General features: G+C 38.8%; 2 protein-coding genes across 2 annotated transcripts; both read right to left on the minus strand.

Moving 5' to 3' along the window:
• Positions 1-15,531: 15,531 nt before the first annotated feature.
• On the minus strand, positions 15,532-25,004 carry LOC143621383 (uncharacterized). Its single transcript, XM_077092821.1, has 14 exons — positions 24,607-25,004; positions 20,358-20,561; positions 20,095-20,276; positions 19,882-20,008; positions 19,587-19,784; positions 19,270-19,356; positions 18,169-19,179; positions 17,976-18,086; positions 17,827-17,900; positions 17,710-17,761; positions 17,547-17,636; positions 17,417-17,463; positions 17,267-17,341; positions 15,532-16,184 (listed from the first exon to the last, which is right to left on the minus strand). Exons 1-14 carry the CDS (start codon positions 24,706-24,708, stop codon positions 15,878-15,880), a joined length of 2,667 nt encoding a protein of 888 aa, XP_076948936.1. The 5' UTR covers positions 24,709-25,004; the 3' UTR covers positions 15,532-15,877.
• A 35,573-nt stretch (positions 25,005-60,577) lies between these two features.
• LOC143621384 (uncharacterized) lies at positions 60,578-62,668 on the minus strand. The gene is made up of 2 exons (XM_077092822.1): positions 61,796-62,668; positions 60,578-61,716 (listed from the first exon to the last, which is right to left on the minus strand). The coding sequence occupies exons 1-2, from the start codon at positions 62,371-62,373 to the stop codon at positions 60,777-60,779; spliced, it is 1,518 nt and encodes a 505-aa protein (XP_076948937.1). The 5' UTR covers positions 62,374-62,668; the 3' UTR covers positions 60,578-60,776.
• Positions 62,669-72,089: the final 9,421 nt, after the last annotated feature.

The following is a 72,089-nucleotide window of genomic DNA, read 5'->3' on the forward strand; positions in this document are numbered from 1 at the left end:
TCTTCATTGTTGGCCAGAAGTATCCAGTTCTAAGTATTCTGGAGAATAATGCTCTTCCACCTGTGTGATTGCCACAATCTCCTTCATGAAAATCCTTGAGTACTTCTTGGATCTCGGGATCCTCAATGCATCTCAAATATGGACCTGCAAGAGATTTTCTATATACCGTATCATTTAACAAAATATATTGGGATACCTTAAGTTTGAAGGACTTGGGATTTTCTGTGGCTGGAATCTCTCCAGTCTGAATATAATTCTTGATAGGATGGATCCATGATCCTTTATTGCATGAGGATAAAGGATCCCAGAGCACGATTTCTTTATCATTCGTTATTTCTCCAACTTCCTGTTCTCCTATTGCTGGCGAGAGAATGTGGATTATTGGGATTTTCAAATCTTCAGAGATGAGGCTAAGTTTGCTAAGGCATCTGCCCCAGCGTTTTCTTCCCTCGGTACCTGTGTAATACTAAATATTTAGAAGGATTTTGACAATTCCTTCACAACGTCTAAATATTTCATTAGTTTCTCACCTTTCACAGCATACGAGCCGTTAAAGTGGTTAGTTATTAACAAAGAATCTACATAAACTTGAAGATACCTGATCCTCATGCTTTTGGCTAATTGCAAACCTGCGATTAAAGCCTCGTACTCTGCTTCATTGTTTGTTGCCTGGAACTCACAACCTATGGACTGGGGTAATATGTCCCCCTGTGGCGATTTCAGTAGGATCCCTAATCCTGTTCCTCTTACGTTGGATGCCCCATCTGTGAAGAGGATCCAAGGATCCTTAGTCTTCTCTAATTGTTGAACCTCCAAGTCAACTTCTTTTTGTAGGTCACTAGTGAAATCAGCCACAAAGTCCGCTAGTGCTTGAGATTTGATTGATGTTCTTGGCTCGTATTGGATATCAAATGCACTTAATTTCACATCCCACTTGGCCATTCTACCTGATAACTCTAGTTTTCTAAGAACATTCTTCACAGGATAATTAGTTCTCAAAATAACAGGTTAAGTTTCAAAATAATGTCTTAACTTAGTAGAAGCCATAATTAGTGCAAGAGTTAATTTTTCTAAATGAGAATACCTGGCTTCCGCATCTAAAAGACTCTTACTTACATAGTATACGGGATGTTGTTCACCTTCATGATCCTTTACCAAGACGGCACTTACTGCATTTCCTGAGACAGCTAAATACAGGTATAAGGATTCTCCATCCACAGGTTTCATCAGGAATGGAGCTGAGGATAAGTAATCCTTCAAGGCTGTAAGCGCGGTCTCATGCTTTTCCGTCCATTCAAACTTCTTATTCTTCCTGAGGATGTCATAGAAGTCCTTACACTTTTCGTAAGACCTTGAGATGAACCTATTGAGAGCAGCTATTCTTCCCGTGAGCCTTTGGACATCTTTTGTGTTTGCAGGAGACTTCAAATTGAGGATGGCTTCAATCTGCTCGGGGCTCGCTTCAATTCCTCCTTTAGTTACCATATATCCCAGAAATTTTCCAGCCTTAACACCAAAGTGGCATTTTAACGGATTCAATTTCATGTTATATTGGTCAAGGATATTGAATGCTTCCTCGAGGTCTCTAAGGTGATCCTCAGCTTTCTTTGACTTCACTACTATATCATCTATGTAGACCTCCATAGTCTTACCCAACTGATCCTTGAACATCATGTTGACTAGTCTTTGGTATGTTGCCCCTGCATTTCTTAGTCCAAACAGCATAGTAGTATAATAGTATATGCCGGTAGGAGTCATGAATGTTGTATCCTCTTGGTCAGATGGTTCCATTTGAATTTGTTGAAATCTAGAGGAAGCATCCATAAAGGTAAGCATTTCATGTCATGTCGTTGCATCCACCATGGAATCTATATGTGGTAATGGGAAAGGATCCTTGGGGCATGCCTTGTTTAAATTGGTAAAATCGACACACACCCTCCACTTTCCATTCTTTTTTGAAACAACGACCACATTAGCTAGCCATCGAGGATATTGAACCTCTCTGATCATACCGGCCTTAAGAAGTTTTTCAACTTCTTCTTGTATGGTCTTGTTCCTCTCAGGAGCGAATTTCCTTCGCTTCTAATGGGCGGGTTTAACAGATAAATCAAGGCCGAGTTTATGAGTGATTACCTCTTTTGAAATACCTGTCATGTCCGAGTGCTTGAAGGAAAAAGTAGATCTTCTTCGCCCTAAGAAGGATACTAAATCCTCCTCAATCTTACTGGGATACTGGATCCTAGGAACACCTCTATTTCTGGATCCTTGGGGTCCAATGATACTTCTTTAAGGTCTTTCTCCCGAGCTTCCAACACGTCCCTAGGATGTTGCTGTAGTTTCTATGCTATAGTTTGCTTGGTTGTTGGCTTCATTGATGAAGAATAGTAGTTTCTGGCCTGCGCTTGATCACCCACTATCTTCACGACTCCCCAAGGAGTAGGTAGCTTGATGCATTGGTGATACGTTGAAGCTACTGCCTTCATTCCATGGAGCCAGGGCCTACCTAAAATAACATTGCAACAGGAAAGGTCATCTATAACACAAAATTTTTTATATGAATTTAACCCTTCGATATAGATTGGTAGGTTGATGTCCCCCAATGTCTTCTTGGTTTTCCACTGAAACCGACTAGCACTGATGTTCTAGGAATGATCTCTGAATCCTAAATGTTCATCTTCTTGAGGATATCATGTTGGATAATGTTGACCGAGCTGCCACCATCCACTAGGATCCTGCGTACATAATGGTTAGAGATAAATAAAGTAATAATCAAACTGTCGTGATGAGGATCCTGAATGTTCATCTTGTCTTCCTCATCGAAGAAGATTCTCTTGTCTGTTGTTAAGGTGGTCGATACTATCGGTTGATCTCCGTTATCCATCTTTATTTCTTTAGCGAGTCTTTTTGCTGCAGAGAAAGAAGTTCCGCATATGTCTGAACCTCCGGAGATGAAATTGACCGTTCGGGCATCCAGCTTATCTTGATGAGGATCCTAGATCCTTGAATTGAAAAAGATTCTCTGATCAGTTACTCAAGTAGTGGGGATGAGCGGTCTTCTTTCATCGTCCAACTCAAACTCCTCTACGGGATTTTCTTCGATGATACAAGAATCTTGAAATAGTTCGTAGTCTCTGGAGACAAAGTTGATCACATGAGCATCTGGCGGTGGTGGTGTTGCTTTCTGTGGAAGGTCTTCAGGATCCTGGATCTTGGATTTTTTCCTTCCCAAGAGTTCTTTAAAGTGACCCTTGCTTAGGAGGTAACCAATTTCTCTCCTTAAGTCGATGCATTCGTCTGTTGCGTGGCCAAAATCTTCGTGGAAGGTGCACCACTTGGACTTGTCCTTGAAGCCAACAACCTTCTCATTTTTTCGGGGCCACCTTTCTTTTTCTCCCAGATCCTTCATGGCACAGATAAATCCATGAGTATCCACAGAGAAACAATAATATGAGATGCAAGGATAGTCTTCATCGTCATCTCCTTCTTCAACTGCCCACACGTTCTGATTATTGAACTTGGCGTACGGCTTTGAATTGTTGTTCCTATTCCAGGATCCTTTATTCTTCTCGGGAGTTTCTTGTTTAGTTTGTCCTCCGAGACAATCCTGAATCTTTTTATCTTCTTCTAAGCGGATGTATCTCAATGCCTTGTTTTTGACTTCATCTAATGTCCTGCACGGAGTCATCACTAAATCATCATAAAAGGGGAGCTCTTTTGAATTCCCATCTTGAATGCTTCAACAGCAGTAGTCATATCAAGGTTTGGGATTTCTAGAGCTTCCTTTCCGAACCTGGTAACGAAATACCTAAGGGATTCATCACTGGGTTGGATAACACGATATAAATCACTGGTTAACCTCTCAAATTTCCGACTATAGGAAAATTGAGTGTTAAACAAATTAACTAAATGAGAGAAAGATGTAACCGAGAAAGGGGGAGACTCAGCAGCCATTTTAGTGTAGCTCCCGTTAGTATGGCTCCAAATCCTTTACAAAGACAAGCCTCTTTGAGTCTTTCAGGAACAGGATTAATTTCCATTCTTTCCCTATATTGGGCAACATGTTCCTCAGGATCGGTGCTCCCATCGTACGTCTTCATGTTGGGAGTTTGGAACCGCTTCGGGATTTCAGCATCACATATGGGCGGAGCGAATCTGGATAATTTGTGACTTCCCTCCGGTATTTCAGGAATTGGACGTATCACTCCCGGGACACTGGATATCATATCCTTTAGCTTCTGTAACTCTCTGGCCATGGCCTGGTTGATACCTGAATCCTGCATGGGAACATGGTTAGTATCTAAAGATATAGGATCGTACCAATTACCTCTCTGTTGGGTTGAGTTTGGTATTCTAGATGAGTATCGGGGATAAGAGGAGTCAGCAATCGGAGTGGGTCCTCCAGAAGCTATGGTCTGCATGGGGATTATATCTCCTTCGTGGACTTCGGAGGATCGTTGCTGTTGGACTCCTGAGGATCTTTGATTCTGAAAGAAGGATCCTTGGCGAGGATACGTCCCAGTAGATCCCGGCGGAAAGAAGGTTGACCCTTGTAGATAATATGAGGATCCTTGACTTTGCTGACCCACGGATCCTTGATGGAAGTTAGATGACATTGGCTGATCTAACGAGAATCCTTGAGCCTGTTGACTCATGGGCCTCTATTGAAGGATAGATGATCCTGGCTGAAATAGCGAGGATCCTTGAGCCTGTTGACCCATGGACCCCTATTGAAGGATGGATGATCCTGGCTGAAATAGCGAGGATCCTTGAGCCTGTTGACCCATGGACCCCTGTTGAAGGATGGATGATCCTGGCTGAAACAATGAGGATCCTTGAGCCTGTTGACCCATGGACCCCTGTTGAAGGATGGATGATCCTTGCGAGAAATGAGCCATGGATTCTGGACTGCTGAAATCCAGCATCCTGGGCATCAAGGGGGTGAGATCCTCTGTTGGCCTCTTGTTCTTACTAAGATCTTCTATCTCACGGAGGATCCTCTGGTTGGTCTTGTTCTGCTGCTCCATGTATGCTTTAACCTGCGAAAACATAGATGAAACATCACTGTTAGTATTAACCACCGGGATAGCAGCAGCAGTTTTTGAGCTCTGGAAGACTGGTAGTTGCTTCTTGCTCCAAGCAGCAGCAGGCCGTTGCGTTCCCGTTATTGGCGGAGGCATCGGTGGCAAAGTCCTTGATAAGAGAGGAACCGTAGCCGACATGGTTGATCAAGCAGAGGTTGATTGAGAGGCCATTGATAGTGATATGGGTATGAAAAAGTTGAGAATGATAAGAATAATATGGATTATAGCACCAATTGCCCCACGGTGGGCGCCAAATTGTTATGGACAAAAATCTGCTAAGGATCAAGTATCCAAATCTGTTAAGTGAGGTAAGGTGCTAACTCGATAATAACAAGTGTATAAGTGCGATATTGGTGAACACAAAGGTTTGATTACGAGGGAAAAAGCCCTTAACCAAGATAGTCTTACTTCGGTCAAAACTTATCAAGGTAATCTTTGAAGAAATGATGTCGGTCAAGGATTAATAAGCTAATCTTTGGTCGAATCACTCCAATCACGGATCAACAAGTTAACCTTTGGTCGATTAGTATATGGTTATCGTGGTCTCCGGCACAAAAAACCCCCGGACGGTGAAAACTATCACCGTCAATTATATTGATAACAAAAGGTGGTTATAAGGATTCTGGAGTTGATGATTAACAAATACTATGTGTGTGAGTACAAGATATCTTAGCAGCTAGAATACGTGTGAATGTCTCTGTTCTAATGTTGATCACAGCCTCTATTTATACAAAAACATAATAACTCCATGGAGTTATGATTAATAAAGACTATTAACTAATAATCCCTAAAAATCCGCCTTATCTTGAATATTATCGTAACTGCCACTTTGACCACGTGCTCCATCACTTAGGCTGCGAAATAGGGGGAAGACCAGGTCTTGGAGCCGTTACACTTGATAATTATCAGCCTTCATATAAGAAATAACTGTTAATAGCACCAGATACCGAGGATCCATGATCCTGACATAGCTCTGGAACTCTTCAGAAGGATAATTGATCCAGACATGTCTTCAAGAATAACATATCCTCAGCACTTAGTTATTTGTGACTCAACAAGAAGTCCTATAAATCCGCCACTTCTCCCACTAAACGTGTTACAGCCATTTGACCACGTGTTTGACAAGTCCTATAGCGAGTTATCCGGTGGAATAAGTCTTGGAGCCGTTATACTTATTAAATAACAACCTATACGCAAGAAACAATTGTTAATAATACCAAGTAATGAGGACCACTAATCCTGACAGGATTTGTCTAAGGATAACTGATCCAAGAACATATGTCAGGATAACGTATCCACAGTGTCAAATTTCTGTGCCCTAACATTATTGTCAATTAAATATTGTCTTTTATACTTCCTAGGTAATTATGATATCAATCAATCACTTAGGTTAATGTGTACATGGCAGGTAATTACGGCGACCTTGCAAACCGAAAATCTAGCCATGATGATCTAGTCCCTATAGCTTCCAATCAGCTTTATAAATAGCTTAATATGCCATTTCTTTCTAAAACCAAATTTAAGCATATTTACATAATAATTAATAATGAGATACAACAAATAATGAGAAAATTTACATAATAATGAGACTCAACAAATAATGAGAAAATATTACATAATAAATTACACTTATATTATACTAGTCTAATATTAAGTCAAGATGCGAGCCAATGGTCGACGTCATCCTGATGATCTATTGATTCTTGAAATGACGTTGTCATGATAATCAAAAAGGGTCCACTTGTGCCTGATACAATCAAATGTAAGTGTTACGTACACTTGTACAAATGTACATGCTGACAACTTAACATTTCAGATTTAACAAATTCATCAGTAGATTATCAAGAAAGAAATGCATACCTTAGTACGTGTTATTAAATCCCGACCTTCTTTGTGGTAATAGTTATCTCGGGATTCCTTCCCCAAATATTTTTTGTCTACAGGGGGCAATACATTTTCATTCTCATAACTAATCACCGTACTAAACTCCTCATCTTTGTACGTATGCATAGAAGTTGTTGGAGGATTCTTGATTACTATTGACATTTTTTTATCGAGTTGGTCTGTCACATAATAAAAAAAATGTCGTGCTTGTGAGCCAAATATGAAAGGATCATTGTTGTGTCCTAATCTACTAAGTTCAACCATTGTGTACCCAAGGTCGTCTTTCTTTACCCCATTTTAATTGTCAACCCAGTCACACTTGAACAGCGGGATTGTTCTAAAATGGTAATCAAGTACCCATATGTCCTGTAAAACCCCATAATAGGTTGTCTCGGTATAGGTTTTAACTTCTCTAGAAATGTGCAAGTCATTTTCTACTACACTAACCCCACAATCTGGTGCACTTTACCTTCTCGAGATTTTGTACGAAATGTAAATCCGTTGATGTCATAGACTTCGTAGCTCAATACGTTTCTATTTGGTCCATCTGAAATACACCTTACAGTCTCTGATGTACTTTCTCGCGATTCCGCTAACTCTCTCTCAACATGATACATATATACTACAAGGGTGAACTTCAATTCCACGCGATCAAATATAATAAATATTTAACTAGTAAGGCCGTTATGAAATATTTAACTATTCCACATGATCAATTCCACGTACCTCATATTGTAACCACATACCACACTTTAAGTTGTGCTCTTTCTCTAGCCATGTTTTTTTCTTGTCAGGATGTTGTTGTTCAAGAAATGCCATGTGCTGACTGTAAATAAATATTGACGAATTTTATACACCGTGTACTAGAAAATAAAATAATATAATCCATGTATAATACTTACTCGATATAAGGAACAAATTCGGATGTATTTTGCAGAACATAGAAATGTGCTTTCACGAACAAAATATGAAGAAATGTCGTCCAATGATTTGCCCATTGATAGTGGGACTCCTTTATTACTTGCTCTATTCTTATTTTCAACCGAGTTCCTCAAACTATTAGGAATTCCAATAGTCTTCAAGTCTTTTTTGAATTTGCTCAAGAACTCAATCGCCTCCTCAATAACTTTCGGTTCAGCAATGCATCATTCTGGTTTATTTCTGTTTCGCATGTGCCCCTTAATAACCTTCATACACCTTTCAAATGGATACATCCACTGAAAGCATACGGCACCACATAACTTAACTTCCCTAGCAATGTGCACGGTTAAATGAACCATAACTTTAAAAAACGATGGATAGAAGTATTTCTCGAGAAGGCACAATGTCACAAACAAATCTGCCACCAATTTGTCAACCTCCTCGACCTCGATCTTCTTGCTACAAATTGATTTGAAAAATAAAACAAAACCTGAAATAAAAAAGTATACGGTCGCGTAACCACATGCTTTATTTCAACTTACCAAAAAGTTAAGAAGTGATATGGTGATATGAATATAATAATTAGAAGAATACTTTATTATAGCATATCTGGTGGGTTCTGGCATAATAGATCGTATTACAATGGGCAAAAACTGTTGCATAAGCATGTGATAGTCGTATGATTTAAGTCCTATTAGCTTCATGTCCTTTAGACTAACCAAACTAGCAAAATTTGAACAATACCCTTGTGGGACCCTTAACTTGTACAACGTATCGCAAAACTTGTATTTTTCCTCTGTTGTTAATTTGTAACTCGCAGGCGGAAGCCTAATGTTTATGTCGTCTCTCTTAAGTGTTAACTATGGCCTTAAGTGCATATCATCCAGATCGAGTCGAGCCTCCAATCCATCTTTCGTCTTTCCCAAATTGTTTAACAGTGTTCCAATCAGACTCTCTGCCACATTCTTTCAATATCCATAAAATCTATACAATGGTTAACAGAATTAAACCGCCAATATCTAAGTTTCCGATGCCAAATATTAAATTTCTTCCAGTAGGGTTTACTGTTGCTGACTTCTTCTGTTGTATCTGATTCTTTTGTTCCCCTTTGTTTTTTTATTTTCCCACCTCTCCCGTTCGAATCTTATTGCATGGCTGATGCATAGTTCTTGTGGCCCTTACCCCAAATGTTTATACAATATTGCATCTTGTTATATATTTCTACCCCGTTCTTAGGTATTGGTTCGCTTCGAAACTCTTGTGTTCCATCTAATCCCTTCTTTTGCTTTCTGAACGAATGGTAAAAAGGTATATACCGTCTGTGGCCACCATAGCTTTGCTTATTTAATATTCTAAGTCTAACACAGTTTGTTTCTTTACCACAAACTACACAACCAAAGAAGCCACCATATGGACAACCACAAAGTGTGCCAAGGGCGGGATAATCGTTTATGGTCCATAAGACAACAGCACGAAGCGTAAACCTTTATCGGGCATATGCAACGTATGTTTCTACCCCCATATAGAATAACTATTGTAGATCTTCCATCAACGGTGCTAAAAATACATCAATATCGTTACCTGGTGTCCCCGATATCAATTACGATAGCATGATGAACTTCCTTTTCATACACAACCATGGTGGAAGGTTGTAAATGACAGCTAAAACTGGCCAGACATTGTGGTATCGATTTCCTCTATTAACATCCACCCCAGCCAATGCCTTTAACGCATCCTTATACGCTGAACAAATTCCGAACTCTTTAGAACAAGCTTTAAAATCCAAGAACTAGAAGGATGATATGGAAACAGAGATGAAAGCATTAATAAAAATATGATACATGGGAAAAATGTATCCGTCCACCAGGGAAGAAAGGATGTCGATGGGTCTTCACGATTAAACACAAACCATACGGTGTCACACCCCAACCTACGGCGAAAATGTCGGAACATGAACTGATTGTCACAGCTCACAAGGTTACTATCATGAAATTATAAAGCGACTATATCTAATTAATTTATTTATTATCAAACAACATTCATATACAACAAAAATAAAGAAAATTACAAATACAAAACCAACTATTCTTGTATATGTTTTATCCTAAAGTCATCTCTATGTGAGCTTGTTCGATAAGCAATCCAAATCTATAACCTACAAATGCGTACAAAATATATGTTTGTCAACAACACATGTTGAGTGAGTAGATCACCAGTTTTGACACAAACAAAAATGGCAATAATATATAATGATATAAGTGAATAAAAATAGGCAAAACTGTTATTTGTGAGTATAACCAATTAAACCATAGCATATACATAAACAATCAACCATAAAGAAAGGGCTAAACCGTTGCCATGCGAATGGGCATTGGTTACCAAAAATGAGGTGTCGGTGAAACCATTGCCAATACGATCGGGCTCCGGCCACTACGACGGTCGTATGATCATACTATAATGAGATTATGTTGGACCTCTCCGAATGCGATTCAAGTAAGCAAGTAAGCAAATAGCAAGCAACAAACAGTCATTCAATTGATACACAACACAAAGATCACAGTTTGCGTTTGAGAAATAATAAAGTAAATAGCTTGATAAATGGTACGCAAGTGTCCCCAAAACATTTGAAAACAAGTAAAATAGGGGAGTGATTACTCACCTAATCGGATGAACAAAATATGATGTGAGAAAGATAAACCCTTCGGGATACACCGTCAAGGATTCTTAGTTAAATAATATTAATATGAATTAATTAATAATGAGTCAACATGTATAATGAATTAAAGTTTCGATATGATTTGAGTTATGGTTGTGATTAAAAAATTATTGATTGAACGATGGATTCTATTGTTATTATTATTGCGAAAACAATATCATTGTTTTATCATTTAGTTATAATAGTCATTACTTTTTAACTTTATAAACCATCTTTATACTAAACGTAACATATAATCGAATTTATAAATAATTAGTTTAAATAAATAAATATGAGTTGAGCTATACTATATTAATAATCGTTTAAATATATAAAAATATATTTTGGAATTTTTATCGAAAATCTAATTATTCAAATATAGCTAATACGTTTAACATGATTATTATATTATATCTTTTGTTTAAAAAGAGTAAGATATAATAATAATAATAATAATAATAATAATATATACATACATACATACATACTATATTATATATATATAGGGGAAGGTTCATATACATTTTAATCATAACATGAGTACGTAGGAAATAATGCTAATTTATTTAAAAATGTGAACGTAAGAAACAATACCAACTACAATACCAATCAACATAAACAATGACTTATAATAATAAAGAAAAGAACCTAAAAACTACAACAAAAGAATCAAAATCAAGAACAAAATAATAACAGTATACACCAGCAAATACTTATAACAGCAAAAGAAAACATCTAATAATAACAACAAAATATAAATAAGCAAATATTTATAACGTCTCATAATCTAAAATTAACAAATACCAACAAAAAATAGCAGCAAACACCTATAAAAATAAACCTAATCATAACAACAAATTGGTTCTCACCGTTTTCATGTTAAGAATAAAATGTATTTGATATTGTTTCTATAATATATATATATATATATATATATATATATATATATATATATATATATATATCTATAACGTAAGACTTTAAGGATTTCGGTTTGATAAAATACTGTTTATTCCATACATCATAATAATTATATAACCTTTAAAAATTTAAAAACAAGAAAAATACCAAAAATAAAATATGCTAGGCCAGCCGGGGCTCAATCTTGCGTCCCTGGCCGGCTCAGCCTTGACCACGGCACCAGACCACCAAGTGAACCAGATTACCAGTTGAGAAGAAGGTGAAAACAACTAATATATACTAAACCGATTTTTTTTACCCAAAATCAATAAACCCTAGAATCCTAAACTGTTTAATTCGTTGATGTAGATCTAATTAAGGTTAGGGCTAATCTAAAACAGGTTAAGACGAACTAGAATTGTACATTGATTACCTTAATCGTTGAACAGAAGGGGGTTAACTGTTTACGGCAGTCAACGGCGGCAGAAACCCAAGAACACGATGTTAAACGCGAAGTTGGTGTAATTAAGGATGGGGTTAAGGTTGGCGCTGGTATAAGGGTCACGTAGCAAGGTTTAATTGATCTCTGAGGTACGACGTAATGTATATTGATAAACAATGGATGTCGGTTCGTAAATAAGTAATTACATATCAAATTTGATATACTTTCCAAGTCAATATAGTCGGTAAGGCCGAGTTAAGCAATATGAATCATATACACGGTCTAATTTCCATGTTCATGACGTAAATTGTGGTCCAAGTTATGTTATTGGGTATCCGGGTTTGCTAATTGGGTACCGGGTTTGGGTTTGATAAAGGGGTAAATGGGTTACTTGATTGTAATATGTAGATATTGCAAATTAGTCCCTAGGTATGAATATGGACACACAAATGAGAAATAGTTTAAGTTTGGGTAATTTTTGTGTACTTTCTAAAGTTTTATTATATAATAAATAATTATGGTACACAATAAATAACAAAATATTTTTATTCGATAAATGCGAAGTTTTGTTGATTAAAATACCCGAAAATGAAAACGGGTCGGGTATTAGATATAAAATATATTAGTTCGGAAACCCGAGTTGTTACATACGGAACCATTGAAAGATACAAAGCACGATTGGTGGCTAAAAGCTATACCCAAATGTATAGGATTGACTATCAAGAAATATTATCTCCAATAGCCAAGATTAACACCATCATGGTACTTTTTTCAATTGCCGCCAAATGAAGGATGGCCTCTTCATCAATTTGATGTTAAGAATGCATTCGTTCATGGGGAATTAAAAGAAGAAGTCTACAAGGATGCTCCACCTAGATCACAAAAAATTTCAAAGCAAAGAAAATATGTCGTTTAAAAAGAACGATTTACGATTTATGGGCTTAAACAACCTCTTAGAGCTTGGTTCGACATATTTACTTTAGCAATAAAGGGATACGGTTTTCGACAAAGAAATTTCAATCATACACTCTTCCTTGAAAAAAAAGGTAAGCTTGTAACTTATTTAATCATTTATGTTGATGGCATGATCATTACAGGAAACGATGAAGAAGAAATGAGAAAGTTGAAGGCAAACTTGTTCACTGAATTTGAAATGAAGGACCTCGGAAGACTTAAGTACTTTCTTGGAATTGAGATACTAATATCTAAACTAGGGATCTTTATATGCCAGATGAAATACATTCTTGACATGCTTGCCCAAACTGGAATGATTGATTGCAATCCAGCCGACACCCCCAATAAGAGTCAACCATAAGCTCCATATGGAAGAGAAAGCAGAACTGACAAACAAAGAAAGATACCAAAGTCTTGTAGGTAAATTAATATACCTCGCACATACTCGTCCAGATATAGCATATGTAGTTGGAGTTGTCAGCAGATTCATGCACAAACCTCAAGTTTCCCACGTGGAGGCAATAATGCGGATTCTCATATATCTCAAAGGCACAGTAGGCCATGGAGTTCTATTTCGACCAAATAAACACCTAAAGGTTCAACTATATACTGATGCAGACTGGTCAGGAGACAAAGACGATGGAAGATCAACAACGGGATGCTTCACATTAATTGGTGGAAATCTAGTTACCTGGAGAAGCAAAAAACATAAAGTAGTAGCACTATCAAGTGCCGAAACAAAATACAGAGGAATTGCACGGGGCGTGGCATAAGTTCTATGGATACGTAAACTTATGATAGAAATTGGGTTTCTCTCAACCGAAGCCAGTAAGGTCTTGTGTGACAACAAAGCCGCAATACAGATTTCAGAAAATCCAGTTCAACAGGATCGTACAAAACATGTGGAGGTTAACAGGCACATCATCAAAGAAAATCTCGAAGCGGGAATTATAGATCTACCATTTGTTCGATCAGAATATTCGGCAATTGTTTTCGCAAGTTAAGTATTGAACATGTGGAGGTTAACAGGCACATCATCAATTAGCAGTATATTAACGAAAGTTGTCAATGGAAGAATATTCGGCAATTGTTTTCGCAAGTTAAGTATTGGAGACCCTACTACTCAACTTGAGGGAGAGTCTTAGAAGAACAAAATAAATAAAAATGGATTAATCAAAGACTCAACATCATTTCCTTAGGAAATTTCAGAAGTCATTGCCACCAAAGAATTATGACCATTGCAGGCATCAATGGGACCAGATCCTTTTTTTTATTTATTTTCATGCATATGGCAGTTATGTTTCTTATTTATTTGTTACTCTTGTATGTACCAATAGACCAACAGATCAATAGAGCCTTTGAGTACCCAATCAAACAATTCTGATTATCATTGTCAATAATAAGTACAAAAAGGGTATCAGAGTGGTGAGCTCATTGCCGATTTAACCGAACGACACAATTAAACGAAGATTTTGTATTCATTTTAGTCTGTGATCCAGTAATAGTTCTTTAAAGAGTTTTGAGTTCAGTACATTAATATCCAAAATACATTTTACATGAGAGGCAGAGCATATTCAAGCGTCAATCCCAATCGACAGATAAATGATAATAACACATTGTTACGTAAGAGTCTCACGTGTGTTACAAATTAAGTGCCACTGATAGTTGTGGATTTGAGTTTTGTTTAAATGTCTGAAAAGTTTAAACTTGGCTCAAAACCAAACAAGACCACTCGTTTACACCTCCGATAACAGTTTAGTTAGTGGTTGAAATAATGAAACCCAAACTTCAAGAGCAAATCTAGTTCACCGTTTTCATTTTGAAACAAAATCTATAAATACTAAGCAGGACTAATATCAGAACCTATAAGCTTCTTATTTACTCACCTCTGGTGTTAGATAACTACACAAATCTAGTGCAGATGGTAAATTTAAAACGTCATCTTCATAAAAGTGTTCAGAAACCTTCTTAAATATTCTCATCTAGCCGCAGCGGGGTGTTGTTGCGAAAAGTAATAGTGCGTGGTTATAGATGTACATAGTAGTATTTGTGCCTTGCATCATGGCATGGGTTTATGTGTGCAAAGACTGTATATAGTCCTGTTTTCTAATATATGACAGGGGTTTGATCCAACCCGTTCAATTAATAACTCTATCCTTCAAAGTCACTGTTAGAATACATTAACGAATTATAACTGTATTCAGTCACAACTCCTGGTTTAAATACTTCTGAATGACATTATAGTGATTACACATTCATACCACATCACATCTTTATTTAGTTAACATAATACTAAAAATAAAAGCATACGTGTTAACCATACAAGACGAGTCGTTTAATTTACATTCTTGACCTGATTAATAATAACAGACTTGATCACCATCAGCATAGCTTCCATGTCCAATTCAGTAGTGAAAACAAGATCAAAAATATCCAGATTCGTTACAAGTTACAACTAATTAGTATTTGTAGCTTCTCAATACACTGTATACAATTTCATCTTGAATCTGCTACACGCAAATAACAACCATATACATGATATAGTGAAACAACAGGATACACGATAGATATAGCGGCGCATGTATCACAAGAAAATATCAAAACTTTTCTCTAATAACAAGTCCATGGTTATAAAATTGTCAGAAAAAAATTCATATTTTTACCTTAAACTGATAACTAAAACTTAAAAAGCTATGATAAGAGTGACTGAAACAAATCTACAATACAAACACATTGAAACAAGGTTCTAAAAAATAAAATGTCACCAAGAAATAATGCCAACATCTACCACATCATCTAACTCTTTATAACAAAACCTAACCTACTAATCATAATCATAATCATAATCATAATCATAACAATAAATCATAATTATAACAATACTTACTACCCCTACCAAAAGCCAATAATAAATACTCCTACCAAGCAATAGCATGAAAATCACTAACTTTTAACCGTAACCACTACTGTCAATAAACTCGGACCGCATCATCTAACCCTCTAGCTCCTCTTCTTTCGTTTCTTTGAGTTCTTTGACCCGCCCTTTGCAGGCTCTGTTGACTTTTCCTTTCCGCTTTCTGGAGTTTTCACATCATCTGATTCTTTCGCGTTTGACGAACTGGTTTTTGCCTTGGTGGGACCATTGGTGTTGGATTTGCTGCCACTTGGGGTTTTACCCTTTAACTTGTTGACCGCATTCGACTTGGTACCGGCTTTTGGTGTGTCTTCGTCCTCCTTTGACTTTCCAGCTTCTTTGGAGGCGGATTTTGTGCCTGACTTTGACTTGCCAGATGAAGACGCTGCACCGCTGTTATTTATTTGTTTACACAATTATCAAATTTGACCAAATGGGGATTATACAACGTATATGACCAGTGTAAAAAAATAGGGAAGCACACGAAACCAGAATAACCGACGTAACCGAACCAAATGTAAACCAACGATTTGGTTTTATGTTTTTTTAAGAAACCGATTTTCCAGTTCGGTTTTGGTTTAATACAACCATAAACCGAAAAAAACAAACTAAAACCAAACTCAATTAATTGAATCACAATAACCAAACGCAATCAAAAGTCAAAACCAACTTTTGGTTTTTTGTTTATTAGAAGATCCAACTTTTCAGTTCGGTTTCGGTTTTGCTATAACCATAAACCTAAAACACCAAACCCAACCCAATCAAAGCCAACCGTTTGGTTTTATGTTTCATTAAAAAGTCGATTATTCGGTTTGGCATTTGCTATAACCATAAACCGAAAAAGTTTAAACCAAACTCATTTAAAGCCAACCGTTTGTTTAAAATCGGTTTGGTCTTGGCTATAACCAAAATCGAAAAAATCAAACCAAACTTGTAACTGAAAAGACAGAAAAAGAACAATTTTAAGTAATTTATAAGAAACTAAAAAGTGGTGTGGCCTGAAAATTTAGGTCCAAATATGTAATAATCAATTCATTATTAAATAACAAAAAAAATTTACACACAAAATTTCAGGCCCAAACTCACTATTTTAAGTCTTTTTCCAGCCCAAAATTTTCAGCCCAAATGATAAACCCAAAAAAAATACAAAACCGAACCCATAGAAAAAATCGCACCGTAACTTAAAACCGAAAAAACTAATTTTAAGTAACTTTATAAATACTGTAGCCCAAAAAGTTTAGGTCCGCATATCTAATAATCAATTAAATTTTCTGTAGCCAATAGTTTCAGGACCAAATTCATTTATTTTGAGTAGTATTTTTGGCCAAAATTTTCAAGCCCAAATAGTAAAACTGAAAATACTGAAACCAAACCAAATTCATCGTTAAAAAAACGAACATCAGTTTTTGGTTCCATTAGAGTCCAAACCGACCCATGCACACCATAGTTATATAAATAAAGAAATAAAAGCACACCTTTTGACTGAATCTTTGGCTTTTTCTTGTGACGCGGATGCTGCAGAATCTGTTTTTGATCTTTTTTTCCGATTTCTGCAGCATAACAATCACTTATGTACATGAAACTGCCATAACATTAATAAAGCAAAATACGAAAGTAAAACTTACGTTGCAGGGGAAGCCTCTTCATTTTCATCCTCAGAGTTTTGCTCCTCCTGTCAACTAAATCATATCAGCACAAACAATAATAAAAAAACATTAAGGTGACAACATTAAACACTAATCAACATGTTATAACCTTATCATCTCGTGCAGAAAACTCTTGCAAAATTTCCCATTTTTGTGTTCTTAGATTCAATGTCTCTTCATCCCCATCCACATATGAAACCTGTAAACCACAAAGCATGTTAAAAACAATAAAAAGTCGCATAAGATCATTTGAAATGTAATAAATGAATGACCTTATGCTTCTTTTTAGCAGGATAAAATTTTTCAACGACACCTTCATAATACCTACAAACAACACAATACTTAATGTCAGTAAACAATGTTGAATCCTTAAGCGAAGTTGTACTTACATTTTATCTTCAGGCCACCAAACTTTGACTTTTGTACCAACCAAACTGGCATCATATTTTATAGCATCAGATACCTGAAAAGAATACATATTGAAACACTTAGAAGTTGATCCAAACTGTATTTTAGACTAAAGCTTAATAATATTTACATTATCTTTGACCGTGCTGCGCTTTCGTTTTGCACTAGTCACAGGGGTATCTTTGGAATTTCCCTCCCCTTTAGCTGATTTTGTAACCGACTTTGGAGACGAATCCATCTCCTTCAAACCCAAAAAAAGACATAGTTTTAGATTATTCAAAATAAATCAAAAAAGAAAAGATTTAAAATTTTGAATTACTGACATCATCAGACCCTGATTTTGCTTGCTCTTTTTCTGTAATGTTTCTACCGGTCCCACGTTTTTTTCCAGTATCTTTCTTCTTTGGGCTACTTTTTTTAGCAGAAAGTTTAAGCGGTTTGTTTTCTGAATCACTTTCATCTTCTTCCTCAACTGTAACCTTGCTTTTATCCCCCTTTTTAACCGACATTTTAAGCGGTTTATCATCTGAATCACTGTCTTCCACTTTTGCATCCACTTTCTTAGCGGTCTGCTTTGCCTTCTTACCCGATTGTTTTCTTGATTTTGACTTTGACTTTGACCTTGGTGCTGACTTTTTAAGAGGCTTTGCATCTGAATCACTAGCAGTTTCATCATCTTCCGACTCGTTTACAGTATCAGAAACTTTAGTCTCTTTTGCAATAACCGCTTTCTTTCCTGCTGCTTTGGCCCGGCCCGTGCTCTTAACAGCCTCACCATTGGACGGAGAAGTAGTTTCGTCTTCTTGTGGGTCAGGTTTCTTTTTATTACTTTCAATTGCTTTTGGTGAAGAAACTTGAGCATCACTATCTTTTTCAGTTTCAGTCTGAATAACCGCCTCATTTTCCGACTCTTTAACGTCCTCGTTTTCCGACTCTTTAACGTCCTTGTTTTCCGACTCTTTAGCGTCTTCGTTTTCTGACTCTTTAATGTCATTATCCTTTTCATTTACCAACTCTTTAACATCATCATCATCCTTTTTACTTACCGACTCTTTAAAATCATTATCTTTTTCATTTTCATTTTCACCTTCAACATGTGAAGAATCAGAGGGCTCGGTTTGTAATTTTGCTTTTGCCTGCTTGTCAGTATCTGCTGACTCATCAGTGTCCTCCTTAGGTTGTTGACTTATGTCTTCCTCTGGTTTCTTTGACTCCTGGTCAACCGAAGCTTCTTCATTAGCAGTCTCGTTTACTCCATTACTCATAACAGATTTTGGAGATTTATCCTCAGTAGGGCCCACCTCTTCTTCAGGAGAAGCATCTTCTTTTACTACCTATTTCACAATTATTTTTCAACTTATCAATATCAGAAATTCAGGATATTACACATTCATAATAACCATTTAAAATGCTAAATAACATACTTGATCCGTCTGTTCTGATGATGCCGTTGTAAGCTTACTCTCATCAGCCTGCTGTGTCTCGTCTATCTCCAAATTGATCTCATCAGCCTGAAATAAAGCGTGATACAAGAAACAAAAACAATTAACTAAATATACAAATAAAAAGATTACAACTTCATCATCATCATCATCGTACTCAGTATATCCCACCAATAGCAATGTTATGGTAGGGTCTGAGGAGGGTAAGATGTAGACAGCCTTACCTCTATCCCATAGGGATAGAGAGGCTGCTTCCGGTGAGACCACTTATTATATAATAAAGAAAATACAAATCATACCGGTTGTATCACAGAAGTATTTTCATCATTACTTTCAAAAGTAGCAGTTGTGCCTTCACATACTGAAGTCACAACTTTAGCGTACATATCTAAGGATTCACCAAGAGACACTAGAGCAGGTTTAAGATACGGTTTTAGCTTATCTGCAGATTTCAAAAGCACCCCTTCACCTAACTTTCTGGCTGTTGGCGATACCCCCTATATACAAATAAATAAATTTGGTCAAAAAACTGTATGGGAAACATAAAAAATCCAAACTGAAAAAAAATATATATTAATTCATAAACCCCCGTACCTTGTTATCTTTTTTAACACTAGCGAGTAATGGTTTGAGCATCTCGACTGGAATTTCTTCACTTTCTTCTAGAACCAACACCATTATGTTTTCCATCGATGGAAATACGGAGTCCATATGATAGTCCCTGAAATAAATAATAATAATAATAATAATAATAATAATGATTACATATTTAGTTAAAATGAAGAATATATTAGATTAAACGCATACCTTACTGATTTTAGGAAATGTTCAAACATTTCAACTATCAGCCCGTCACATTCAAGATCAAGCATGATAACACATGATCTGACTTTGGAAACTGTTTCAAGAATTGAAGCTCGTTTGGCATATGATCGGCTTGATTGGTCAGCTAAACCCTCAAATGAAGAAACAATTAACTGAAACACATCCTGTGCAAATAAAAAGAAAATTTAAAGTATGCATACATATATACATATTTTTCAAATGGTGCGTGTTGAGTTATGGTGTACCCTCATTTGGTCATCATCATAGGGCGCATCAGGAGCTGTTATTCTTGTTATTTCACTTATGCAAGAAGCAACTGCAACTTTCACATCAACATCTGAATGCTTTGAAAGTTTATCGTGTATTAACGCCCTAATTGACGGTTTGAGTGCATCGAGCATAGACTTTTTGGGCGACTGGTCAACCTTTGATAAAAGTTTCTCCACTTTCTGAGAAAGACAGACAAATAAAACCAACAATTAGATGTACCAAATGCAAGTATCAACTATCAAATATTCATTTAAGAATATTTAATAAAAACTATCTACAGTCAACTAGTAACAACCATATTCTTAATTCCATCTGCATTCACACTAAAGTAAACATTGTGACCAAATGAACAAATGCTTCTGAGTGCAAATTAATAACTAAAACAATTATATATATATTGAAAGGCAAGATGAAAAGTTCTTTCAACTTTGGCCACCAATCTTTTATACTTTTACATGTTGGCCCCAAAACTTTCGCTCTTTCAATTTTTGTCACAAAACTTTTAGACTTTTACAAATTGGACACATAAAACTTTTTCACTTTTAATCACAACACCTTCCCACTTTCAACTTTGGCCACAACACTTTTACACGTTCATCTTTGACAACAAAAAATTTTACTTATTTTAAATACGCTTCTGTAACTTTTCATTTATTTTCAACACGCTGGTAATTATCATTTTTCTAATGCAAATATTTAGTTATAAAAATATTCTTTAAATGCTAAACTAGACATGTAACACACATCTTTAACTATAACAAATAACGCTAACACATGGGGACAAATACTTCTTATTTCTCAAAATGAAACTTTACTCAAACCCTATAACTAGTCACCCCACTAACCTATAAATCTATAATGCAATCTAAACCTCAAGTTATTAACATAACCCTAAGTTCAGCTTTGGCCACATCACTTTTAAACGTTCAACTTTGGCCACAAATTTTTTTACTTTTTAAAAAATATGTTTCCATAACTTTTCATTTATTTCCAACGCGCGGGTAGTTATTATTATTTATAACACAAATATTTAGTTATAGTATTCTTAAAATGCTAAACTAGACATGTTACACGCATCGTTAACTATAAAAAATAACGGTAACGCATGGGTACAACAAATACTTGTTATTTTTCATTCAAGAAACTTTACTCAAACCCTACAACCAGTCACCTCACTACCCTATTAATCAAATATGCAATTTAAATATCAAATTGTTACACATAACCCTAAATTCAGCACCAAAAATTCAAAACCTTGAGGTCAAATTTCATATTGTAAAATGCAAATTAACGAAATTTAAGGAACAAATTAGACTTTTCCCCGAACAAAACTCAAAATTAGGGCTTACATCAAAAACAGGGAGTTCATCAACGCGCGGAAAAGTATTATTTTTCAACGCGCGGGTAATTATTGTTTTTTAATGCAAATATTTAGTATTCTTACAATGCTAAACTAGGCATGTTGCATGCATCTTTAACTATAATAACTAACGGTAACGCACAGGTACAAATACTAGTCACCCCACAAATCTTAAAATCATGAATGCAATCTAAGGTGCTGTTTGTTTTTGCAGACATAAACTGTCTGCAAGCTGATTTCATCTGTTTTCATGTCTGCAACTGAAGATGTGGTCTGAAGATCTGCAAGCTGAAAATATAAGACTGTTTGTTTTTATAAGCTGATACTGTCTGCATAACTGTCAAACTTATCTCACAAGATAGAAGTCATTTATTCAAGTTACATCTAGTTTTTAGTCTTTGCCTGCCATGCCGATTTGGTTTTGGTGGGTGGTGGAAGGTGGTGGTGGTGGATGGTGGTAGTGGCGGCGGACGGTGGGTAGTGGCGGTGGATGGTGGTGGTGGACAATGGGTGGTGGTGATGGATGGTTTTGGTTGGTGGTGGACGGTGGTGGTGATGGATGGTGGTGGTGGTGGGTGATGGATGGTGGTGGTGGCGGTGATGGATGGTGGTGGTGGTGATGGATGGTGGTGGTGATGGATGGTGGGTGGTGGACGGTGGTGGTGATGGATGGTGGTGGTGGTGGCGGACGGTGGTGGTGATGGATGGTGGGTGGTGGACGGTGGTGGTGATGGATGGTGGGTGGTGGACGGTGGTGGTGGCGGTGATGGATGGTGGTGGTGGTGGCGGTGATGGATGGTGGTGGTGGTGGGTGATGGATGGTGGTGGTGGCGGTGATGGATGGTGGTGGTGGTGGCGGACGGTGGTGGTGATGGATGGTGGGTGGTGGACGGTGGTGGTGGCGGTGGATGGTGGTGGACGGTGGCGGCGGGGTACGGGGGTGGTGGTGGCGGCGTACGGTGGGTGGTGGTGTTGGCGGACGGTGGTAGGAGCAGTGGATGAGAGGGTGGCTGCAAAGGGAGAAGAGTAGGGTTTTTTTGTGAAGATGTTTTAAGCAAGATTTCCTTGCTTTTCTTTTAAGATGAAAGAAGATAACTTCAGATCTGTTTTAAAAAAAAAAACAAACAGTCTTCAAGGGTAATGTCTGCGCGCCTGCAGACATTAGCTCCCTTGAAGATCTTTGAAGAAAAAACAAACACCCCCTAAATCTTAAAATGTCACACATAACCCTAAATTCAACACCAAAAATTCAAAACCTTGGTCAAATTTCATATTATAAAATGAAATTAACAAAATTTGAGATACCAGTTAGCTTTTTTCCCAAACAAAACTCAAAATTAGGGTTTACTTTACAAACAGGGAGGAGTTCATCAATGCACGGGTAAGTATTATTTTTCAACACGAGGGTAATTATTTTTTTAATGCAAATATTTAGTTACAGTATTCTTAAAATGCTAAACTAGACATGTTACACAAATCGTTTACTAGAACAAATAACAGTACCGTAACAAACCGAACAAATACTTGTAATTTTTCAGAATGAAACTTTACTCAAACCCTATAACCAGTCACCCCACTAACCTATAAAGCAAAAATGCAATCTAAATCTCAAGATGTTACAAATAACCCTAAATTCAGCACCAAAATTCAAAACCCTGATGTCAAATTTCACATTATAAAATGCAAATTAACGAAATTTAAGGAACAAATTAGCCTTTTTCGCAAACACACTTTTAAATGTTTAACTTTCGCCACAAAGTGTTTTACTTTTTTTAAATATGTTTCCGACATTTCATTTATTTTCAACACGCGTGTAATTATTACTTTATTTAACACAAAATTTTAGTTATAGTATTCTTGAAATGCTAAACTAGACCTGTTACAAACATCGTTTTACTATAACAAACAGTACCATAACAAACCAAACAAATAGGTTTTATTTCTCAAAATGAAACTTCACTGAAACCCTATAACTAGTCAGCCAGCTAACCTATAAATCAAATACGCAATCTAAATCTTAAGTTATTAAAATAACCCTAAATTCAACTTTGGCCACAACACTTTTAATCACAATTTTTTTTTAATTTTTCTAAATACGTTTCCGTAAATTCTCATTTACTTTCAGCGCGGGGGTATATATTATTTTCCTTATTGCAAATATTTAGCCATAGTACTTTCAAAATGCTAAACTAGACATGTTACACACATCTTTAACTATAACAAAAAACGGTAGCGTATTGGCACAAATACTTGTTATTTCTCAAAATGAAACTTTACTCAAATCGTATAACTAGTCACCCCACTAATCTATAAATCACAAAAGCAATCTAAATCTCAAACTGTTACACATAACCCTAAATTCAGCATTAAAAATTCAAAACCTTGAGGTCAGATTTCACATTATAAAATGCAAATTAACGAAATTTAAGAAACAAATTAGCCTTTTTTTCCCAAACAACACTTTTAAACGTTCAACTTTGGCCACAAAACCTTTCACTCTAATTAAATAGGTTCCCGTAAGGACCGTAACCTTTCATTTATTTTCAACGCACGGGTAATAATTATTTTTTAATGCATATATTTAGTTAAAATATTCTTAAAACACTAAACTAGGCATGTTACACACATCTTTGACTATAACATATAACGGTAACACATGGGCACAAGTACTTGTTATATCTCAAAATGAAACTTTACTCAAACCCTATAACCAGTCACCCCACTACCCTATAAATCAAAAATGCAATCTAAACACCAAAAATTCAAACCTTGAGGTCAAATTTCAAATCACAAATTACCAAAATTTTATAAATTAAAAAACAAATCATTTTTTATTTCAAAGAAAGCTCAAAATTAGGGCTTACATCAAGAAGAGGCAGCAGGTCATCAACAGAATCCGGTGGATGCAACAACTGCTTCCCAGTTTCCTTAAGCTGTTGTTCTAACTCAGCCTCTGTAGACGCCATCTTCAATTTCGAAACCCTAACAAAAATCAGCGTTAATTCGACTAGTCAGCTCGAACCATTCAAAACCCACAAAAATTAAACGAAATCTGACATGGGTTTGTGAAAAAGGTTGGAAATTTAACGAAATCTTGAAAAGAAACTGACGAATCCAAGACTATATAATTATTAATATTATTATTGTTACAATGAATAGAGTGTTTGATTGTGAGTCTAGAGAGAGAAAGAGAAAACCCAGAAACGCATCTGGAAGAGAAAGAGAGAAAGGGTACCAGTAGATAGATGGATAGATGGTGTGTGTGTGTGTATTGTGTGTGTGTGAGTGAAATTTGAAGAGATATTGAGAGAATTGAGGAAATCTAAATGGAACAAGTATTTTTTTGTTTTGAATGATAAAGCTTTCCTCCTACTATTTACATAGTACCGTCACTGCCAGGAATCGAACCCTGGACCTCTCACCCAAAGGCCAAAGCCTTTACCATCCCACCAAAGTGGTGATGGCAAATGGAACAAGTATGCATATTTGAGCTATTTTCTGGGTATTTTTTATTTTTATATAAAATATATTTTATTTTATTATTATAAATTATTATATCATCATATGCTTGACTGCTATTGCTACCACCTATTTGACATCATTTTCACAAAAATGGCACTCTTATGTCTCCTAGCAATTAATATCAATCGTATATTCCTATCAACTTTACAGTTGAATACCTGGATAGCTAGCAATCCGGATACACTTCGATTGTGTAGCTCGAACATGACGCATGTAACTCATCATATAAACGAGTTAAATTGGTTGTAAACGGGTTGTTAGGTTGACCTTATAGGTTAAAGTGATTGTAAACGGGTTGATAGGTTGACCTTATAAATTATTTTTTATTTTTTACTCTATTTTGAAATGGGTTGACGGGTTTAGGCTCGGTGTTAAGATTTAATGGACTAAAATTTAAACCTGAACGCATTCCTGTTGGTAAAACGGGTCAACTATGTCAACTCGGACAACTTGTTTATTAGAGAGGCTAAATATGAAAACCCAATTTGTGTTTGTTTTTTTGTATCATATTTCGGGTCGTATTAAGAATTGTCACCCTAACTATATATAGTCTTTACTTTTTTTACCGGTAATGGTCCCGTTTGTGTGTTAAATGGGTTGTGTTTTCGATTTGATAGTTCGAACCTAACGGTCTAACACAAAAATGAGAATCGTGTCAAATCTAACATTTTCATAGAACAACAAACCAAACATACAAGTCGGTTGAGCCGACTAGTGTGACCAATCTAATGGTTATTTTTTGACGATTTAACGATTTAAACCAAACATTATTTCAAATATTTATTTACAGTAATTAGAAGAAATTAAAGTGACGTAGATGAATGTTATTTAATACATATATGCACAACAACTTATTCCAAAAATGAGAAAATATATATATATATATATATATAGTAAAAGTTAAACGGTCAAACTAAATGACTTGTTAATACCCTAATGATATGCAATCATGTGTGTTATGTTTCGGGGAATATAAGCCGAAAGAAGGTCGGTCTAATTCCTTATTTGTGGGTCGAAATCAATAAATAGTCAAATACATATATCACATCATATCATATCTTAAATCATAACACGAACTCACTAAAAGTCAAACAAAATTACATAAGCTATTACATTCCAAAGGATTAAATTCCAAGGTTTACTAGCCATGGTATATGAAAGGGATTTTGGTCATCATGTTGATTTTTATTGATCACTCCATGTGAACCAATCCAATCCAATCCAATTTTGACTATTTTATGGACAAATGGTTTCATCACAATTTTGACTTTTAATTACGAATTTGTGTGAACCTATAATTACGTGAGTCGTGTTCGAATTCATATGTTTGACGAGATTTTTAGGTTTTCGTATGATGTTCGAGTTTGTGTAAATTTTCATACTTTATCTGATTCTACCCATCAAACAACAAACAACAAAAACGAACGACAAGCAAATTTAAGCAACCTTGAATTCTAGTTAAAAGGATAAATTAAAAATTAATTAAAGTTGAATAGATTAAATTAGCTATTTAGTTGACATGACAAGTGAAGCTAAAGTTGTTTAAAATGCATAAAACCTTTTCTAAGTCAAACCTATATTGATGATGATAATAATATCTTTGTATTCATACTTTAATCAAACATTTATAACTTAAAAATCCTTCCTTTTTTTCATGTCATCCCAGCTGATAAATCTGAATCACAATAAAGAAAAACTTGTTTTCTCCGTAATTATTATTTTTTAATCTTTTTTTATTTTTTTAATTAGTAATTCAAATAAGAACATTATTAGACATGTAGAATCACCACCGCACAACACTTCTCACCATGACACATTTAATTAGCTTCAATTTGTGATGTTATCAAGGATTGAATTTACATGCTTCGTTTTAAAGAAGTAAAACTAATTCCTCATTTTCTTCAATTTGTTATGTCATCAAGGATTATGTTTACACACGTCGATTTAAAGAAGTAAAATCTAGTTCCTTGTTTGCACGTTAAAGTCATTATTCAAACACGTGCATAGGCATGCAGCCTCTAAATTACAAGCAAACTTACAAAAAAAAGTATTACATCCACAGCAAAAGTTACAAGTTTTACTAGCTCTAGTGAAACAATTACACTATCTTTCAAATTAACCTTATTGAAAAACAAATCACCTCATTATAATTTAACCACAGGTCGGATCTGCTTATTTATATGATAAAAGTCTCGATTGCTTCGCTTATTAAGATTTTTTTGATTTTTTTAAATCTTATATAAAAATGCAACCTTGTTATATTAGTCATTAAAATATGACCTGTCTAACGGGTTTATATTCACACATACATTTGCTCTAAAGAAAAAGAGACCTTTGAGGTCAAAGTTGTTAATGATTGACTTCATACTAAGTCTGCATTTGTATTAGAAATTTAGGATCAAACTTGTCAAATTGGTGCATATTCCATATACTCAAACACAATAATTAACTTTTCTTGAAACACAATGAATTTCACATCAAATTCTAAGCAAAAGATCTCTTCTTCTGACCTCATAAGCCAAATTGATCATACAAAATTGCTTTCTTTACAATAGTGAATCCCTAATTCAACATTACAAATCCTTATAATAGGTAACACCGGTCCAAACTGTTGTTTCCATGCTATTCTCATATCCGATTTAACATTGTTAAGCAAAATAGGCCATGAAGTCAAAAACTGATTGATGACCGTCGTTCGAGTCATGCAAAAACCTAAATAACCTAAGCAGATAGGGTAAATAAGGTATCGTATCCACCAAGAGTATGTGGTCAATGTAATCGTGTAAACAGTTTCAATATTATGAAGTAACAGATTTAGTGCTGATCACACAAGCAAATAAGTTGAATTTAGAGAATTAAGCAAACAAACAAATAACCAAGTTTCAATTAATTAACAAGAGCAAATCACACCCGAGACTTCAAGCAAGCAACCTACAGTGATCTCATGCAACCTAACAGATTAATTATTAATGGTTTACTGCAGACTGATCAATCAGACAAAACCTTAGACATCAACAATCGTTTTACACACGGCACTGGTTATCAAACAGTCCCTGCCAGTGTGACTCAGTTAAGGGCAATTATATGTTTTATCGTATTCAATCTAATCAAACAGTCATATGATCAATTATTATAGCAACTGGTAACAAATCGTTCAGACCAACGTAAACCTAAACTGATTAAACACACAGAAATACCAAACACCAATAATCATATATCAACCATAAGCAATTATACATAGTGTTCTTAGTCACATGAGAAAATTAAAAGAATTACAAACTATACATTCTCGGGTGAGATTCTAGGAGATTAGCCGAGCCTTGACATCGTTAGATCTTCGATATGGAGCATGTATATGATCTTGACACAAGTTGGAATGATGGAATCGCCCCTTGGAACCTCTGAAAATCGCATGCCTTGATAAAAACGGAGATAGAGTCGTGTTTGATGAAAATTGATAATAAACCCTAGCTGTCCGTCTGCACACCCCATCGCGATACGCGATGGGGGATTCATAGTGGACCATTAAACACCCATCGCGATACGCGATGGGTCTCTAAGCATGCCCATCGCGTATCGCGATGGGACATGTCACCAGCAAATGTATTTCGTCTTCTCGTTATGCGTGTTGGACGTCCCGGGTCTTCAATGCATGCATCAGCATGTCCAAATTAGGTACTTTAACGTCTGTGACTGAAATACAATAATACACGTATGAAGTATCGAAGTTCCTACAATAAACGATTAAAACTAAGAAATAAACGAACTAAAGCATATACAAATTAACCAACCATCACTGATCATACCTTAAAGAATGAATGCATATTTCAAATTGTTATAATTAATAGGGTTTACCTGAAGAATATGTATTTGTTTGGTTCTTTAGAAGGTGACTGAAGAGGTAGGTCCCAGCAGAGCCCAGTTGGACCCGCAAGACTCACCTTGAAGAGGGATGTCTGCGCAAGGACCAACTGGTTCCGCAGGACCAACCATGCTCAGAGAAGACCTTACGCGCAGTACGCCAGCTGTTCCCGCAGGAAAAGCCTCCCAATGGTGAAGTACCCCGCCTGTTCCCGCAGTTGCGGATACAAGCCATCAGGGAAGGCTACCCGCACTAATAGCAAGGCTACACGCACAAGGCACTAAATAATTCAGTAATGTCACCTGAAGGAATGAGCAAGGCGGGAATACTCCCGCCCAAATGAGCCAGTCCGTACGCTTCTGGAAGATCTTTTGTAGTATACCTGCCAATGTATGGACAAAATTGACAAGATCTGACCAAAGCAGCCCATGAACCAATCACAGGGTGACAGCTCACCGACAACAGTACGAGGAGCACGCTCTAGTACAAAATGTCACTATCAGCCGCTGCCTACTCACCAACCCTTATCGTGGCACGTACATAGCCTGCAGTTGGTGGAAAAGGAATAGGACACAGCCGGCGGAAAAGGAATAGTACACAGCCGGCCATGTCACTATCAGCCGCTGCCTACCCACCAACTACCAGCATGGCACGTGCGTAGCCCACAGTTGGTGGAAAAGGAATATTATACAGTTGGCTGTACCTGCTTGGAAACCTACCTTCGGCTATAAATACTCCAACACCTTGGAACGGTATCATTATCTTGTATCTTATCTTCTCTAGCAATCTCTCTCAATATACACTTATATTCAGAGCAATCTAGTCTGATTCTCACGCCGGAGGGTGGTCACAAGGAGGAACCCCCCCCCCCTTCTCAGTGACGAGCTCACGGTGTCTGTTTTGCAGGTCATCAGAAGAACAACCATCTTTGCCGGACTTAACCCTCGTGGGAAACATCTACTTAACCCCCAGAACATCCGTAATCTGCCCGGGGTCATTTAGTGTTTCTTCATTGGCGCCATCCGTGCATAAAAGCTAGAACTATTTCTTTTTTAGTTTTTTCCAAAACTTATGGAAAGATGGTTAACGTTACTCTGGTCCCGAGGCCAGCGAGTGACCAAGAAACCCCGGTAATCACAACCCCAGCTACTGGGAGGAACATCGGCGAGTACACAAATTTTACGAACACTACCCCGGTTACTCAAGCCGAGGCAAGTGCAGTAAATTTTACGAACACTACCCCGGTTACCCAAGCCGGGGCAAGTGCAGTAAACAATCATCCCCTGGGATTCAGTGATACCCAGGTGGAAAGACAACAGACGAGGCTCCCCCGCCAAACACTTGATCAAGTTAAAGCGTGGGCGGAAGCACGTCAGAAGGAATTCTAAGCTGAGTTGGATGAACGCTTACGTTCACTCCAACAGGCTGACGAATTCTGAAGCACTCGACAACAGCTCAACATGAGCATTGAGTGCGAGTACTTGGACGATGACTGGGAAGAATCCGATAGTGACGCAAACCCTCGCCATAGGGCGAAAGGGAAGCGCAAGGAAACGGACTTCCAACTGAGAAGGAATTTTGGAGAAACCTTCAAACCAAGGAACGCGGGGGGAAACCCACGTGACTTCTCCAAAACCTTTAGACCAAGTGTTGCAAATGCGGGAACGTCCAAGTTTGCAAGGGACATTGCGGAAGCAATCACCCCGAAGAGTGCTAAACAAATGTCCAACATAGGCACTTATGACGGTATATCCGACCCAGACGATCACTTGAACAGATTCATAGCGGGGGCAACCGTCAGCAACTGGACGGAACCCACGTGGTGTTATATGTTTCAGATGACGCTGGTTGGAGCGGCCATGGCGTGGTTTGATCGTTTACCGGTCCACCACATCTATGATTGGGCGGACTTTCAACATAAGTTCAGCCAACACTTCAGTCAACAGAGGAAATATACTGAAGAGCAGTGGACGATCCTCAACTGCGTTAGAGAGGAGGATGAATCTTTACTAGACTTCATCACTCGCTTCAACTCCAAAAAGCTGAGTCTGGGCACCATAAGCGAAGATCTTGTTCGCGCCGCTTTCATTCAGGGCGCCGAATACCCAGAGCTTATCCGCACGTTGACGGGTAAGGACGGCATGCCATCCACATGGGATGCCATCATGACGGCGGCCAAGCGCTTTGCCGAAACGGAGAAGCAACTGGGTAGGGATCTTCCCCAGAATACACACCTCTACACGCAGAGGACTAGAGAAAACAACGTTCGGACCGCCCGGCAAAACAAAAAGAGGAAGCTAGGTATTTGGCAGTCAAGGGTAAACTTTGACACCTCATCCAGCTCTCGCCCTCTAGTAGGCGGAAGGGATAACACGCACCCATCAAGCCGAAAACACCGGTGGACGCCACTCACCAAAAGCGTCACAGAGATATTTGCCACCGAAAAACTCCCATGGCCTAAAGCTCCAATGATCTGGCAGCGACCTAATGCGGATCAGAGCAAATCCTGTGACTTTCACTGGACAAAGGGTCACAACACTGAGGAGTGTACATCCTTGAAGGATATTGTTGAAACATTCGTCAAGGATGGAAGACTTACACACCTTGTGGCATCAATCAAGAATGGAGGGAGGAATGATAACCGATACAAAGGCAACGGACGAAAGCCCGTTGACATCAGCATCCACATGGTTCATAGTAACATCAGGGAAAAAAAAAAGACGAACGACAGAACCATGCGCGTGGAAGGAAGCTGAGGTGCGCTTCCCGCGAGTGCCAGGAGGACCCAGCAAAGAAGGCCCTATCGTCATCAAAAGCCAGCTCGGGCACTACATCACCTCCCGCACTCTTGCTGACAACGGCGCCTCGTCAACGGTTATCTACAGGCAGTTCTTCGACAAGCTAGATGACGAAGACAAGGAACGCCTGGAAACGGTCTATGCCTCGATGGAAGGGTTTGACGGCAGCACAAACACCCCCCTGGGTATCCTATCTTTCCTCGTCATTCTCACGGACGGGAAACACTCCCGCACAGAGGACGTGGACTTTGTTGTGATGAGGAAGCCACACCACACATACGACATTCTCTTCGGGGATGACGGGATGGCAAGATTCAATGCCGTGGTATCTTCAGTCCACGGCATGATGGGATGGCCAACAGCTGAGGGTGTGTAGCGATGATCACCGGTATTCCTCAGGTATGCATCGCATCTGTCTCATCTAAACCCAAACCAAAGATGGCTAAACCAACCATCACCGAACCAGAAAAACGGGCCCTCAATGGCAAATACCCCGACCAGGCTGTTACCATTGGCCCAACAATCACTGATCCTACGCGCACCTTACTCAAACGCTTACTACAGAAAAACGCTGACATCTTCGCGTGGACACCAGCTAAGATGACTGGTGTACCTCGAAGTAAGGCAGAGCATAAGCTCAAGTGTGACCCGGCTTTTACGCCAGTCATACAAAAGCGCAGAGTAATGGGGGCGGAACAAGCTAACGCGTGTAGAACCCAAGTCAAGGAACTCCTTGACGCGGGCATCGTACGCGTTAGCAGATATCAAACATGGGTTGCAAATCCCGTCATGGTACCGAAATCTAACAAACAATGGCGCATGTGCATAGATTTCAAAGATTTAAACAAAGCATGCCCCAAAGATTGTTACCCGTTACCCGAAATTGACCTCAAAGTGGATTCATTAGCACCGTTTCGCCTTAAATGCTTCCTTGACGCATATAAGGGGTACCATCAAATCCACATGGCCGTTGACGATCAGGACAAAACCGCATTTCGGACGCCCGATGGCACATTTTGTTATCAAATGATGCCATTCACACTTAAGAATGCCGGGTCCACATACCAACGCTTGATGGACAAAGAGTTTCATGCCCAAATTGGGAGGAACTTGGAAGTCTACATGGATGACTTGGTCATCAAAAGCCCTGAGCCAGAAGCGATGTTGAAAGACATCGAATAAACTTTCAACACGCTCAGAAAGATAAACATGAAGCTCAACCCGAGCAAGTGTTCCTTTGGGATGGAAGAAGGGAAGTTCTTAGGAGTCATTGTTACTAAAGATGGCTTCAGAGCGAACCCTGCAAAGGTCGAAGCCATTATCAAAATGGAATCACCTACTACCATCAAGCAAGCTCAGACACTGAATGGACGCCTAGTCGCACTTAACCGCTTTTTGTCAAACCATGCGGATAGGTCGTTCCCATTCGTGTCAACATTGAGAAACTGTTTAAAGAAAACGCACTTCCGCTGGACACCAGAAGCGGAAGCAGCTTTTCAGGAAATTCGGTCACGCTTGATCGAACTCCCAACGCTCACAGCACCAGAAGTGGGGGAGGAATTAATCCTATACCTTTCCGCCACAGATAGAGCAACCGGGGCAGTCCTGCTAGTAGAGCGAAAAGGCACCCAGATGCCTATTTACTATGTTAGCCGTGTCCTAACAGACGTAGAAACCCGGTACTCTACCCTGGAAAAATTAGTCTTAGCACTTGTACAGGCTTCACGCAGGCTAAGACGATATTTCCAAGGTCACCCAATCACCGTTCTCACCAACTTCAAACTTGCAAACGTTCTAGGCAAACCCGAATTGTCGGGACGCCTAGCCAAATGGGCAATAGAATTGGGAGAATACGCGATAAAGTACAAGCCGAGACCAGCCATAAAAGGCCAGGTCTTGGCAGACTTTATTGCAGAAGTCCCCGCTTCGCGGGAGAAAGAGTGCCAGGAGGAGGCTCAACCCTCCCCAGCACAGGATATCGATGATGTCTGGCGACTCTACACTGATGGAGCAGCCAGCAACGAGGGTTCAGGCGCAGGGTTGAAACTAACCAACCCAGCAGGCCAAGAATACACTTACGCTATTCGACTGGATTTTCCAAGTACGAATAACGAAGCGGAGTATGAAGCTTTCTTGGCCGGGCTGAGAATTGCGCATAAGATGGGAGTGAAAAACTTGGAAGCCCATGTGGATTCCATGTTAGTAGCCAACCAAATAAATGGGACGTACACGGCCGTGAACGACACAATGGCCCTGTACCTCGCACAAGCAAAAACCCTTATGCGCGATTTTAACGATTGTAAAGTCATACACGTCAAGCGTAGCGAAAACAAATCTGCGGATGCGTTAAGCAAGCTTGCATCGTTAGCCTTCACCCACTTGGGAAAAGAAATTCGCATTGAACTCCTTGGAGCACCATCAGTCCCGCACAAGGAAATCTGTGTCATCCAAACCGGCACAGAAACGTGGATGACACCAATAATAAATTACCTTGCGGCGGGTATACTACCAGAGTCAAAAACACAGGCAAGAAAAATACGTTGTAAAGCACTGAACTATCAACTCATCGATGACATCCTTTACATACGTAACTTTCTTGGCCCACTCCTAAGATGCGTGGACAACCAAGATGCTGGCTACCTCCTAAGGGAAGTACACGAGGGCATCTGTGGAGTACACGCAGGTCCACGCGCTGTTGTAGCTAAGCTAAACAACGCGGGATACTTTTGGCCGGGGATGCATACGGATGCGCTGGCATACATCAGAAAGTGTAGGTCTTGCCAGCTCTACGCACCCAACACACATCGCCCGAAGAATGAACTTGTTCCAGTCACCTCTTCATGGCCATTTCAGAAGTGGGCCATCGATGTGACAGGCCCATTTCCCACAGCAGCAGGGAACGTTCAGTTTCTAGTGGTAGCCATCGACTACTTCACCAAGTGGATAAAAGCAAAACCCTTAGCCCAAACAACCGCAAAACATATCAAAAAATTTATTTGGGAATTTATTATTTGTCGTTTTGGACTTCCACAGACTTTAGTGAGCGATAACGGCACCAACTTTGCTGACAAGAAGCTACAAAAGTGGCTAGAAGAACTTCAAATCACCCACACCTTTATCTCAGTGGCGCACCCGCAGGGTAATGGTGAGGTGGAAAGAGCAAATAAGAGCATCGTCGACGGCATAAAGAAAAGACTCTTGGAACACAGATCCGGCTGGGTGGACGAAGTTCCACACGTCCTTTGGGCAAACAGAACGCTGAAAAAGGCCAGTACAGGAGAAACCCCGTTCAGCCTCACTTATGGCACTGAAGCCATGGTCCCGGTCGAAATTGGTTTACCCTCACCAAGGGTCTTGATTCAGCCAGAAGACAATGATGCGGAAAGACGGTTAGACCTTATGCTAACCGAAGAACGCAGAGACTTAGCCGCAGCGCGTGAAGAGAAGTACAAGCGACAAATGCAAAAGTACTACAACACGCGGGTAAAACTATGCAACTTCAATATAGGAGACTACATATTGCGTAACAACGAGACTTCAAACCAAGAGCGCCCAGGAAAGCTGGCCCCGGTCTGGGAAGGACCATACATTATCAAAGAAGTTTTGGGAAAGGGCGCATACCGGCTCGAAAGGCTCGATGGCACTCCCATCCCAAGAACATGGAATGGTGCTCAATTACGCAAATGTTACATGTAGATCAATTCCAAACTTGTAAAGAAAAGGCCTAGAGCCACTTCTAATGGAAATGATTCTCCTTTCACATTGTGTTGATAGCCTTACCTTTATACTTATGAACTTCTCACACTGATATGCCGGTATTCACCGCATAAATAAGTATGGGAAGAAGTAAGTTGTTGCGTGTGGAAGGCGGCAAAACCCGCATAAACACAAAAAACGGAAAAAATTTCTAAGATGAGGAAAACCTTCACGCAGGTCAGTTATAGGTGAAGTTTGGTCATCCCACTAAATGAAAGTGACGGTCTTACCCGCATAATCATAATAGAGGAAACTGAACATTAACCTATTGACAACCGCGCGTCGAAAGGTTAACTTATTCAAAACACTTAGAAAATTTCTAAGGAAAAGATGAGGAAAACCTCCACGCAGGTCAGATATAGGTAAAGTTTAGCCATCCTACTAAGTGAAAGTGACGGTCTTACCCGCACAATCACGAAAGAGGAAGCAAAACTTTAACCTATTGTCTGCCACGTTGAAAGGTTAACTTATCCAAAGTACTTAGGAAATTGCTAAGCTAAACTAGAATATGCGTGAGCAAAACATATAAGGTTTACAAGGCAAGGCATTAACAAAAGATTTATATTCCATAAAAATTCAAGTATTACAAGAATGGCCGGGCACATACCCGCGTACAAGAATATAAATCTATACAAAAATAAAAATCTATTCTAACAGTGGGAAGGGATCTAAAGGATCAAGCTTTAGGACCACTCCCACTTGAACCCGCACCATCAGTAGAGTGTGGCGGTTCAAGGAAAACTTTAAGAATAGCTAGCCCATCATCAGCAGCAGTAATCTCGTTCACCTTCTCCACCACCGGATGCGGGAAGGCAGCATACTAGTTCACTGCTTGGTCATAAGCAGCTTCAGTATCCACATCATATAGAGGGAAGTTGGAAGGCGGGATGCCCTTCTCAACAAACCCTAGACCAAGCAGGAAGCCAGCCTTTTCCCCATCCTCATGAGAAGCGTTGAGGGCTGCGCTCATGGCATCGTCATATGATGTGTTCGTAAGAACCCGATGCACAACCTACAAAGCAGAAATGTATCATTCTTCTAAGCGTAAAGAAAAGCGTAAAGAAATTGTGAAACTGCGCATACCTGAGACAATGCTTCTCGAAGAAGCCATTCCTTGGTAACCAGAGCCTCCTGGAGGTCAGCTTGAGCTTCATCACGGGCGCGTTCGGCTTCGTTCTTAGTAAGGTTGGCAAGCAACACATCTTTAGCTGCAGCCTCTTCGACGCCCTTCAGCTTACGCTCAGTGTGGTCAAGCATGCCCCTATGGTCCAGGATCTCTTGGAGCTTCTTGGCGTCTTCCATGGCCAAGGCATCATGAGCTTGTTGGAGCCTCTCTAATTTGGCTTTAAGCTCCTCATTCTCGGTGCGTTGAGGCCCGGCAACAGCTTCAGCCTTGGTGGCCCTCTCAGTTGCGTTCCGTGCAGTTTCCTTAGCCAGCCGAAGCTGTTCGTTAACAGCTTGGGCAGCCTTGGAACGGGCCTCGAACCGGGCCTGAACTTCAACCTCGAGGGCCTTGAAGGCCTTCTCCTTTTCCGCAGCAACAGCGGCAAGCCTCTTATTCTCCTCCCGGATAGCCCGCGCCTGAGCCACTTCCAGGCTACGCGCCGTCTTTAACTTGTCGTTTTCACGACAAAGTAGCTCGACGCGCGGCTGCATCCGGGCAAGGAGGATTCGGAGCTCGTTGGACAGCCTACCCTCCTGGTAGCTGGCCATGGCTTCCCCCAGCGCACCGCTTGGGGCGGCGTGGTGCGCCCATTCGACGCAATCCGCAGCAGTCCGGAGGGTCGTTCCCCGGCGGATACTCCACCGAGGAGCGTACACCTCGTTGGAATCACGAACTGCAATAAAACAAAAAACAGTTAGAGAAAATGATAAAAGGGATATAAGGCCAAGATAACCCCACGCACCTGTAGGGTCGACAACAGGCCGATAGCCACCAAACCCATCACCTGAACCTAAGAGATATCCATCCAAAAGGTCAAGGAGACGGGAAGGAGGCAAAGATTGGCTAGACGCTCCAACCCCGAACATACCTGAAGGACCGGCCGCGGTCGCCGGTGCCGGAGGAGGCATGGTGGAGGCCGCCGCGGTAGAAACCAACGGAGGTGAACTCACCGGAGGTGAACTCACAACCGTGGCAGTCGCCGCGGAAGAACCCGCAGAAGAAACCACCGCCGGCTCAGTGAAGGATTCCGTGAAGATGGCACTGACAGCCGGCGGGGATGATGTTACAGTTGGAACAGTTGCCTCAACGGGATGAGCAACTGAACCAATACTGCAAACAGGCGTAGCCGCCTGGGTCATCGCGTCGGGTAGGTTGACCAAACCTACCGTCATGGGTCCAGAAACGCTCCTCCCCGCTCCACTCTGGAATGCGGTAGCATCCACGCCTGCACGAAGACAAGATATATAAGTATAATGGCGGAAAGATATGCAGTTAAAGTAAATGAAGTTTATACTTACGAGTCCTCTTGAGCTTGAAGGTGCGAACAGGCGGGGACGAACCCGATGGAGCCGGCCTCTTCATACCGGTCACCGTCGTCGTCCTGGGCTGCTCGGAGGTGACAGCTATCTCAACCTCCGGAACAGTGGTCTCACCACCACCAGGGTTCCCCGCCGCCTCGTCACTTTCGGTCTCCGAGTCAGACCGGTTGCCCTGATCGGCAGTGGAGACAACCTTAGCCTTGCCCTTCCCGCCAGCAGCCTTCTTCTTCCTCGCGAAGAAAGGACCATCTGCGGATTCCTCATCAGAAGATGACAAAATTAGAGGAATTCCAGCAGAGGTTTGAGCATTGAGAGGGCGAGGGTTAAATAATCCCTTACCTGGCCGTGTGGCGCTCAGAATTTCGTGGCCTGGCGGGTAGGCCTCCACAAACCGATCCGCCGTTTGCTCAAGGATGGGCAACTCGTTCTCGTCAAGAGCACGAGTACCCAAACGAGCGGGACCACCACTCTTCCGCGGCTGCAGAAGAGACTGCAAGTTGTTTCCCTCTGAAAATAAAAAGAAAGAGATGGTTAGAACAAAAACCCTAAATTAGCAAATAATATGAAGCATACCGTAAGGAATAGAGTTCAAACCGTATTCGAGGACGATGGGAATCTGTGGCGCCTCCGCCCCAGCATCTTTCCACACCCGGCTCATACCGAGCATCACCATCCCAGACTCCGCAAAGCGGTAAACCGGAGTCTGGATCCGGGAGATCTTGGCAAACCATTCCGCCTACTGGTAGTTGGAAGCGTGAAGGTTGGGGAGTGCTTTCCCGTTCTTGAATGTCATCGCGATAGGGACGACACGGGCAGAGATGTAGAAGAACTCCCGCTTCCAAGACCGAAGACTGCGCTCGGTAGCACAGATCTTCAAACCCTTGATCCGGGTGACCAAGGTGTACCAGCCTTGGATGCACCTCCATGAGTAGAAGGTCATCAGGCGGTCGACATGGGGCTCCACACCCAGAATGAGGCACACCCATTCAAAATGGCGGATCTTGGCGATCGCCATTGGGTGTACCTCCGTCAGGTGCACACCGTGTCTCTCCAAAACACGGTATACAAACTTCGTCAATGGGAACCTGAGATTCCCATAAACGAAGAATGCAGCATATACCCCTATTTTGTCCTTGGGGGCAACGTACACCGTCTGGTGAGGCTCAGGAAACTCAGGCTCGAACGGCTCGAGCATGAACTTCCTGACGATGTACTGATAAAGGTCGATGGGAAGAGCACACTGGCATTCGCCAGCAGTGCTCTTATCGTCCTTATCAGACATGGACGTCGGGATCTCGGCGTACACATCAGACTCCTCGGCGGTAGCCTCAAGATCATGAGTAGAAGACATGTTTTAGATGTAAAGAAGGAATGATTTCAGGAGAATGCTCGACGGAAAAGTTAGAGTATTCGCCGGAAATCGTTTAGAAGAGAGAAGTGAAAGTGTGGATTAAGATGCACCCTCTCCCCCTTTATATACTCATCGCAATGAATGCGATGAATTTAATGCGGGGGAGAGAGAAGCGCAGGTGCAATGAAACTATGACACGTGGAAAGAGCAAGCTGGCAACAGCTGTCGACAGGACGCGTGCCGTAAATCTCGCGCCTACGCGCCCGAAAACGCGCGCCCACGCGCTTAAAAAAGCGTGTGGAATGACCATATACTGTCACGTCGCCATAACTTCCTGCACGTCCTGAAACTGTCAGAAGAAACCGTCGGACGACACTAACGTCCCTTCAACAGTTTGGACTGTTCTTATCCTTTCACCATCTCTTCGAATTTCAAAAAGATTCAAAAAGATTCAAACATTCAAAAATAAGAGGGAATATACCCCCTTACCTTGGTACACAAGAAACCTTAAGACAAGTGCGGGTACAGTGTCAGGGTGAAACCCTTCACATACCTAGCACTTGCAGGGAATTGAAGCCAAGAATACCTTGGAAGTAAAGAAACTATAAGACGAGTGCGGGTACAGTGTCAAGGCGAAACCCTTCACATACTTAGCACTTGCAGGGAATTGAAACCAAGAAGGATCTTCTGGACCGTGCTTGCGGAAAGAGAAATAGCACCTCCACATAGCGGGAATGTTGAGAACTAGCCTATTTGAAACTTCAAGGCGGAATTGGTGGTGTAACATAACTGATCACTATGTCCGAAACTACCAAAACCTCGTGAAGAATCTATACAAGTGAAACTCAACGCTCACGATGTGCGAAGGGGTTAAACACCTACCCGCATCACAACCAAAGATTAGGCAGAAAAGTCGGGAATTTCTGCGAGTGACATTAGGAAAACCGCGGGAAGAATCCCCACGGAAAACCTTAAAACTAAAAAGCCTTTCCAAAACCCCTTGCTTAAGTCCAAAAGTTCACCTCACTTATTAACAATTCATGAGAAGAACATTGGATTGGGGAGATTTGAAGAGGTAGGTCCCAGCAGAGCCCAGTTGGACCCACAAGACTCACCTTGAAGAGGGACGTCTGCGCAAGGACCAACTGGTTCCGCAGGACCAACCATGCTCAGAGAAGACCTTACGCGCAGTACGCCAGCTGTTCCCGCAGGAAAAGCCTCCCAATGGTGAAGTACCCCGCCTGTTTCCGCAGTTGCGGATACAAGCCATCAGGGAAGGCTACCCGCACTAATAGCAAGGCTACACGCACAAGGCACTAAATAATTCAGTAATGTCACCTGAAGGAATGAGCAAGGCGGGAATACTCCCGCCCAAATGAGCCAGTCCGTACGCTTCTGGAAGATCTTTAGTACTATACCTGCCAAGGTATGGACAAAATAGACAAGATCTGACCAAATCAGCCCATGAACCAATCACAGGGTGACAGCTCACCGACAACAGTACGAGGAGCACGCTCTAGTACAAAATGTCACTATCAGCCGCTGCCTACTCACCAACCCTTGTCGTGGCACGTACATAGCCTGCAGTTGGTGGAAAAGGAATAGTACACAGCCGGCGGAAAAGGAATAGTACACAGCCGGCGGAAAAGGAATAGTACACAGCCGGCCATGTCACTATCAGCCGCTGCCTACCCACCAACTACCAGCATGGCACGTGCGTAGCTTACAGTTGGTGGAAAAGGAATATTATACAGCTGGCTGTACCTGCTTGGAAACCTACATTCGGCTATAAATACTCCAACACCTTGGAACGGTATCATTATCTTGTATCTTATCTTCTCTAGCAATCTCTCTCAATATACACTTATATTCAGAGCAATCTAGTCTGATTCTCACGCCGGAGGGTGGTCACAAGGAGGAACCCCCCCCCCCTTCTCAGTGACGAGCTCACGGTGTCTGTTTTGCAGGTCATCGAAGAACAACCATCTTTGCCGGACTTAACCCTCGTGGGAAACATCTACTTAACCCCCAGAACATCCGTAATCTGCCCGGGGTCATTTAGTGTTTCTTCAGTGACACAAATAGTTTAATCTTTAGTGCTGCACCATTCTAACTTTTCAGCATGTAGCTATAAAGCATATTATATAACTTTTTAAAGCTGCAATTATCAATTTGCTTATGTTCATCATTTGACATTATGATGCAATGAGCTTTAGTAACAAGATTCCATCATTTTATCATCACCAAAAGGATGTTTTAGTTGAGTTAATTAATGGCCCAACATGCAAAGGAAGGAGTAGTTAATTTGTTCACACATAGATCTTTTTGGGTACTCGGGCACATGTCGTTGAAACTGAGTTGGTCTATTCCCACCTAATGAATCAAACACTTCCATCTCCGGTTTGCTTCACTCCTCGGAATGCATGCAGGGTGGAAGCCGATTTTGATACACTCATGCGATCATAATCGGGTATAGTAGTCACCAAAATTTGAAAGCGATTGAGGTACCATAAAATATAAAAAAAACATATAGTCTTGGTGTATTAGATTCTATATTAGTCTTGGTACATAACAAGTTATAATAAGGATGGTTAAAGAAGGATAAACTCGACAAGTGATCTTTGCCTTGGCGCTCGGATTTTGGGACCAAATGACTATGAGAAACTTACGCTTTTAACAAGATACCAATACAGAGATACCATAAAAAACGTGTATGCTCTTAACTTGTGTACCGATGTCATAAATTATCCGAATTAGTCAAAACAACAGAATATCATCAAGAGTGATTTATTACTATTTTTCAATCGACAGAAGCACAAGCTCTACCTCTTGCACCATCATGTCAATCGACAGAAGCACAAGCTCTACCTTTTAACAAGATACTATTTTTCAATTGTTCAAAATTGTTATTAGTTCCCCTTTCTCATTAAATCCAACGTGTATAAATAATATACTTTAACCTAATCTGAATTAGGATGAGATTACATATTTAAATTGCAAATATCCTAACTTATAGGATATATTGAGCATATCAGCTAATATTACGGTACCCTCGTAGTCTTAACAGGAGGTTCTCGGATGCTTATACAGTACTTGAAATCATTAAATAAGATTTTGTGAATATGCTTGCGACATGTATGGCTCCAACTTCTCCCATGACAACCTTTTCACGAACGAAACAGATTTCTAACTTAACGTGCATGTTGGTGTTGGACCGAATTGCAAAACAAGTAAGACATTAATATTGTCACAACATACCAATGTAGCATGAGTGGGAGGATGATGAAGTTCAGACATAAGGTTGTGCAACCACTAACCATCATGCTTCAAAATTATTGGCGACCCCACTCCGTTTGGCCTTGATACTTGAACGCGAGATAATGGGTTGTCGTTTGGACGACTGATGTGTGTGTGATGGTATAGAAAAAGTGTTAAGTTTTTCAGATGTGTTGAGTCAACAACAGTCCAAATTTCATTCAGTTTTGTCCTTTTCTCTTGTAGTGAAGGCATGGACGTGTTTTGGGAAGGCATGACCATGTTTTGCTTCAGAATCTTCTATTTTTGTTTTTTTCCACTTGTTCTTGATAACATGGGTGTGTTTAGGTTAACATGGTCATGTTTTGGCTTCCTGATATTTGTCTTTACTTCTTATGCTCTAGGCATGGCCATGTCTTGATTCACCATGGGGTGCGTTGAGTCTGTTGTCACCATTTATCTCCGTTTTACTTCGTATGTCAACTCTTTTTATTCCTTAGGGCTATATTTACCTATAGATAGAAACTATAAACATTAGTGGTCATTTACTCTATTATATTTACCGATATTATGCTTATTTGGAGATATTTTAGTGCTGAAAAGATGTATTAATTCTAATACATCAACGATCAAGATAGAAGATTGTGGCCAAGTTTTACGCAATAACCAGATGTAGAGAGGCATGTTTCGGTAGATTGGTCCAATGCGCATTGGTATAAGACAACAATGAGGAGATCGGTTAGCGTGTGAGATGTAGTCTATGAATTATCATGCCACTTATATACTCTAAAATCCTCTTTAGTGCATTCAAATGAGCGGTCCGAGGTGCATGCACCCGCATGCAAATTTGTTAAACTGCATAGTATATATCTGGGCGGGTAAAGGTAAGATATTAAAGCGCACATACGCTTTCAATGTGAGCATCTGAAAAGCTGTGTCATTTCTTGATTTCTTTAAATACCTATATGCGAAAAGAAGATAATCATGATTCATGAATGCATACTTGGAGAAAATTAGAACAAAATTCGTGAAATTTCTTTGGATACGAAGTTCGAAATTTCCATCGCCACCAGTTGAAATTATGTGAGGCCAACCTACTTCTCCCACTTCTATTATTTCACATTTTACCCATATGTAAATTTACAACTTATAAAATCAAAGAAAATTATCTTTGTTTTATATTTTTATTGTATTTTACCCGTTTTATGCATGGGCTTCTAACAACTATTATGTATATACAAATGTATATTAGCACCATAAATACGTAAGTTTCTTATTTATTTATTTATTGATAACCATTATCATGCCCGATTTTGCATTGCATATCAACGTTGACGTTGTTTGAAGGCAACGTAATTAATACATGTTGCATATCTATTCTTGTTGCTTCTTGTGCTACTTTGAATGAGAATATAGATGTTCAACTATTGTACTTGATTTGTACAATTAAGGAGAAGATCCTATAAGACAATGTGTACTCGTATCTTAACACCTCATACTATATCTCAAAAGCATTATTGTTTTGATCTGGAAGACTAGAGCCCACATCATCTTCCAAGCAGGGCCAGGTGGTCGACGGCCACATGCCGACACCCCGTAGGCCCGAATCTTATTTTTTATTTTGTTTTTGTAAATTATATTTATTTTTATTAAAACAATATGTATATTTAGTGCTTAAACTCAATTACGTAACCATTACTTTAGTCTAGTGGTAAATGGGTATTACTCATTACCCAAAGGTTGTGGGATCTACTATCATTTGAGGTAAGTTTAATCTTATTTTTATACAAAAGTTTTTACACAACCCAGTTATAACCAAATAAACCCATATAAAAATTAAATTATTTAAACCCAACAAAATACTCCTTTTACATAAGGCCCAAAAAATTTCCGCATTCGGTTCAAAACTTTTTCTGCTTTCTCGGCCCTGCTTCCAAGTTCCAACATCATTACACTATATGGCCCATGCATATTGCATTTAGAGCCTAATAACACAAGTGCAAATTCCTGGGTCTAAAAGAGAGAGAAGCCCACACTTGGAGATGTCAACCAAATATGGTGAAATAGGCCAGGCTGTTAACGAGTCAAATATAAGTTCAATCAAAAACTTCTAATGTAGGTTGGGTCATTTACCATCAAACACCACTTCGTTTGTTTACATAATTAAAAATCACACCTTGGCTAAGTATATTGATCATTAAAATGACATACTAAAAAGGTATATCTCGAATGATCTCTAAGAGAGAAACACTTTATGTATACCGTTGGTACACATTGTATAACCATGTATAGTGGGTTAAAAGAAAAGAAAAAATTGACTGTCATGTCACTGTCACGTATGCATGGAGATTCTTACTAACTTTTCTCATAAAATGCGTAATGGTTTAACTAAAAAAACAAATATTATTAATTTTTTCTCTATTTTTATAAAAATGTTAGTTGAGTAATTTGATTGGCTGGAAAAAAAATTTATACTATGGATGCATGAAGCGTACGTTGAAGGAGAAACATGCGTGATACGTGCTTAGAAATGCATGAGAACGTTGAAGGAGAAACATGTGTGATACGTGCTTAGAAAGGAGAGTCGTTATGTTGTTGTATAAACAGAATTTGGTACACTAAAATGCTAAACTTCTAATGTGGGTTATGTGAGTTACATATACATTGTTGCCGAGCTCCTTTAGTTTACTTCCCAGTCGAGAGTTAGAACTATTTTGATAAGGCTATAGAAATATTAATAAAGTCTATTTATTTTAACACTAGCCTTTAATTAAGTGTTCAAGTGAAAATAGTGAAAACCATTTCTTTGCATCAACTACACAACAATTTGCGTATTTATTCATTATGAAATTATACTAGTAACTAGTAAGTATACAATAGTTAATTCTAAAGACAAAAATTGGCTCTAATGGATGGGTCAAGTCGTCACGTAACTTTTCAGATCATAAGGAAAATATATATTTGTTATTGTTATTTCTTCTAATAGAATGAAAACACCCCACCCCTTACTATGTGTTTATGACATTAGATTATTTAGTTATTTTAAGTACTCAAAATCATAATCCAAATTAATATCCATAATGTAACGCCAAGAAAATAATGTCAGCTTTATACAGATCTTTTAGCCTTTGGAATTTAGAAGTTTTTTTGAACAAGATAAATTGTAGTATACATTAAGGATTTAAAAACCACTTCACGCGACTTAAAGTTTGACTTACTATTTTAGACCTTATGAGACAATAGTTAACAATAGAGTCTGTTGGGTTCCAGTGGTGATCAGTCAACTGTTTAACCTTTAAACCCGGTTTTAATTATAAAGGTTTCATAATTATTAATTACATTATTAATAATAGAATACGCAGCGGAATATAAAACGAGTAATCACCAATTAACGGAACCGTACAGGATCCGGTTACATACGATACGAGTACGATACGAACAATCAAATTAAATATAAATCAAAACCGACAATATTTAATTTTACCTCGGTTAATGAATAACCGGTTGAGACATCGAGACTTAACGAGCGGCGCTAGGTGACGAAATGAGTGACAGTGGCGCGTAAGCGGCGGCGGCAGATTAGCGGCAGCAACGGAGGACAACGCGTGATACGCGACGTCGTGCGATGATGCCCGTTGACTTGTAACGAAGGTGACCGGTGGCAAATAAATTTGGCAGCGGCAACCGTGAGTAATAATATGGCTTTTATATATGGATGGCGGTTGGTTATATTGTCACGATCTCAAAAGAAAAATTATGATTATTATATATTAATATTAATCATAATATCTCCTTTATGACCAACTTGTGTGCCCTATATTTTGATTAAGCCCGACACTCGTTAAAAGCATGTTACAAGTTTATTTAACTAGTAAACAAACTCTATAATATTACTATTGTTTATATTTAGTATAAACAATAATACTCGTCAATATTATTCATCAATACCGATTAACTAATTTAAGCGGGTTTCATGCTCGATACCCAATGTGTAACTCTTACGGGTCACAACCCGGTCGGCCACGTTGACTTAACCGAACCGGTCCATAATTCCAACAGTCTCCCACTTGGACGGTTTGCGGTTGAGTTGCTCAACGCTGGCAGCCAACGGTGCTCTAGCTACACATAACTGTCCCCAACAGGTTATGACATTTTAAATTCATTAACCAAAAGATCTTGGAATACACTATTGCAAGATAATGAACTTATGGTAATCGTTGTCATCTATCCTTCCCGTATAAGACACCAATTGAACAATGAGACATGGATCAGATCAATCTCATATGGTGTTCAATCATTATCGTTTTCGCTCTCGAGTCAAAGTGGTCCAATCAAACACACAGTAAGTTTGGGTGAGGCCTCACACTTTACCAGTTTGAATCAACAAAGGCGCCAAGATGTCTAACTGTTACATATCATGTAAGAGTACAGAATCCCATCTTGATTACATACAACTTCCACTGAACTTCATAATACTCCCAACCAATGCCTTTATGACTGGCAATTACGCGACAGCGGTTGACATTGATCAAAGAATACCTTTAGTAAACAAAAGTTCTAATATGTATCTCAGGTCTAAGGATACTAAATGAGCATACCAATATCAAATGCATCTTATGACTAAGATCCATGAAGATGATTTTATGCGAGTTACATCCAACGTCATTCACAATGAGGTCTGTGAGTTTGGAAGTCAACTCTTTGAGTCCAAAGTCAGAATAGTCTTAATTCAGAATCGCTCCCACGAGTCTGACCGACTACGGATAATTTAGAATACAATATTCAAGGATTAAACGTATTAAAATGAACACAATTATAATATTCAACGTTTACATTTAACCACTAAATCAAAAGTGAACTCAAAAGTATAACTGTTTAAATATTTATACATCCAAATACTAAATCAAAACAAATTCTAGCAAATCTAAGACTGATAGCATCCCTGTGATGGTCATGCTTGTCCTGAGTCACCGGCTTAGTGAACGGGTCTGCTAGGTTTTGATCTGTGTCTACCTTGCTTTTTATGATGTCACCTCGTTCTAGTATCTCCCGTATGAGGTGGAACTTCCTTAGAATGTGCTTGGCTCTGTGATGAGATCTGGGCTCTTTGGCCTGAGCAATAGCACATGTGTTATCACAGAACACCTTGATTGGTTTGCGAATACTCGGAACCACATTGAGATAGGTGATGAACTTCTTCATCCAAGCAGCCTCTTTAGCAGCATCCGATGCAGCTATATATTCGGATTCGGTGGTAGAATCCGCCACTACACTCTGCTTGGAGCTCTTCCAATAAATAGCTCCTCCATTTAGAGTGAAAACGAAACCTGACTGTGAGCGAGAATCATCTCGGTCAGTCTGGAAGCTAGCATCAGTGTAACACCTTACAGTGAGCTCCTCTTCCATTCCCCCAAACACCAAGAACATATCTTTGGTCCTATTCAAGTACCTTAGAATATTCTTTACAGCAGTCCAATGGGCCATGCCAGGACTTTGTTGAAAACGACTAGTCATGCTCAAGGCATACGAGACATCAAGTCTGGTACACAACATGGCATATATGATAGAACTGTCACACCCCAACCTACGGCGGAAATGCCGGGGCGTGAACTGATTGTCACAGCTCACAAGGTTACTATCATGAAATTATAAAGCGACAATATCTAATTAATTTATTTATTATCAAACAACATTCATATAAAACAAAAATAAAGAAAATTACAAATAATAAAACCAACTATTCTTGTATATGTTTTATCCTAGAGTCATCTCTATGTGAGCTTCAGTTCGATAAACAATCCAAATCTATAACCTGCAAATGCGTACAAAATATATGTTTGTCAACAACACATGTTGAGTGAGTACATCACCAGTTTTGATACAAACAACAATGGTAATAATATATAATGATATAAATGAATAAAAGTAGGCAAAACTGTTATCTATGAGTATAAACAATTAAAGCATAGCACATACATAAACAATCAACCATAAAGTAAGGGCTAAACCGTTGCCATGCGAATGGGCATTGGTTATCAAAAATGAGGTGTCGGTGAAACCATTGCCAATGCGATCGGGCTCCGGCCACTACGACGGTCGTATGATCATACTATAATGAGATTATGTTGGACCTCTCCGAATCCGGAAGCATATAAAGAAAGTAAGCAAATAGCAAGTAACAGACAATCATTCAATTGATACACAGCACAAAGATCACAATTTGCGTTTGAGAAATAATAAGATAAATAATATGATAAATGGTACACAAGTGTCCCCAAAACATTTGAAAACAAGTAAAATTGGGGAGTGATTACTCACCTGATCGGATGAACGAAAAACAAGTGATGATATGAGAGATGAACCCTTCGGGATACACCGACAAAGATTCCTAGTTAAATATAATAATATAGATTAATTATAATGATATGTCATGATTTTAATGAATTATGATTTCGGTGAGATTTGAGCTATGATTGGGTATTGTAATGTTATTGATTATTCGATGGAAATCTATTGTTATTATCTACGCAAAACAACATTATTGTTAATCATTTATTTATACGATGATTATTTGTTTCATTATTTATAAAATATCACTAATACACAATATAATCCATTTTTATATAAATATCTAAATAAACAATTAAATACACCAATTAAATAAAATGATTTGGGTAATATAAATCGAGATATAATACTATAATTAAATAATTATAACATAAACTTTTTTAAATAAATATTTTTACTAATAATAATATTTAAGCAAATATGCATTTTGAATTGTTAACGAAATTTAACGATAATATATATATATATATCTAATACGTTAGTTCTATTCTTGTCTAAAATTAATACATATATAATAAGGATAAAAGTTTATAAAGACGTTTAACGACGAGAAAGCGTGAACTTAAACTGTTGGGTTTCAATAAGGTTTATTTAAAACAATATATACTTATAGGACGGGTTATATATATATATACACCAAAAATTCATGACGAGATTATTTGTCAAGAAACATAAACTTTATGATGTCGGTTTAACAAAAGAAAAATATGTATTTGATATTTATTATTAATCATAAATAATTAATAAATCATTAAAGCCCTTAAAACAAATAATAAAAATAAAGTATAAAAACCGCGTCCAGGGGGGCTCGAACACGCGCCCCTGGCCGGTTCAAATATTTAAACCAAGACAGACCAGCCAATGTGCTAGTGCGTTGACTTGGTTAATATCCAAGAACAATAGCTTATATACAACAGTTAATAATATCCCCAAATTCCCAAGAACCCTAATTCCGAAAACGCTCAATCTGATATGTTTTGTTTAATCAATGATAGGATTAATGTATAATGACTCAAGGCGAACATAAAGCATAAATTAATTACCAGAATTAGTGCTGGTTTGATGAAGAACAACGACCCAGAACTTGCGGCCACGGACGACTCGAGAACAGGTTCTATGGAGTACAATAATACAATCTGGTATGGGGGTTTTGTTGGCGAGAGGAAGAAGGAGCTGTGACCAAGTTTAAATGAATTATCAAGTTCTTTAGCATGTATGATGAGAACGAGGTTGTTTCGGCTCAAAGAATTAAGCAATACGAATCCTCCTTGATCGCTATTACCAAATTAATATGTCGGTAGCGTCGTTTAAGGCCAGTGGTATCATAATCATAAATCAATTCCATGTATACACCGAAAATTACGGCTCAAGACAAGAATTTGGGTATACGGGTTGGACCTAAACCGGTCTGGGTTAACGGGTTTCATTCTGGGTTAATGGGTTGGATGAATTATAATAATAATATTTGCAAATAAGTCCTTGTACTAAAGAGGTGGGTGCATAAAGGGGTTAAAACTATAGTTTAGGGTGTAATTTGTATATGAATGAAAGTTATTTTGATAAAATAAATAAACAAAATAAACAATAATAATAAAATATTAATGGCTCGATAAACGCAATGCTTCGTTAATTAAACCCGATAACGAAAGCGGGTCGGGTATATATTATATGAAAAATCCGAGTTGTTACAGTCTCCCCTAATTTAGGGAATTTCGTCCCGAAATTAAAGAATACTATAACACACTACTAAATTTTAAGGAAAGTGAAAAGTTTAAATATGATCTTAAAACTAATCTTAATACAAAACTTTGAATAGTTAAAGCAACGCTCCAAATAAAAATCCGATAAGGACACTTATATATAGGATGTACCAGCGACGTATCCACTATGTTCTTATCATCTCTAAATTCGTACCGTTATCCCAACTACTTTCGATTCTATATTATGACACATAATTGCACGCATTATGATTTCCATGCGAGGACTTCGATAATTATGTAGGCCTCCATAATTACTTAGGTCGTCGGATGGTTCACATAACTCGTCCCATCGTGTGGTTTACAAAATATTTGAAAGACATGATTTTGTGAGAAAGCTATTAATCTATTATAAATATGAGGAAAGTGTTAACATATTATAAGACCATTGGGAGTTGATTTATTATAAGTGTAAAATCAGAAGATTTTATAAAATATTTCTAATAACGCAATTTAGGTGAACTTTCAAGTTTGATTAATGAAATTAGTGAAAATTTTAAAGTAACTTAAATGTTAAGAGAAACGGAAACATTGAAGTTGAGATATATGATGCGTCGACAAGATCGATTGTGAAGAAAGAGAGTGGGGATACGAGCCAACTAACAAATTTACGTGAACTTACCAAAGAGTTTATGAAGAAATTAATTGATAATTGTAGACGAATAATAACCTGTGAAATTTTTAATTGATAATTAATTGATATGTTCTCGATGGACTTGTTCCAACCGAGCCTGAAAACAACACAGCCGCTGCTCGAAAAGTTCTTGAGAAGCATAGGGATGACTCGGCTGATGTCTCCTGTATTATGCTAGCCACCATGACTTCTAAGCTTGCTAAAGGCTTAGAAGACTTTGGTGCCTATGAGATGCTTGAGCAACTCAAGGGCATGTTCTAGAAACAAGCCCGTCAGGAACGGTTCGACACCATGAAGCAGCTCATTAGCTGCAAGATGGCAGAGGGGTCTCCTGTCAGTGCGCATGTCCTAAAGATGAAGGGGCACATCGATCAGCTTAAGAAACTTGATTATCCCTTGCCTGATGAGATGGCAGCGGATTTCATCCTCAACTCTCTTCCCAGCTCTTACGACCAGATCGTAATGGATTTCAACAAGAATGCCTGGGTGAAGACAGTGTCGGAGCTTCATGGTATGCTCAAGACGGCTGAGATGAACATTCCTACTAAAACTAATCAAGTTCTGTTGGTTCGATCTGCTGGTATCAAGAAGCCTAAACCCAAAAAATCGGGGTTATACGGTAAAGGCAAGAAGAAGGTTACTGTTGCTGCCAAGCATGCCACCAACACTAACAGGAATGTTGCAAAGGCACCGCCGCCTCCTCCTGAGGAGCGCCAGTGCTACAGGTGCAAAAAGATGGGGCACTGGATGCATAACAACCCCGAGCATCTAGCTGAGCTAGCAAAGAGGAGGGCCAATGGTGAGGGCTCCTTTAAAGGTATTTCCATATACGTTAGTGTCTTGCAGGAGCCTGAGAACTGGAAGAAACACATGGGTATTTGATACCGGATGTGGTTACCACATCTTTAGTGTCTTGCAGGAGCCTAAGAACTGGAAGAAACTGAAACAAGGCAGCATGGAACTCATCGTTGGTGATGGGAAGAGAGTCCTAGTTCTAACAACTGGCACATATCATTTTGCTTGTCCGCCTGGCCTTGTAGTTAATTTGAATAACTGTTTGTTTGCACCTGGTTTGACCAGAAACATTATTTCGGTTTCTTTGCTTTTTGAACAAGGATTTAAGTACGTTTTTAATGGTATTGCTATTTCTGCCTACTTGAATGATATCTTTTATTTTGAGGCTAAACCTTGAAATGGTATTTATGAGATTGATGTTCAAATTAACAATAATGTATTTAATCTTTCTAAACGTATCAGATCTGGCATCAATGATACGTTTCTATGGCATTGCCGACTGGGTCACATAAGCAAGGCACGAGTTAAAAGACTCCAATCCGAAGGGATTCTCGAATCCACATGACCGGACTCTTTTAACGATTGTGAATCTTGCTTAGCTGGCAAACTCGCCAAGGACTCCTTCAATCATAAGAATGAACGAGCAAAAGATCTGTTAGGACTCATACATACTGATATGTGTGGACCTTTCAGAACTATGTCTAGAAATCATGAAAGATACTTCATTTATTTTATCGACGATTATAGTCGATATGCCTATGTGTATCTTATGAAACACAAGCATGAAACTTTTGAAAAGTTCAAAGAGTTTCAGAACGAAGTGGAAAACCAACTTGGTAAAACCATTAAGAAGCTTTGATCAGATCGAGGTGGAGAATATCTCAGCTCAGAGTTCATCACTCATCTAAAAGTGCGTGGATTTGTTTCACAGCTCACCCCGCCTGGCACACCCCAACATAATGGAGTGAGCGAGAGGAAGAATCGAACTTTGCTAAACATGGTTCGATCGATGATGTGTAGAACCAACTTGCCTCACTCCTTTTGGGGTTATGCCCTTATGACCGCTGCCCGCATTGTCAATCTGGCTCCAACTAAGAAGGTAGACAAAACACCATATGAATATGGCATGGGCGAAAGCCCAACTTGTCTTTCCTTAGAGTATGGGGATGCGATGCTTATATCACAAGTGAACATGATAATAAGCTCGATCCACGCAGCGTAAAAGTTGTTTTCGTCGGATACTATAACCGAAGCGGTTATTATTTCTTTCATCCTGATACAAATTCGATTTCTATCAAGAGGAAAGGCCACTTCCTCGAGAAAGAATTTCTTGATCGAGGAACTGGAGATAACATTGTCGATCTTGAAGAAATTCAAGAACCACAAACAACCGCTGAGGAAGTTGGAGTCTCTGATCAACAAGTTGTTGTTGCTGATACATCAGACGTGAACACGAGCGTTCGCAGAAGTAGTAGGACTCCCGTACCAAATTCTAGATACCTATGGCATTTAGATGGTCCCGAAGTCTTATTAGTAGCCGAATCTAATGACGGGCCTACTAACTATAAATCTGCTATCTTGGATCCGGAATCTGAGAAATGGCGAGATGCCATGAACGCCGAGATGCAGTTCATGCATGAAAACCAAGTTTGGAACTTGGCTGAGCTACCCCCGATAGTCGGGCAGTAGGGAGCAAATGGATTTTCAAGAGAAAAACCAACATGCATGGAAATGTACAAACCTATAAAGCACGGCTAGTCGCGAAAGGTTTTACTCAAACTCAAGGGGTTGACTATGATGAAACCTTTTCGACCGTTGCTATGACTAAGTCAATAAGGATATTACTTGCCATAGTCGCGTACTATGACTACGAGATATGGCAAATGGATGTCAAAACCGCTTTTCTTAATGGACATCTTTCTGAAGATGTTTATATGGTACAGCATGAAGGTTTTGTCGATCCTAAATATCCTAATAGGGTTTGCAAATTGAACAAGTCCATTTATAGATTTAAGCAAGCATCCCGAAGCTGGAATCTTCACTTTGATGAGAAAATCAAAGAGTTTGGTTTTGTAAAAAATGAAGGTGAGCCTTGTGTTTACAGAAATGCTAGTGGGAGCACTATATCATTCCTCATCTTGTATGTGGATGATATACTGATCATTGGAAACAACATTCCTATGCTTAAGGAAGTTAAGCACTTGTTGGAATCTTGTTTTGCAATGAAAGATCTTGGAGAAGCCGTATATATTCTGGGAATAAAGATCTATAGAGATAGATCTAAGTGGATTCTAGGTCTAAGTCAAAGTACTTGCATAGACAAAGTAATGGCACGCTTCTCAATAGAAAACTCCAAGAAAGGAGCTGTTCCAATGACTAAAGGAACCGTGTTGAGCAAATCGCAATCTCCGGCAACGGACATTGAATCTAAGCATATGCAAGCAATTCCATATGCTTCTGCGATTGGTTCTTGTAACACCCTTGGCAAACACAACATCGGCCCACTCTTAGGCTATCCCACATCGGTCGTGGACAAGAGAGATCCTTGGTTCATAAGTAATGTCCTGCCTCTTAACATCACCAACGCGTTTTGGGCAACCAAAAACAAATCCGTGAGCTCTTCGTGGGCAGAGCGGACAATATTGGTGGTGCGAGGGGCCGGGGTGTTACACAATTAACATTAATAGAATAGGGATTTGAGAATCTGGCTTCCAGTTAGTAATGGCAGCTGTAGCACACAACATTTGTAAGTGGTTAGGCAGACTGACAACGATTCCCAATTGTGAATAGAGCACAACTCTCGGCTATGAGGCCTATTAAGACAACAATTGCCTAAGTAGATACGTTTAGCCTCATCTTTGCCCACCATAGTCTTCGGACAGCTGTAGCACGTAACAGAAGAGTAAAGTATAGTTGCCCTAGTACAGACACGTGTGAAAGGGTCGAATGTATCAACGAAACCCTTTCACCTTGAAGGGATAGGCTAGAAAACAAGTGTGGTGCTGTAGCTCCAAACACTTGAAATTTCGCAGTATGCCTCAAGTGTGGCTTATAGTAGGATGACATTAACTATTGATTTTAAAATTGGGATTAATTTTAGAATTTACCGAATAGAGTAAAAGTCCAGTTTTACTGTATTAACCGGGACAACTTGATGGACCCTTTCATCTCTCATGACACTTAGTTTTAAATAACCTATTAAAACTAATTTTGTCGCGATATGACTAACCAATTTTAAGTTAATAGTTAAACTATTAAGTTATAAGGTTTTGGAAAATCAAATTTAGTTTAATTTTGCAAAAGCTTAATTGGTTAATTAAAATTTATTTTAATATATTTGGTATTAGGTTGGTGGTATTATAACCTATTATAATCAAGCAAGCAACCACAATAGCAAACAAAAATATGTAAATCTTAAATGGCCAAAAGGTGATTGGCCTTGCTAAAGCCTATTAGCAAGACCAATCGGGTCAAGGGGTCACAACACAAACAACCACAAGGATGGAATTTTGGTGCATCCGGTCATCTTTGCTTACTCCCACTGACTTCAAGAACTCCATGAGCTCGTCCTCGGTTTTCCTTCAGGTCTTCTTCATTACAATATTAAAATACATATAATGAAAAACTAAACCCTATCTGTTACAATTTTGAACCATCAAAGTGGCCAAAAACCATAAAAAAAAACCGAAAATAAAATACAACTTTGAACCATCCATATGACCAAAATCAAACAACCAATCACACAAGGTCGGGCCAGATTTACATATTCAATAAAAAAATAAAGTTGAACAATATTTTGGTCAAATAAAATAAATAAAAATTAACCAAACCAAGATTGCTCAAAAAACATATCTAGATCAAAAACTTCAACTAGCTTGAAGTTTATGATGTAGATCCGGTGAAAAGACTGGATTCGACTCGTATGTTGTAACCAAGGCTCTGATACCACTGTTGGGTTCCAGTGGTGATCACTCAACGGTGTAACCTTTAAACCCGGTTTTAATTATAAAGGTTTTATAATTATTAATTACATTAATAATAGAATACGCAGCTGAATATAAAACGAGTAATCAACAATTAACGGAACCGTACAGGATCCGGTTACATACGATACGAGTACGATACGAACAATCAAATTAAATATAAACCAAAACCGACAATATTTAATTTTACCTCGGTGAATGAATAACCGGTTGAGACATCGAGAGTTAACGAGCGGCGCTAGGTGACGAAACGAGTGACGGTGGCGCGTAAGCGGCGGCGGCATATTAGCGGCAACAGCGGAGGACAACGTGTGATACGCGACGTCGTGCGATGATGCACGTTGACTTGTAACGAAGGTGACCGGTGGCAAATAAATTTGGCAGCGGCAACCGTGAGTAATAATATGGCTTTTGGTCTTGGAGTTATCTCCAAAATATATGGATGGCGGTTGGTTATATTCTCACGATCTCAAAAGAAAATTTATGATTATTATATATTAATATTAATCATAATATCTTCTTTATAACCAACTTGTGTGCTATATTTTGATTAAGCCCGACACTCGTTAAAAGCCCGTTACAAGCTTATTTAACTAGTAAACAAACTCTATAATATTACTATTGTTTATATTTAGTATAAACAATAATACTCGTCAATATTATTCATCAATATCGGTTAACTAATTTAAGCGGGTTTCATGCTCGTTACCTAATGTGTAACTCTTACGGGTCACAACCCGGTCGGCCATGTTGGCTTAACCGGACCGGTCCATAATTCCAACAGAGTCAACAATCATCACCCTCAAAATGTAGTTAACCTGGAACTTAGAATCGATATCGAGTTTGGTTATGATTTTAGGTGTTTCAACTAATTAAATATCTATATAAAGCTGGCATTATCTAATATAACGTCATTATAAATACATCGAAAAGGATGTGGGTATTTTCATTTTCTAGCACAAGAAATAAAATACCAAATAAATATGAAGTTGTAATTAGCTTATGATTTGACAAATAACGTGACAACTTGACTCATTACTCTGTTAGAGCATTCAGAATGGTAGAAGTGTTTTTATTTCAAAACACCTACGTAGAGGTGCACAAAAAAACCGGTTCCCGAACCGGTTTGGCGGTTTAAACCGGAAACCGGTTTTTAAAAAAACCGGTTTTATAAAAACCGGTTTGACCGGTTTACAAACCGCCGGTTTGTATATCGGTTTTAAGTTTTAGAGCCAAAACCGGTTTTGAAACTGGTTATAAAAAAAACCGGTTTTTTTTAATAACCGGTTATAAAAAAACCGGTTAACCGGTTTTTTTATAAACCGGTTTTTTTATAACCGGTTTTTTTATAACCGGTTAAACCGGTTTTGACCGTTGTATAACGGGCATATAGCCGTTTTTTTGGTTTTTTGACCGTTTTTTATGGTTATTAAAAAAAAAAAAAAAAAAAAAAACCGGTTAACCGGTTAAAAACCGGTTTTTAAAAAACCGGTTAATAAAAAAACCGGTTTATTAACCGGTTCTAACCGGTTTCTAAACCGGTCCTAACCGGTTAGACCGGTTAGGGTTTTGAGATGAAAAAACCGGTTATTAACCGGTCCGGTTATTAACCGGTTCGGTTTTTTTCCGGTCCAAAAAAAACCGGTCCGGTTAATAACCGAACCGGTTTTTTTAAAAAAACCGATTTGTGCACCTCTACACCTACGCATCATCCCCATCTTATCACATTTTCTCTTCTCTGCATGAGTTGCAAACACCTTACAAACTTTTCATTGACGAAGCTCTTATTAGAGACAAATTTTTCTTTAGACTTGTAGCTTGTAGTATATATATTACTAGTTTTTGTCCCCGTATTACGGGGGCTGTTTTACATTTTTCGTTTATAATATTTATATATATTTTTTGGAATTTAATTTTATTTATTATAAGGAAATTAATAATATAATTAGAGTTTGATGATAAAAGGGTTTCACAAATAACTAAGATGTTATAACTCGGTGTAAAAGTTATCTGGGTTTGTGAGATCCAAGACCCGCTTATTTTTTTACTATAAAGTTGTTTCTTAATTATAAACAATATCTTTTAAAAAAAACATATAATAATTTTTATTACGGGGGTTGTTTTATATTGTTTTTTCTAATATTTATTTATTTTTTTAATTTATATTTTTTTGTTGTATGAAAGTTAATAATATACTTATGGTTTGATGATAAGTTGTTTCACAAATAAATGAGATGTTATAACCTGGTTTAAAAGCTATATGGTTTTGATGAGACTCAAGACCCGTTTATTTTTTTACTATAAAATTGGTTTTTAATTATAAATAATATTTATGAAAGTTAATAATATACTTATGGTTTGATGAGACCCAAGATCCGTTTATTTTTTTACTATAAAATTGGTTTTTTAATTTAAATAATATATATATCTTTTTTAAAATAAATAAGATATTAATTTTTAGTATATCCTATTTTATAGGATTTTTACATCAATAATTTGGTGAGAATAATTTTTTATTTAATTATAACTTATAATTAAATAAAACATATAACTTATAAGTTTAACCTGTCAACTCATTTAACTTCATTACAACACGTTTAATCAATCTACAATTTTAGTATTACGCATCATCCATCAACCCATTTGACTTGTTTAGGTAAACCCGCCTGCTGCCAAACCTGTTTTATGATAATTCAAAATGAAAGGTAACTTAAATGGTGAACATCACGGGTGCCAATTACAAGATGCAATTAGAAGGTCCCGCCAACAATTTTACTTTTTTGATTTATAGTCCTAAATATTGTTACAACTTTTAATCACGAGTGGCAAAATCAACTTTAGACTTTATTGTCTCTTATCAACAACAAGATAAATGATTTCAATACTGCCAAAATAGACTACATAGTAAAGAGTTGAATGGGATGATACATTGTAACAGATTTTGTGTTGAAAACAATATAACATAAAAGAACAGACATAATGTTGTAACATCACTCATTTATTAAGATATTAGATATGGATTAATAATTAAAAAAATGGCTTCTTTAATTTATAAATTCTATATAATTATTGTTTAAACCTTGTCTGTGTTAAATTTAACTTAGTTCAACCCGCTAACCAATAAATTTATGCTACCTTACATTCTCAGCCAACCCGCTACTCGCATTCGTTCCACAATTCCTCCTCTTCCAAGTTCCAACCTAGCTTCAAGTTCCGGTACTCAATACTTGGAAATCTTGCTCGCTTGTCCTACTGAAATGATATTTTGATTATGAAAACCTGTGGTTATCATTTTAAACATGGTACTATTATGGGTACTAGAAATCTACATATGTAATTGATTTGAATACTCTCGTCCGTAAGACCCACAAGCGTACATGTGCCGCCCATAAGATTTTTATTTTGTAGATCTTGAATTTTAAAGGTTTTTTACTTTTTGGAATGTTAATTTGTATAAGTTGTAGAATAACAATGTCATAAATTGTTATTTTATTTCGTAAGTGTGACAGTTTGGTTAATGAATATGCTTTATATAAGCTTAATTGTTTTATAATAATTGTTGGTCATGAATGGTTTATGCATTACTAAAATTAATCATTATTTAAGAAAATAAACAATACAAGTCATGTTGAGAGCACTCAAACCAAGTTGAGCAGAAACAATGATTTTTAAACTCAGTAATGCTAAACACTTCCCTAAACATTATCTGTAAGAATAGTTAAAAAGATCTAAACATGTTTAATTATTACAATTATCCAAAAATAATAATCATGTATTCTCTGGAAAGAATTTTAACATGTTACCTAGCATTACTCCAAAAGTGAAGTTGGAGTAATACTAAAAAAATGAGAAAAAAACACCTAAAAAGGTATTTCAAATGTCACCTTGAGATAGAGACAGGGTGATTGCAAACAAACACAAACCTTACATAAAAATCCAAATTATTTAGAACGGGTATCACGTATCATATTAGTTTTAAAAAAACTCACCAGCTTGTTTGAGATGGTTATGAACTTATGATATAAAAAGATGCCTATCAGATTACCCAAATTCGTTTCGTTAATACACTGAAATATCAATATAATCTTAAAAGTTACGATGAATATTACGAAATTATTTGAAGCGTAGTTGAATATTTCACGCCGGTTTCATAAGACCATATACATGTATACTTACAAATCCAACGGGTATTGAGTAACTATATCCAACAGATACGGAACAAAGTAAACGATTCTCGAATCTAGATTGAGATTGTAATTACAAGGGTTGCATATGACTAAACCTAGAGCATCACAAAAACTTGAAAACATTGAATTACATAAGTGACTAGACAAAACTTGTACACTAAAGACTATTTCTACCATAAACATATAGACCCAACATATTAGCCATTCTAGTAGTACTCTAAAACCAAAAAAGACAGCAAGCATAACAAGCACAAGTTTAATCTAGTGAAACGTAGAGAAACAGACATTTGATGACCATCATCTCAAAAAGGCAAACTCTTTGAAGTTGACATAGATGTAAGTGATCTAAAATGCTCCGACGGCACGAAATCTTGCGGCAGATTCGCTCTCTTCGCCATCCTCCTCATATTGCTATGCAAACTTTGTTGTACCAAATGCTTAACCGCTTTACTCTCGTCACTCATCATTGTATCATCCTCTAAATCCTTTGAGGGGTCTGTTGATCCCACTAATCCGGAATCAACATACCCACATTGGGGCGCTGAAACATTCGCCCCACTACTTCCCACAAAGGTTTCAGACACCTGTTTACCTTTATCGATCCTTAAAATTTCTAAAATCCGAGAAGCACGTTTTTGTGCTAACGTGCTACCAAGAAGTGTTAGTTCAAGAAGCGTCGATGTAACCCCTGACTCTATCATGACTTGTCGGTCTCTATACGACTTATGAGCCATCACCATTAATATGTACGTCGCCTTCTCTTGACAAGTAGGCGAATCCGTCCAACTCAAAACATCAACCAATATCTGAAACGACCCACGAACACTACTAACCGCCTTCCGTCCCTCAGTCGTAGTCACCACATTGCTCAAAATCGACAAAATCCTATCACTAACCTCCATATCACCCAAAGTAGCCACCAAAAACGGAACAAAACCATCAATTTCAATCATCGGTGACACATTCAAAGGCAAAAGCGACAAGTTATACAACGCACGTAAACTATCTTGAACAACTTGCGAGTCGACTCCACCTTTAGCCGAACTCATTAGCATTTTAACCAAAAACGACACCGCTCCAGACGACCCGATAATAGGCTTGTTCGAGTCCAGTGCGGTTAACCCGAGAAAATTCGCTACAATAGCCGAACACAAATCCGGATTCGCCGAACCTTCATTAGGAGATTTTATTAGATCAAGCATCTTGTGTACTGCCCCTGCTTTAACTACTGCAGCTTTGTTCCTATAAGTTTAGTCAAAATTAAGTCAAAATTGAGATCAAAACATAACAATAATTATACGGAGTAATTAACTTTGCTTACGTGTTATTTCCGATTCCGATATTAAGAACAGCATAAAGTCCGGCGATCTTAGACTCCAGATCACCGGAATCCAGCATTGCAATCAACGGCGGAATAGCCCCGAGCAACGCTAACGTCATTCTGGCGCCAGCATCATCTTTCGCCAACCGCCTCACCGCCTTGGCTCCAGCCAAAACGTCGTCGTTCCCGCCAAACTGTAACCATTTGACCACGCGCTTCAGTTCCTCTAAAGCCTCCACTTTCTTCTTCACCAACTCTTCCTCTTCTTCCATCATCTCCGACATCCTTAATAACTCCGACAGCTTCTCCGATCTCTTATTATTATTACCCTTATTATTATTATTATTATTAAGTTTACTGACGTCAGATCTGCAACTGGGTATGACTGGAACCGGAGAATGAACAGTGTGACAGTAGCGATAACCGCCACCGCCACATCTCATGGTGTCGATGATTTTACGGCGGCAAGTGGACCAGAGGTTGAAATTCCGGCCACCGTCATGCTGCCGTTCGAGAACAACCGATCCGAGACTGGTTTCTTGAAATCTACCCATTGAATCAGTCATGCAACACAACATTGCACCGGTGAAACCCTAGATCAAGAGTTGAAAAGTAATAATAATAATAACAGAGTGAGTGAATGTGGAGAGGTGAAGCTTGTGTAAGAAGAGTATGAGTATGGTGGTGATGTGTGTCAGAGGGGTGGGGGTCTACATGGTATAAGATGATATTACACTTACCTACCTTAATTAATGTGTTTCATACCTCTTCATGTCCTCATGGTTTTTATTTCTCATTTTGGTTTGGTTAGATCTTTCTTTTTCTTATTGTTCTTGTTCTCTTACCTACACATGTGACGTGTTTTGATGTGGTGTGTGTTAGGATTAAACGCACACACGAAACTGAACACACACGAAAGCAGTAAGCGAACATGAGGATTTAACGTGGTTCGGTCTAAACTGACCTACGTCCACGGGTGGCAACTAGGTATATCTTTATTGAGTGACAAATATTACAAGTACATAATGTTGTTTATATAGAGACTGAACTAGGGTTAGTAAATTATTATGCAAGAAATCTAAACCGGGCCGGGCTTGGGCCCGACCGCCCACACCCGTCTCCTCTTTTGACTTCATATAATAAACCGGGCCAACAAGGCATACGAACCCAACAATCTCCCACTCGGAGGCCTTGAGTACTCTCGTCTGCACTCCTGATTGTACTTCTGTAATCTGAACATTAAACTTCTTCTAGTTGCCACCGCCTTCTCATCAATTAACCTGAAGGCCCGTTGAAGCTCCCCGGAGCTCCAACACGTCAGTCATGGCTGAAACTGCCCCTGACCCGTTCTCTGTCCCTACCGGCTCCCACTGTAACGAACTACCGGATCCTGAGATAACCTGAGAACAAACACTCTCCATATTCAGCAAGTAATTCATTGGAGAGACTTTTACAGCTGGAATACTGGTTTTCTTAATCCACTGTCGACCTGGAACTGTAACTGAAACACGACCTGTGCTCCCACTGTCACGATGTCCCCCAACTGATTTAACCTTCCTAGCTCGTTCATCCTGAATCTTCACTTTGGCTCTGGGTTTGTTACTTGCAAAACGAACCTTCTTCTGCCCACGAGATTCTGTGAACCGGACTTTGTCTTTCACCAAAACTGGATCCACTTCTTTTCGGTGACATATCGACCATATACAACGAACCCATTTTCTTGCCACGAGCAACCACGAGATTCCCTTTGACTACTTTCCACTGCCCATTCCAGAACTTAACATCGTGCCCTTGGTCATCCAACTGCCCAACTGATATCAAACGTTTCTTCAAACTTGGAATAACCCTCACGTCTTTCAAAGTCCAAGAAGTACCGGCTGAAGTTATCAAATCAACGTCTCCCATACCCGTAACCTCTAAAATATCATCATTCGCTAGTCGAACCTTTCCAAAATCCCCAAATTTAAGATTCTTCATCGTTTCACTACAGTGAGTGGCATGAAATGATGCACCAGAATCCATCACCCAAGCATCAACGCTACTCTCAACACTACAAACCAAAGCCTCATCACTACTGACCCCGTCATCTGTGTCGTCTTCTGTAACGTTCACCTCTTTCTTACCATTCGGACACTGATTCCTGAAGTGTCATTTCTCTTTACAACCCCAACATTCAATATCCTTACGAGTCTTAGACTGACTCCTCTTCCTGCTCCCACTGCCTCGCTGTTTTCTCCTGCCTCTACCTTCTGTGACTAGCATATTGCCTGATGATTCACCTGAACTTCTGCGTCTTGAATCTTCTCCCAGAATCAGATCTCGAATCCCATCGAAAGTAATATTTGTAGACGAACTACAAACTGCAGTCACTGTTTGCGACCAACTGTCGGGCAAAGAGGATAATAACAAGAGGCCTTGAGCTTCATCATCAAACTTAATGTCAACTGACACTAAGCGGGACAAGATCGAATTAAGATTATTGATATGAGTTGTAACTGACCCACCCTCTTTCATTCGAGTTGTCACTAGCTCTCTGATAAGATAGACCTTATTCGCTGCCGAAGGCTTCTCATACATGTTGGATAGTGCGTCCATCATACCACGGGCTGTGGTTTCTTTCATGACGTTAAACGCCACATCTTCCGACAACGACAATGTAATACAAGCCCTAGCTTTCTTGTCTAACTTCTTCCAATCTGCTTCTGACAGCTTTTCTGGTTTTTCATCCTCAAGCACTACATCCAAGTCTTTCTGACAAAGTAGTGCCTCAATCTGCATCTTCCACCAACCGAACTTCTGTCCGTCAAACTTCTGTATCGAAACCTTTCCGTCTTCTGCCATAACAATGACTAAAACGAAAAACTGGATAAAAACAGAGATAGACACAGCAATGGCACGGGCCTGAACTTAACGACTGTTCTACTGAACTCTGTTAAAAAATCAACCTATTTATACGCAGCGGAAATACGAACTGAAAATCAGAAACTGAAACTTTAAACTGAAACGATAGAACCTGACAAACGTGGTTTGCACTGGGTCTCCGTTTCTTTAACGCTTCTTTTGACTTAACAATGGTTCTTTAATAAAAATAGGATCTTGATATAACTGTTCTTGACTCGTACTTTGGATAATATGATCTCGACCCAAATATTTCGTTGGCTAAACTGCCAAAGAATTTGGTCTACACAACTTCAACCAAATTGGGCTTGCCGTATCCAGCCCACTAATTAAAAGAGAAATAATATGGGCTACTGCCCTTTGATTCACGAGGCCCAGAAAAAACAAATAACACTCTCTTTCTCTCTGGTCCAATTTACTTTAATTTACAGCCCAAATATTTGGTCAAAGTTTCTTGTTCAAAGTGGTAAGCAACTAAGCACCCTACTTCTTCTTTAATAAACCGTATGCGACCCTTCTTCAATAACCCGTCGACTACAACGACGAACTAGTCTAGAAACAGTAAAGAAAAAATATCGACGGAACTGCCGATTTATTTATTTTTCTTTCTTTTTACTCCGATCGGCGGTTGGTAGCGGCGGTACACGTTGGTGATGCGGTGGACCTGCTTTCGAACAGTAACAAAACCTTCAATCGACGGCGGATTACGGCTAAGACAAAATTAGGGTGGTGGCGGCGGTTGTCTGCCGACGGAACCCTAAACGAACTATCTGCTGCCTTCTGATATACTTTAGATCGATTGACTGGGACGGTGCTCGTGTGTTCAAACCTAAGCTCTTGATACCACTTGTTAGGATTAAACGCACACACGAAACTGAACACACACACGAAAGCAGTAAACGAACACGAGGATTTAACGTGGTTCGGTCTAAACTGACCTACGTCCATGGGTGGCAACTAGGTATATCTTTATTGAGTGACAAATATTACAAGTACATAATGTTGTTTATATAGAGACTGAACTATGGTTAGTAAATTATTATGCAAGAAATCTAAACCGGGCCGGGCTTGGGCCCGACCGCCCACACCCGTCTCCTCTTTTGACTTCATATAATAAACCGGGCCAACAAGGCCTACGAACCCAACAGTGTGTGTATATCTATAACATATATCATAAATGTACATATGCTAAAAATAAGTTTACTCTTTTTTATAACTTTATATTCATGGAATGTGGTATGCATTGAATTATTCAAAGTTTGTTCGTTTGACTAATTAATGTTGGTTGGTGTTGGATACGGTTCTAGATATGGTTTCGTTTCTTGATATAGTCTAGTGTTCGTGGATGTAAAGAGTTGCATATTAAATATTAAGGAATGTTATAGAAGAGTGGGGTTTATGCTAACTTCTGAGTCAGTTAAAGTTTGAAATTTATGAGTGAATCTGACTCTAAAGAAATCGGACTATTCTCACTAGATATATGGATGTTTATAGAGAGTGATATAAAAGTATATGTCTTTGCGTGTAGATGGGTTGAGTAATTAAACATGGGAGGTTCATGGTATGCCGCTTGAAACGGGACATGAAATTATGTTTAACCTTTGAGGTTGAAGTTCATATGTATAGTAAGAACTAAGAAGCCATGGTTTGCTTCTTCGTCTTCACATGTTGAACACGTGATGAGATTTTAATTATTGATTTATTCTTCATGTAGTTTTCATTGATATATAGTTTGCCATTGCACTTTCTTCTTAATCAATTTAATTTCATTAGCGTGACTCTATGCCGGGAATGAATTACCACCACTATGTTTTTGTTTGTCATGTCACCAAGATTCAAAATTTTTGTACAACCATATGTCCATATGCGAAAGGTCTTGTCATCATACCCTATGTCCTAGGCTTTACGCAAGTCCCACCCATTTGAGGAAGAGGTATTCTAGTTGCTTGTTCAAAAGGGGCATGCCTAGTTTTTGTTAAAGCCAAGTATCCAACAATAATGTTGTAATCTATCTCGAGAAGTCCAAAATCATGAATACCAATCTAAGCTTTATGCAATCGATTATATGTAAGCGAAACCATGTTTGTTGGACAAACTAGTGATCACTGACATGTATGTCTTAAAAATGGAGTGAATGAATGATAGTAATGTACCTACTAGTCACTGACATGCATGTCTTAAAAATGAAGTGAATGAATGATAGTAATGTACCCATTCATGTAAATGTATAGTGCAAAAGGAACATGCACTTAGCTTTTATGATAAGAAAAAAGGAGTCATGCAGCCTAATTCCTTTTAGTGTGTGGTACAACATACGCCCATGATATGCCTTTTCTAACTAGACACACTATAACATGCAATATTTTTGGTATTCGAATACATGATTTATAGAATAAAAGGTACTTTTAACTAATGGATGATATCAATTTTCAACACTTTACTTATACGTTATGTGTATATACTTGAACTCCCTATACTACGTGTTTATCTACACACGTACAATTAGTTCTTTTTATCATCTTAAAAGGCATGACAAGCTCTCACTTATAAGTTATAACTAATACAAATCCCATAGTCAAACGAATTGACATTTGTTTTCCTTTTGTAGGCCTCATGAAGTAAATTAGTGATAAAGTTGTATCTATGTACAAACGATGGACAACTGAAAGATCATAGCAAAACTTAAAAACCGAAAAAAAAAGAAGGAAATCTTGTTGATTGTAGTCTCAAATAAATTCAATGTATTGGTTGCATAGTGACAAATAATAGATATAAAGAGGCGCATTTCAATCATCAATTAACGTTTCCAACACACATTGCATAGAAAGAAAATTAGAAACCTCAATGTGGGATGGAATGGTAATCGTTCCAACATCTTAGGGGCCTCACAGCAAAACTTTATTTAAGTTTGACCAAATGATGTTTCTTTTCATGTATTAAAAACATGCACACTCTTAAATAAAATATAAAGTAATATTTTATAATTATTAGTATTACTAGTACTTGTATAATAATCATTTTTTTAATATGCATAATTGTTTTTCTTGCTATCAAACCAAATTGAACCTCTCATGACATCTTCTACTATTCAACATCATGTCAAAGCAAATGCGATATATTATCAAGCTAATATAGAGAATTGTTGTAAAATTTAACTTGTGTAATCATTATTTAAAAAGAAACTGAATACTTGTACGTTTTAGAACAAAAAACACATTATTGGCTTACTATCCATAAACGACTTATTTATATTCATACACTACCAAAAAGATATATGGGTTCTACAACATTTCACCATTCATAAGGGTCTTATAACCATATACGATCATATAACATGAAAAAATGTATATATGTGCCATATAAATAAATAAATAAGTGTTATACGGGCTTGTATAACTTATTGATGTAACAATGATGCGTTGTATTATACGTTATGCATATGTATGATGTAAAATTTGTTAAGATTGATATTAAGTGATTAATAAAGCATTGTATAACCTCATAGGACTTGTATAATATGATAAGAGAGTATATATATTATGCAAATTATAGCTCATAGCACATGTCTAATATCATGGAATACAGGAATAGATTATATTACGTAAACATTTATCTTTTTTTTTTCTTAATTAGTTACAAACTTTGGTTTATCAAACTGTTATCATAAAATTTTGGCATATATACTTTCTTGACTTTCAACTTTAATTTAACATACTTATTTTTTAGTCCCCCGACTTTGATGATGAAACTTTTACCACAAGCTTTTAGCATAACAAATCAAAACAAACTGACCAATTACCTGCCGCGTACCCACCGCAACGCACGATAGCTTTCTAATATTTAATGCATTTATCCGTTCCACCGCAAATATACACGTTAACAACACTGAAAACTAAGAGAAAAAAGAGCAAGAAAACGGTACCAAGATGCAATCCAGGCATCCATCTCACATAGGGATTAGCAAAATTGGTACCGGTACCGGTACCGATACCGAAATCGGTACCGATTTGGTACTGTCGGTACCGAATCGGTACCAAAGTTTTAAGTTTCGGGATCGGTACGGTACCGGTATTTCCCGATTTTTTACCCTCGGTACCGGTACTATCCCGGTACCGTACCGGTACCAAGAATTTCTAATTTTCGAGATCGGGAAATTCGGGATCGATACCGGTACCATCCCATGCTCATCCCTAATCTCACATAAGTATATGAAATAAGAATTACAAAAAGTGGGACCATGTACCAAATCATGATGTAATATTTTTTGTTACTTGGTGGTTAGATCTAAGATCTATGACAGTAACGGTAGACAAGCAAGTACGGTATAAAGACTCATATCGTGTGTCTATGTTTTAGACTTTGAGTATTCCATATGCCGATAAATATGGAGCATGAAACGGGCTCCATCACCCAAGAAGACAAAAAGGCTGACCTTGTGGACTTTTATAAAATTTGACTCCACATTACTACCCACTTTTATCATTAAATAAAGAGAGTTATAAAAATAATTATTTAAAAGCATGTTATATTAAAATATTGAAGAAACACTAATCGACCCCGTGCAGATTACGGATAATCTGGGGGTTAAATAGATGTTTTCCCACGAGGGTTAGGTCCGGCAAAGATGGTTGTTCTTCAGATGACCTGCAAAACAGACACCGTGAGCTCGTCACTGAGAAGGGGGGGGGGGGGTACCTCCTTGTGACCACCCTCCGGCGTGAGAATCAGACTAGATTGCTCTTGAATATAAGTGTATATTAAGATAAATAGCTAGTGAAGGTAAGATACAAGATAATAATACCGTTCCAAGGTGTTGGAGTATTTATAGCCGAAGGTAGGTTTCCAAGCAGGTACAGGCAGCTGTATAATATTCCTGTTCAACCAACTATGGGCTACGCACGTGCCATGCCAGTGGTTGGTGGGTAGGCAGCGGCTGATAGTGTGTACAGTGCCTTTTCCGCCGGCTGTGTACTATTCCTTTTTCACCAACTGCAGGCTATGTGCGTGCCACGACCAGGGTTGGTGAGTAGGCAGCGGCTAATAGTGACAAACAGTACTAGAGCGTGCTCCTCCTCGTACTGTTGTCGGTGAGCTGTCACCCTGTGATTGGTTCATGGGCTGCTTTGGTCAGATCTTGTCTATTTTGTCCATACCTTGGCAGGTATAGTACAAAAGATCTTCCAGAAGCGTACGGACTGGCTCATTTGGGCGGGAGTATTCCCGCCTTGCTCATTCCTTCAGGTGACACTGAGTTATTGAGAGTTAGTGCCTTGTGCGTGTAGCCTTGCTATTAGTGCGGGTAGCCTTCCCTGATGGCTTGTATCCGCAGCTGCGGGAACATGCGGAGTACTTCAACCATTGGGAGGCTTTTCCTGCGGGAACAGCTGGCGTACTGCGCGTAAGGTCTTCATCTCTGAGCATGGTGGATCCTGCGGAACCAGTTGGTTCTTGCGCAGACGTCCCTCTTCAAGGTGAGTCTTGCGGGTCCAACTGGGCTCTGCTGGGACCTACCTCTTCAAGTCCCCCCAGTCCAATGTTCTTCTCATGAATTGTTAATAAGTGAGGTGAACTTTTGGACTTAAACAAGGGTTTTGAAAAGGGTTTTTAGTTCTAAGGTTGTTCGTGGGGATTCTTCCCGCGGTTTCCCTAATGTCACGTGCAGAAATTCCCGACTTTTCTGCTTGGTCTTTGGGTATGATGCGGGTAGGTGTGTAGCCTCCTCGCAAGTCAGGAGCGTTGAGTTTCACTTGTGTAGATTCTCCACGAGGTTTTGGTAGTTTTAAACATAGTGATCAATTATGTTAAACAACCAATTCCATCTTGGAGCTTCAAACAATCTAGTTCTCAACGTTCCCGCTATGCGGGGATGTTATTTCCCTTTCCGCAAGCATGGCCCAGAAGATCCTTCTTGGTTTCAATTCCCTGCGAGTGCTAAGTATGTGAAGGGTTTCGCCTTGACACTGTACCCGCACTCGTCTTATGGTTACTTTACTTCCAAGGTATTCTTGGCTTCAATTCCCTGCAGGTGCTAGGTATGTGAAGGGTTTCGCCTTGACGCTGTACCCGCACCTGTCTTACGGTTTTTTGGTTACCAAGGTAAGGGGGTATATTCCCTCTTATTTTTGAATCTTTGAATCTTTTTGAATTTCTTTGAAATTCGAAGAGTTGGTGAAAGGATAAGAACAGTCCAAACTGTTGAAGGGACGTTTGTGTCCGACGGTTTCTTCTGACAGTTTCAGGACGTGCAGGAAGTTATGACGACGTGACAGTATATGGTCATTCCAGACGCTTTTTCAGGCGCGTGGGCGCGAGTTTTCGGGCGCGTGGGAGCGGATTTTACGGCGCGCGTCCTGTCAACAGCTGTTGCCAGCTTGCTTTTTCCACGTGTCATAGTTTCATTGCACCTGCCCTTATCTCTCTCCTCCGCATTAAATTCATCGCATTCATTGCGATGAGTATATAAAGGGGGAGAGGGTTCATGTTAATCCACACTTTCACTTCAATCTTCTTCCTCTAAGCGATTTCCGGCGAATACTCAACTTTCTGTCGAGCATGCTGCTGAAATCGTTCTTCTTTACCTCCAAAACATGTCGTCTACTCATGATCTAGAAGCTACCGCCAAGGAGTCTGACGCGTACGTCGAGAACCCGACGTCTACGTCTGATAAAGACGATAAGAGCACTGCTGGCGAATGCCAGTGTGCTCTTCCCATCGAGCTTTATCAATACATCGTCAGGAAGTTCATGCTCGAGCCGTTCGAGCCTGAGTTTCCTGAGCCTCACCAGACGGTGTATGATGCCCCCAAGGGCAAAATAGGGATATATGCCGCCTTCTTCGTCTATGGGAATCTCAGGTTCCCATTGACGAAGTTTGTATACCGTGTTCTGGATAGGCACGGTGTGCACCTGACAGAGGTACACCCAATGGCGATCGCCAAGATCCGCCATTTTGAGTGGGTGTGCCTCATTCTTGGCGTGGAGCCCCATGTCGACCGCCTGATGACCTTCTACTCCTGGAGGTGCATTTTGAGTGTTGCTTCCTCTTTCGTGATTGTACGGGTAAGACCGTCACTTTCACTTAGTAGGATGGCTAAACTTTACCTATATCTGACATGCGTGGAAGTTTTCCTCATCTTTTCCTTAGAAATTTTCTAAGTATTTTGAATAAGTTAACATTTCGACGCGCGGTTGTCAATAGGTTGTTTAGTTTCCTCTATCATGATTGTGGGGGTAGAACCGTCACTTTCATTTAGTGGGATGACCAAACTTCACCTATAACTGACCTGCGTGAAGGTTTTCCTTATCTTTTCGTTAGAAATTTTTACCGTTTTATGTGTTTATGCGGGTTTTGCCGCCTTCCACACGCAACGACTTACCTCTTCCCATATTTATGCGGT

The sequence above is a fragment of the Bidens hawaiensis genome, unplaced genomic scaffold (assembly GCF_021521415.1).
Source record: "Bidens hawaiensis isolate Kalapana, Puna unplaced genomic scaffold, B.hawaiensis_p1.1 tig00002839_1, whole genome shotgun sequence".
Lineage (NCBI taxonomy): Eukaryota > Viridiplantae > Streptophyta > Magnoliopsida > Asterales > Asteraceae > Bidens > Bidens hawaiensis.

Coding starts and splice junctions, on each gene's coding strand:
- LOC143621383 (XM_077092821.1), bottom strand. CDS start 24,708: ATGGCGTCTACAGAGGCTGAGTTAGAACAACAGCTTAAGGAAACTGGG. Junction 20,562..24,606: donor ACCTGCTGCCTCTTCTTGAT/GTAAGCCCTAAT, acceptor TGTCTTTCTCAG/AAAGTGGAGAAACTTTTATC. Junction 17,762..17,826: donor TGGTGGCCTGAAGATAAAAT/GTAAGTACAACT, acceptor TGTTGTTTGTAG/GTATTATGAAGGTGTCGTTG.
- LOC143621384 (XM_077092822.1), bottom strand. CDS start 62,373: ATGTTGTGTTGCATGACTGATTCAATGGGTAGATTTCAAGAAACCAGT. Junction 61,717..61,795: donor ATCGGAATCGGAAATAACAC/GTAAGCAAAGTT, acceptor CTAAACTTATAG/GAACAAAGCTGCAGTAGTTA.